This window comes from Salvelinus fontinalis, chromosome 6, assembly GCF_029448725.1.
Source record: "Salvelinus fontinalis isolate EN_2023a chromosome 6, ASM2944872v1, whole genome shotgun sequence".
Lineage (NCBI taxonomy): Eukaryota > Metazoa > Chordata > Actinopteri > Salmoniformes > Salmonidae > Salvelinus > Salvelinus fontinalis.
The window spans coordinates 84,229,955-84,302,043 of NC_074670.1; the positions used below are offsets into that span (position 1 = coordinate 84,229,955).

Here is a 72,089-nt window from a genome sequence, read left to right on the forward strand (position 1 = left end):
ATACAGTACAATGAGGTAGTATTGATGTAGTATACTACGTGTGTAGTCCTTATACAGTACAATGAGGTAGTATTGATGTAGTATACTACGTGTGTAGTCCTTATACAGTACAATGAGGTAGTATTGATGTAGTATACTACGTGTGTAGTCCTTATACAGTACAATGAGGTAGTATTGATGTAGTATACTACGTGTGTAGTCCTTATACAGTACAATGAGGTAGTATTGATGTAGTATACTACGTGTGTAGTCCTTATACAGTACAATGAGGTAGTATTGATGTAGTATACTACGTGTGTAGTCCTTATACAGTACAATGAGGTAGTATTGATGTAGTATACTACGTGTGTAGTCCTTATACAGTACAATGAGGTAGTATTGATGTAGTATACTACGTGTGTAGTCCTTATACAGTACAATGAGGTAGTATTGATGTAGTATACTACGTGTGTAGTCCTTATACAGTACAATGAGGTAGTATTGATGTAGTATACTACGTGTGTAGTCCTTATACAGTACAATGAGGTAGTATTGATGTAGTATACTACGTGTGTAGTCCTTATACAGTACAATGAGGTAGTATTGATGTAGTATACTACGTGTGTAGTCCTTATACAGTACAATGAGGTAGTATTGATGTAGTATACTACGTGTGTAGTCCTTATACAGTACAATGAGGTAGTATTGATGTAGTATACTACGTGTGTAGTCCTTATACAGTACAATGAGGTAGTATTGATGTAGTATACTACGTGTGTAGTCCTTATACAGTACAATGAGGTAGTATTGATGTAGTATACTACGTGTGTAGTCCTTATACAGTACAATGAGGTAGTATTGATGTAGTATACTACGTGTGTAGTCCTTATACAGTACAATGAGGTAGTATTGATGTAGTATACTACGTGTGTAGTCCTTATACAGTACAATGAGGTAGTATTGATGTAGTATACTACGTGTGTAGTCCTTATACAGTACAATGAGGTAGTATTGATGTAGTATACTACGTGTGTAGTCCTTATACAGTACAATGAGGTAGTATTGATGTAGTATACTACGTGTGTAGTCCTTATACAGTACAATGAGGTAGTATTGATGTAGTATACTACGTGTGTAGTCCTTATACAGTACAATGAGGTAGTATTGATGTAGTATACTACGTGTGTAGTCCTTATACAGTACAATGAGGTAGTATTGATGTAGTATACTACGTGTGTAGTCCTTATACAGTACAATGAGGTAGTATTGATGTAGTATACTACGTGTGTAGTCCTTATACAGTACAATGAGGTAGTATTGATGTAGTATACTACGTGTGTAGTCCTTATACAGTACAATGAGGTAGTATTGATGTAGTATACTACGTGTGTAGTCCTTATACAGTACAATGAGGTAGTATTGATGTAGTATACTACGTGTGTAGTCCTTATACAGTACAATGAGGTAGTATTGATGTAGTATACTACGTGTGTAGTCCTTATACAGTACAATGAGGTAGTATTGATGTAGTATACTACGTGTGTAGTCCTTATACAGTACAATGAGGTAGTATTGATGTAGTATACTACGTGTGTAGTCCTTATACAGTACAATGAGGTAGTATTGATGTAGTATACTACGTGTGTAGTCCTTATACAGTACAATGAGGTAGTATTGATGTAGTATACTACGTGTGTAGTCCTTATACAGTACAATGAGGTAGTATTGATGTAGTATACTACGTGTGTAGTCCTTATACAGTACAATGAGGTAGTATTGATGTAGTATACTACGTGTGTAGTCCTTATACAGTACAATGAGGTAGTATTGATGTAGTATACTACGTGTGTAGTCCTTATACAGTACAATGAGGTAGTATTGATGTAGTATACTACGTGTGTAGTCCTTATACAGTACAATGAGGTAGTATTGATGTAGTATACTACGTGTGTAGTCCTTATACAGTACAATGAGGTAGTATTGATGTAGTATACTACGTGTGTAGTCCTTATACAGTACAATGAGGTAGTATTGATGTAGTATACTACGTGTGTAGTCCTTATACAGTACAATGAGGTAGTATTGATGTAGTATACTACGTGTGTAGTCCTTATACAGTACAATGAGGTAGTATTGATGTAGTATACTACGTGTGTAGTCCTTATACAGTACAATGAGGTAGTATTGATGTAGTATACTACGTGTGTAGTCCTTATACAGTACAATGAGGTAGTATTGATGTAGTATACTACGTGTGTAGTCCTTATACAGTACAATGAGGTAGTATTGATGTAGTATACTACGTGTGTAGTCCTTATACAGTACAATGAGGTAGTATTGATGTAGTATACTACGTGTGTAGTCCTTATACAGTACAATGAGGTAGTATTGATGTAGTATACTACGTGTGTAGTCCTTATACAGTACAATGAGGTAGTATTGATGTAGTATACTACGTGTGTAGTCCTTATACAGTACAATGAGGTAGTATTGATGTAGTATACTACGTGTGTAGTCCTTATACAGTACAATGAGGTAGTATTGATGTAGTATACTACGTGTGTAGTCATTATACAGTACAATGAGGTAGTATTGATGTAGTATACTACGTGTGTAGTCCTTATACAGTACAATGAGGTAGTATTGATGTAGTATACTACGTGTGTAGTCCTTATACAGTACAATGAGGTAGTATTGATGTAGTATACTACGTGTGTAGTCATTATACAGTACAATGAGGTAGTATTGATGTAGTATACTATGTGTGTAGTCATTATACAGTACAATGAGGTAGTATTGATGTAGTATACTACATGTGTAGTCATTATACAGTACAATGAGGTAGTATTGATGTAGTATACTATGTGTGTAGTCCTTATACAGTACAATGAGGTAGTATTGATGTAGTATACTACGTGTGTAGTCATTATACAGTACAATGAGGTAGTATTGATGTAGTATACTATGTGTGTAGTCCTTATACAGTACAATGAGGTAGTATTGATGTAGTATACTACGTGTGTAGTCCTTATACAGTACAATGAGGTAGTATTGATGTAGTATACTACGTGTGTAGTCCTTATACAGTACAATGAGGTAGTATTGATGTAGTATACTATGTGTGTAGTCCTTATACAGTACAATGAGGTAGTATTGATGTAGTATACTACGTGTGTAGTCCTTATACAGTACAATGAGGTAGTATTGATGTAGTATACTATGTGTGTAGTCCTTATACAGTACAATGAGGTAGTATTGATGTAGTATACTACGTGTGTAGTCATTATACAGTACAATGAGGTAGTATTGATGTAGTATACTACGTGTGTAGTCATTATACAGTACAATGAGGTAGTATTGATGTAGTATACTACATGTGTAGTCATTATACAGTACAATGAGGTAGTATTGATGTAGTATACTACGTGTGTAGTCCTTATACAGTACAATGAGGTAGTATTGATGTAGTATACTACGTGTGTAGTCCTTATACAGTACAATGAGGTAGTATTGATGTAGTATACTACGTGTGTAGTCCTTATACAGTACAATGAGGTAGTATTGATGTAGTATACTACGTGTGTAGTCATTATACAGTACAATGAGGTAGTATTGATGTAGTATACTACGTGTGTAGTCATTATACAGTACAATGAGGTAGTATTGATGTAGTATACTACATGTGTAGTCATTATACAGTACAATGAGGTAGTATTGATGTAGTATACTACGTGTGTAGTCCTTATACAGTACAATGAGGTAGTATTGATGTAGTATACTACGTGTGTAGTCATTATACAGTACAATGAGGTAGTATTGATGTAGTATACTACGTGTGTAGTCATTATACAGTACAATGAGGTAGTATTGATGTAGTATACTACGTGTGTAGTCATTATACAGTACAATGAGGTAGTGATGGTCGCGTCGCTGTCTTGGCCATAATCTCTTGTTTGTCATAGCCCATAGTTTGTGATGTGTGTCATGGTGAGGGACGAACCAGTGATTCTGCTCTCTCTGTAATGGTCTGGCTCACTGGACACGCCCTACGGTGACGCCCTACGGTGACGCCCTACGGTGACGCCCTACGGTGACGCCCTACGGTGACGCCCTACGGTGACCTCAACATGGTCATCACTGATCTGAGGCTACACTGTGGCAGGGTGACAGCCTATTCCCTATATAGTGCACTACTTTTGACCAGGGCCCATAGTGTACTACTATAGACCAGGGCCCATAGTGTACTACATTAGACCAGGGCCCATAGTGTACTACTATAGACCAGGGCCCATAGTGTACTACTATAGACCAGGGCCCATAGTGTACTACATTAGACCAGGGCCCATAGTGTACTACTATAGACCAGGGCCCATAGTGTACTACATTAGACCAGGGCCCATAGTGTACTACATTAGACCAGGGCCCATAGTGTACTACATTAGACCAGGGCCCATAGTGTACTACATTAGACCAGGGCCCATAGTGTACTACTATAGACCAGGGCCCATAGTGTACTACATTAGACCAGGGCCCATAGTGTACTACTATAGACCAGGGCCCATAGTGTACTACTATAGACCAGGGCCCATAGTGTACTACATTAGACCAGGGCCCATAGTGTACTACATTAGACCAGGGCCCATAGTGTACTACATTAGACCAGGGCCCATAGTGTACTACATTAGACCAGGGCCCATAGTGTACTACATTAGACCAGGGCCCATAGTGTACTACTATAGACCAGGGCCCATAGTGTACTACTATAGACCAGGGCCCATAGTGTACTACTATAGACCAGGGCCCATAGTGTACCATTTAGGGGACCAGGGCCCATAGTGTACTACTATAGACCAGGGCCCATAGTGTACTACATTAGACCAGGGCCCATAGTGTACTACTATAGACCAGGGCCCATAGTGTACTACATTAGACCAGGGCCCATAGTGTACTACATTAGACCAGGGCCCATAGTGTACTACATTAGACCAGGGCCCATAGTGTACTACATTAGACCAGGGCCCATAGTGTACTACATTAGACCAGGGCCCATAGTGTACTACTATAGACCAGGGCCCATAGTGTACTACTATTAGACCAGGGCCCATAGTGTACTACTATTAGACCAGGGCCCATAGTGTACTACTATTAGACCAGGGCCCATAGTGTAACATTTAGGGGACCAGGGCCCATAGTGTACTACATTAGACCAGGGCCCATAGTGTACTACATTAGACCAGGGCCCATAGTGTACTACTATAGACCAGGGCCCATAGTGTACTACATTAGACCAGGACCCATAGTGTACTACTATAGACCAGGGCCCATAGTGTACTACTATAGACCAGGGCCCATAGTGTACTACATTAGACCAGGGCCCATAGTGTACTACATTAGACCAGGGCCCATAGTGTACTACTATAGACCAGGGCCCATAGTGTACTACATAGACCAGGGCCCATAGTGTACTACATTAGACCAGGGCCCATAGTGTACTACATTAGACCAGGGCCCATAGTGTACTACTATAGACCAGGGCCCATAGTGTACTACTATAGACCAGGGCCCATAGTGTACTACTATAGACCAGGGCCCATAGTGTACTACTATAGACCAGGGCCCATAGTGTACTACATTAGACCAGGGCCCATAGTGTACTACTATAGACCAGGGCCCATAGTGTACTACATTAGACCAGGGCCCATAGTGTACTACTATAGACCAGGGCCCATAGTGTACTACTATAGACCAGGGCCCATAGTGTACTACTATAGACCAGGGCCCATAGTGTACTACTATAGACCAGGGCCCATAGTGTACTACTATAGACCAGGGCCCATAGTGTACTACTATAGACCAGGGCCCATAGTGTACTACATTAGACCAGGGCCCATAGTGTACTACATTAGACCAGGGCCCATAGTGTACTACTATAGACCAGGGCCCATAGTGTACTACATTAGACCAGGGCCCATAGTGTACTACATTAGACCAGGGCCCATAGTGTACTACATTAGACCAGGGCCCATAGTGTACTACATTAGACCAGGGCCCATAGTGTACTACATTAGACCAGGGCCCATAGTGTACTACATTAGACCAGGGCCCATAGTGTACTACTATAGACCAGGGCCCATAGTGTACTACTATAGACCAGGGCCCATAGTGTACTACATTAGACCAGGGCCCATAGTGTACTACATTAGACCAGGGCCCATAGTGTACTACTATAGACCAGGGCCCATAGTGTACTACTATAGACCAGGGCCCATAGTGTAACATTTAGGGGACCAGGGCCCATAGTGTACTACTATAGACCAGGGCCCATAGTGTACTACTATAGACCAGGGCCCATAGTGTACTACTATAGACCAGGGCCCATAGTGTACTACATTAGACCAGGGCCCATAGTGTACTACATTAGACCAGGGCCCATAGTGTACTACATTAGACCAGGGCCCATAGTGTACTACATTAGACCAGGGCCCATAGTGTACTACATTAGACCAGGGCCCATAGTGTACTACATTAGACCAGGGCCCATAGTGTACTACATTAGACCAGGGCCCATAGTGTACTACATTAGACCAGGGCCCATAGTGTACTACATTAGACCAGGGCCCATAGTGTACTACTATAGACCAGGGCCCATAGTGTACTACTATAGACCAGGGCCCATAGTGTACTACTATAGACCAGGGCCCATAGTGTACTACTATAGACCAGGGCCCATAGTGTACTACTATAGACCAGGGCCCATAGTGTACTACATTAGACCAGGGCCCATAGTGTACTACTATAGACCAGGGCCCATAGTGTACTACATTAGACCAGGGCCCATAGTGTACTACATTAGACCAGGGCCCATAGTGTACTACTATAGACCAGGGCCCATAGTGTACTACTATAGACCAGGGCCCATAGTGTACTACTATAGACCAGGGCCCATAGTGTACTACTATAGACCAGGGCCCATAGTGTACTACTATAGACCAGGGCCCATAGTGTACTACTATAGACCAGGGCCCATAGTGTACTACTATAGACCAGGGCCCATAGTGTACTACTATAGACCAGGGCCCATAGTGTACTACATTAGACCAGGGCCCATAGTGTACTACTATAGACCAGGGCCCATAGTGTACTACATTAGACCAGGGCCCATAGTGTACTACTATAGACCAGGGCCCATAGTGTACTACTATAGACCAGGGCCCATAGTGTACTACTATAGACCAGGGCCCATAGTGTACTACATTAGACCAGGGCCCATAGTGTACTACTATAGACCAGGGCCCATAGTGTACTACATTAGACCAGGGCCCATAGTGTACTACTATAGACCAGGGCCCATAGTGTACTACATTAGACCAGGGCCCATAGTGTACTACTATAGACCAGGGCCCATAGTGTACTACTATAGACCAGGGCCCATAGTGTACTACTATAGACCAGGGCCCATAGTGTACTACTATAGACCAGGGCCCATAGTGTACTACTATAGACCAGGGCCCATAGTGTACTACTATAGACCAGGGCCCATAGTGTACTACTATAGACCAGGGCCCATAGTGTACTACATTAGACCAGGGCCCATAGTGTACTACTATAGACCAGGGCCCATAGTGTACTACTATAGACCAGGGCCCATAGTGTACTACATTAGACCAGGGCCCATAGTGTACTACATTAGACCAGGGCCCATAGTGTACTACTATAGACCAGGGCCCATAGTGTACTACTATAGACCAGGGCCCATAGTGTACTACATTAGACCAGGGCCCATAGTGTACTACATTAGACCAGGGCCCATAGTGTACTACATTAGACCAGGGCCCATAGTGTACTACTATAGACCAGGGCCCATAGTGTACTACTATAGACCAGGGCCCATAGTGTACTACTATAGACCAGGGCCCATAGTGTACTACTATAGACCAGGGCCCATAGTGTACTACATTAGACCAGGGCCCATAGTGTACTACTATAGACCAGGGCCCATAGTGTACTACTATAGACCAGGGCCCATAGTGTACTACATTAGACCAGGGCCCATAGTGTACTACTATAGACCAGGGCCCATAGTGTACTACTATAGACCAGGGCCCATAGTGTACTACTATAGACCAGGGCCCATAGTGTACTACTATAGACCAGGGCCCATAGTGTACTACTATAGACCAGGGCCCATAGTGTACTACATTAGACCAGGGCCCATAGTGTACTACTATAGACCAGGGCCCATAGTGTACTACTATAGACCAGGGCCCATAGTGTACTACTATAGACCAGGGCCCATAGTGTACTACTATAGACCGGGGCCCATAGTGTACTACTATAGACCAGGGCCCATAGTGTACTACTATAGACCAGGGCCCATAGTGTACTACTATAGACCAGGGCCCATAGTGTACTACTATAGACCGGGGCCCATAGTGTACTACTATAGACCGGGGCCCATAGTGTACTACTATAGACCGGGGCCCATAGTGTACTACTATAGACCGGGGCCCATAGTGTACTACTATAGACCGGGGCCCATAGTGTACTACTATAGACCGGGGCCCATAGTGTACTACTATAGACCGGGGCCCATAGTGTACTACTATAGACCGGGGCCCATAGTGTACTACATTAGACCGGGACCCATAGTGTACTACATTAGACCGGGGCCCATAGTGTACTACTTTAGACCGGGGCCCATAGTGTACTACTTTAGACCGGGGCCCATAGTGCACTACTTTAGACCGGGGCCCATAGTGCACTACTTTAGACCGGGGCCCATAGTGCACTACTTTAGACCGGGGCCCATAGTGCACTACTTTAGACCGGGACCCATAGTGCACTACTTTAGACCGGGGCCCATAGTGCACTACTTTAGACCGGGGCCCATAGTGCACTACTTTAGACCGGGGCCCATAGTGCACTACTTTAGACCGGGGCCCATAGTGCACTACTTTAGACCGGGGCCCATAGTGCACTACTTTAGACCGGGGCCCATAGTGCACTACTTTAGACCGGGGCCCATAGTGCACTACTTTAGACCGGGGCCCATAGTGCACTACTTTAGACCGGGGCCCATAGTGTACTACATTAGACCGGGGCCCATAATGCACTACTTTTGAAATAGGGTGCCATTTGGATTTGACGGTCTCCTAGTCATCGTCCCTCCAGAGACGGTCTCCTAGTCATCGTCCCTCCAGAGACGGTCTCCTAGTCATCGTCCCTCCAGAGACGGTCTCCTAGTCATCGTCCCTCCAGAGACGGTCTCCTAGTCATCGTCCCTCCAGAGACGGTCTCCTAGTCATCGTCCCTCCAGAGACGGTCTCCTAGTCATCGTCCCTCCAGAGACGGTCTCCTAGTCATCGTCCCTCCAGAGACGGTCTCCTAGTCATCGTCCCTCCAGAGACGGTCTCCTAGTCATCGTCCCTCCAGAGACGGTCTCCTAGTCATCGTCCCTCCAGAGACGGTCTCCTAGTCATCGTCCCTCCAGAGACGGTCTCCTAGTCATCGTCCCTCCAGAGACGGTCTCCTAGTCATCGTCCCTCCAGAGACGGTCTCCTAGTCATCGTCCCTCCAGAGACGGTCTCCTAGTCATCGTCCCTCCAGAGACGGTCTCCTAGTCATCGTCCCTCCAGAGACGGTCTCCTAGTCATCGTCCCTCCAGAGACGGTCTCCTAGTCATCGTCCCTCCAGAGACGGTCTCCTAGTCATCGTCCCTCCAGAGACGGTCTCCTAGTCATCGTCCCTCCAGAGACGGTCTCCTAGTCATCGTCCCTCCAGAGACGGTCTCCTAGTCATGTCTGATTTCCCATCAAAAGCGATGGTCCATATCAATGTTCTCTGTTGTTTTGTGATTGGGGGGGTTGCAGCAGCCATGGTTGGTATTGTAGTGAGGCTTACGGTAAACATAGGGTCTTAGACAGCAGCAATAGTTATAATTAGAAACACACTTTCTAATAATGGGATAGAGCAATCTAATACCAGTGGTTAATTAGAAGATATTTCCATGAGCTATATACTAAAAATGGGAGCCAGACACAGAACGAATTGGCTAAAACCTTGTAGATTTGTTCGTTAGAATGACGGCGACAGTGCAAAGCAACGTGATAGAAAACCAATAGTATGTTAGTTAAGAGACTAAAATACTCGTGTATGATTTTGTCTATGATTTTAAAAAATGGACAAAAAAAAAAAAAAGTGCTTTTCTTTTAAAAACGAGGACGTTTCTAAATGACCCCAAACTTTTGAACGATAGTGTATGTATGTGGACACCTTTATATAGCCTGATACCAGTGCTGGTGTAGGCCTAAATCACTGTCTACCACATCTGAGAGGAATAGGTCAAGCATGAATATGATCACTACCTGAAGTAAGAGAAAACATTTAATGTAGCGAAAGATTATAGGGTCTCCTGGAAAAACACTGATCAACACTTTGGTTCCTACCCTGTCACAATAAGGCCTCCAATAGGGATCCGATTGGAATTCTAACTCCTCATTTTATGAACGCCTGCCTGGCTTTTTCCATTCGTTGTCATGTCAAACAACACCGTATTCAAAGTGCCCACTAGAACATTCCAACTATAGAATCATTCTATTTCCATGATTCCAACATTTCATCCAAGTTAGTATTTTTTTAGTTTGTTGTGCGTGACCTCAGGGTGGCAACACATTCGTGGGGATTTCTCCATTCTGGTGGTTTTAAACGATTCAAAACAAATGTCAACCAGACGTTGATCTCATTTCAGATCATTACCGCCGGGCAAAGGCTGCACAATATGGGCAGATATTATAGGCCTGATTTGTAACAAAATATTGCAATTTAACTTGAAATGTAGATGAAAACACATAGGTCCCATTTACCTGCTGCCACCCCCGGGTCATACAACAGGTGTACATGGTATGTGTGTATTTATAAATGACCTGCTGCCACCCCCGGGTCATACAACAGGTGTACATGGTATGTGTGTATTTATAAATGACCTGCTGCCACCCCCGGGTCATACAACAGGTGTACATGGTATGTACATATTTATAAATGACCTGCTGCCACCCCAGGGTCATACAACAGGTGTACATGGTATGTACAAATTTATAAATGACCTGCTGCCACCCCAGGGTCATACAACAGGTGTACATGGTATGTGCATATTTATAAATGACCTGCTGCCACCCCAGGGTCATACAACAGGTGTACATGGTATGTACATATTTATAAATGACCTGCTGCCACCCCAGGGTCATACAACAGGTGTACATGGTATGTGCATATTTATAAATGACCTGCTGCCACCCCAGGGTCATACAACAGGTGTACATGGTATGTGCATATTTATAAATGACCTGCTGCCACCCCAGGGTCATACAACAGGTGTACATGGTATGTGTGTATTTATAAATGACCTGCTGCCACCCCAGGGTCATACAACAGGTGTACATGGTATGTGCATATTTATAAATTACCTCTTATACAAAGTTAGTACATTCAGACAGTAATACAGTATATAACAGTGGATATGAATGTATGTATAATATACTCACAATCACAGTGTAAGTTTGGCAAACTGATGTTCAAACTCACATCAATCTTCCCACCACTGTTCTTATCAGGGTCATCCACATAGAGCTCATTAACACTGGGAGAAGATGAGAGAGAGAGAGAGACAGACAGACAGAGACAGAGACAGACAGAGAGAGAGACACAGAGACAGAGACACAGAGAGAGAGACAGAGAGACACAGAGAGAGAGACACAGAGACAGAGACACAGAGAGAGAGACAGAGAGAGAGAGACAGAGACAGAGACACAGAGAGAGAGACACAGAGAGAGAGAGAGAGAGAGACACAGAGAGAGAGACACAGAGACAGAGACACAGAGAGAGAGACAGAGAGAGAGAGAGACAGAGAGACACAGAGAGAGAGAGAGAGAGAGAGAGAGAGAGAGACACAGAGAGAGAGACACAGAGACAGAGACACAGAGAGAGAGACAGAGAGAGAGAGAGACAGAGACAGAGACACAGAGAGAGAGAGAGAGAGAGAGAGAGACAGAGAGACACAGAGAGAGAGAGAGAGAGAGAGAGAGAGAGAGACACAGAGAGAGAGACACAGAGACAGAGACACAGAGAGAGAGACAGAGAGAGAGAGACACAGAGACAGACACAGAGAGAGAGACAGAGAGAGACACAGAGAGAGAGACAGAGAGAGACACAGAGAGAGAGACAGAATGGTTAGATACACCTGTAGATAATTTAAACAAGCATTCCAGTTATAGAACAAGGAGCATCTTTCAAGGAACACATTAAGTGGGAGAGATTAACCATCATTAGTTAGAGAACCCTTTAAATGTTCTGATTCACCCCCAGCTGTCACAATGTATCCACAATGTTCTGATTCACCCCCAGCTGTCACAATGTTCTGATTCACCCCCAGCTGTCACAATGTATCCACAATGTTCTGATTCACCCCCAGCTGTCACAATGTATCCACAATGTTCTGATTCACCCCCAGCTGTCACAATGTTCTGATTCACCCCCAGCTGTCACAATGTATCCACAATGTTCTGATTCACCCCCAGCTGTCACAATGTTCTGATTCACCCCCAGCTGTCACAATGTATCCACAATGTTCTGATTCACCCCCAGCTGTCACAATGTTCTGATTCACCCCCAGCTGTCACAATGTATCCACAATGTTCTGATTCACCCCCAGCTGTCACAATGTATCCACAATGTTCTGATTCACCCCCAGCTGTCACAATGTACTGATTCACCCCCAGCTGTCACAATGTTCTGATTCACCCCCAGCTGTCACAATGTTCTGATTCACCCCCAGCTGTCACAATGTTCTGATTCACCCCCAGCTGTCACAATGTTCTGATTCACCCCCAGCTGTCACAATGTACTGATTCACCCCCAGCTGTCACAATGTACTGATTCACCCCCAGCTGTCACAATGTTCTGATTCACCCCCAGCTGTCACAATGTTCTGATTCACCCCCAGCTGTCACAATGTTCTGATTCACCCCCAGCTGTCACAATGTTCTGATTCACCCCCAGCTGTCACAATGTACCCACAATATTCTGATTCACCCCCAGCTGTCACAATGTACTGATTCACCCCCAGCTGTCACAATGTACCCACAATATTCTGATTCACCCCCAGCTGTCACAATGTATCCACAATGTTCTGATTCACCCCCAGCTGTCACAATGTACCCACAATATTCTGATTCACCCCCAGCTGTCACAATGTTCTGATTCACCCCCAGCTGTCACAATGTACCCACAATATTCTGATTCACCCCCAGCTGTCACAATGTATCCACAATGTTCTGATTCACCCCCAGCTGTCACAATGTACTGATTCACCCCCAGCTGTCACAATGTTCTGATTCACCCCCAGCTGTCACAATGTTCTGATTCACCCCCAGCTGTCACAATGTTCTGATTCACCCCCAGCTGTCACAATGTTCTGATTCACCCCCAGCTGTCACAATGTACCCACAATATTCTGATTCACCCCCAGCTGTCACAATGTTCTGATTCACCCCCAGCTGTCACAATGTTCTGATTCACCCCCAGCTGTCACAATGTTCTGATTCACCCCCAGCTGTCACAATGTACTGATTCACCCCCAGCTGTCACAATGTTCCGATTCACCCCCAGCTGTCACAATGTACTGATTCACCCCCAGCTGTCACAATGTTCCGATTCACCCCCAGCTGTCACAATGTTCTGATTCACCCCCAGCTGTCACAATGTTCTGATTCACCCCCAGCTGTCACAATGTACCCACAATATTCTGATTCACCCCCAGCTGTCACAATGTTCTGATTAACCCCCAGCTGTCACAATGTTCTGATTCACCCCCAGCTGTCACAATGTTCTGATTCACCCCCAGCTGTCACAATGTTCCGATTCACCCCCAGCTGTCACAATGTTCTGATTCACCCCCAGCTGTCACAATGTTCTGATTCACCCCCAGCTGTCACAATGTTCTGATTCACCCCCAGCTGTCACAATGTACTGATTCACCCCCAGCTGTCACAATATTCTGATTCACCCCCAGCTGTCACAATGTTCTGATTCACCCCCAGCTGTCACAATGTTCTGATTCACCCCCAGCTGTCACAATGTTCTGATTCACCCCCAGCTGTCACAATGTTCTGATTCACCCCCAGCTGTCACAATGTACCCACAATGTTCCTCTCCCTGCTAATTATGAGAAAAGTACATTGGTGCCTCTTTGTCATCTAATTTCCTTCCACTCCTTCCCCTGCCCTCCACCTCTCCTACAGCCCAGCGTAAATAAGCTGTCCTCCTCTCCACTCCTCCCCCTGCTCCTCTCACTCAGCACAGGAGAAGCTGTACACCCCTTCCTCCCCCAATCTCAAGCTGACTCATGCATACAGCCTAATATCCTGGTCAGATGTCTCCATGTTGGTAACGGCACCAGACGCGTCAACAAAGCATCATAATGAACACCAGACATCCTCATTCTTGACCAACACTCTTGTTACGTTTCTGTCTTTGTTGCGTCTAACAGAAAAGGAAATAATTAGATTTTGGGCATTCTTTTTTTACATTTCACGTGTGAAGCCCAGAGGGAGAGGATAGATGAAGTCCCTAACCAACACTGATTGGTCCAGCATTGTAAGGATAGATGAAGTCCCTAACCAACACTGATTGGTCCAGCATTGTAAGGATAGATGAAGTCCCTAACCAACACTGATTGGTCCAGCATTGTAAGGATAGATGAAGTCCCTAACCAACACTGATTGGTCCAGCATTGTAAGGATAGATGAAGTCCCTAAACAACACTGATTGGTCCAGCATTGTAAGGATAGATGAAGTCCCTAACCAACACTGATTGGTCCAGCATTGTAAGGATAGATGAAGTCCCTAACCAACACTGATTGGTCCAGCATTGTAAGGATAGATGAAGTCCCTAACCAACACTGATTGGTCCAGCATTGTAAGGATAGATGAAGTCCCTAAACCAACACTGATTGGTCCAGCATTGTAAGGATAGATTAAGTCCCTAATCAACATTGTAAATGGTAAAACTCTTACTTCTATAATGTATTTTCTGTTGTGTGTATGGACCCCAGGAGCTATCAACTAGATGTCGTCATGGCAACGGGGATCCATATAACAAATACAGGATGAAGTCCCTAACTAATTGATTTGGAGTCAGATATGTTGGCGTCACCGTAATAGTTAAAGGGTTTAGGATAACCAAGTACAAGTCCACCATGGACTCCACATCTAGCTCACTAGCTTTAAGCACCAGCTGTCAGAGCAGCTCACAGATCACTGCACCTGTACATAGCCCATCTGTAAATAGCCCATCCAACTACCTCATCCCCATACTGTTATTTATTTATCTTGCTCCTTTGCACCCCAGTATCTCTACTTGCACATTCATCTTCTGCACATCCTACCATTACAGTGTTTAATTGCTATATTGTATTAACTTCGCCACTAGGGCCTATTCATTGCCTTACCTCCCTTATCCTACCTCATTTGCACACACTGTATATAGACTTTCTCTATTGTGTTATTGACTGTACTTTTGTTTATTCCATGTGTAACTGTGTTGTTTCTGTCGAACTGCTTTGCTTTATCTTGGCCAGGTCGCAGTTGTAAATGAGAACTTGTTCTCAACTAGCCTACCTGGTTAAATAAAGGTGAAATAAAACATTTTTTTAAAAATCAACAGAGTTGAGTGGAGACGAGTGTGTGGACTGTATCTCAGACTACACGGAGTGAAGGTAACCTGACCCAAGATCTGTGGTTAAGACAGGAGATACGGTGATGTACTGTACTTACAGTTGACTGGCTATGAATGATGTCTGTTCACACATCTGAGGGTATTTCTATGTCTGTGTGTTTTAGGGGAAAACCCCCAGATATGAAGACCAAGAGCCAGAACAATAAAGAGACTTTTATTCACTTCCAGTGAATGTCTCTGGGTTTTAAACCACAGGAAATAATGTGTCAGGTACTTTTAGTATTTAATGTGTCAGTGGAGGTAGAGGTGGTGTGTGTGTGTGTGTGTGTGTGTGTGTGTGTGTGTGTGTGTGTGTGTGTGTGTGTGTGTGTGTGTGTGTGTGTGTGTGTGTGTGTGTGTGTACTTACATTTCAGTGGCTATGAATCCCTTCAGCTCTGAGAGAAACAGGAACAACATGAAGATACAGCAGATGATGGACACTGTGGAGGAGAGGAGAGGAGGAGAAGAGAGAGAGGGGAGGAGAGGGGAGGAGAGATAGGAGAGGAGAGGGGCAGGGAGGGGAGGAGCGGGGAGGAGAAAGGAGAGAGGGGAGGAGAGAGAGGAGAGGAGAGAGGAGAGGAGAGGGGAGAGAGGAGAGGAGAGGGGAGAGAGGAGAGGGGAGGGGAGAGAGGAGAGGAAAGGAGAGAGAGGAGAGGAGAGGGGAGGGGCGAGAGGGGAGGGGCGAGAGGGGAGGGGCGAGAGGGGAGGGGCGAGAGGGGAGGGGCGAGAGGGGAGGGGCGAGAGGGGAGGGGCGAGAGGGGAGGGGCGAGAGGAGAGGGGCGAGAGGAGAGGGGCGAGAGGAGAGGGGCGAGAGGAGAGGGGCGAGAGGGGAGGGGCGAGAGGGGAGGGGCGAGAGGGGAGGGGCGAGAGGGGAGGGGCGAGAGGGGAGGGGCGAGAGGGGAGGGGCGAAAGGGGAGGGGCGAGAGGGGAGAGGGGAGGGGCGAGAGGCGAGAGGGGAGGGGCGAGAGGCGAGAGGGGAGGGGCGAGAGGCGAGAGGGGAGGGGCGAGAGGGGAGGGGAGAGAGGGGAGGGGCGAGAGGGGAGGGGCGAGAGGGGAGGGGCGAGAGGGGAGGGGCGAGAGGGGAGGGGCGAGAGGGGAGAGGAGGGGACATAGACAGTTAGATTTGTTTACTGAGCGGTACACACTGATATTAAACCAAATAAAGGATATTGGGCTGAGACACACCCCATTATGGGCTGCAGTCCATCAGCCCAAAACTCCTAGAACCTTCTAAAGCTTCCATAATATACTAGAGAATAACCCTCAAAATAGCAGTAGTTTCTAGCCTTGGCCGTAGTCCATTCCCAACGATCAGTAGTTTCTAGCCTTGGCCGTAGTCCATTACCAACGAGCAGTAGTCCATTACCAACGAGCAGTAGTTTCTAGTCTTGGCAGTAGTCCAATCCCAACGAGCAGTAGTTTCTAGTCTTGGCAATAGTCCATTCCCAACGAGCAGTAGTCCATTCCCAACGAGCAGTAGTTTCTAGCCTTGGCCGTAGTCCATTCCCAACGAGCAGTAGTTTCTAGCCTTGGCCGTAGTCCAATACCAACGAGCAGTAGATTCTAGCCTTGGCCGTAGTCCAATACCAACGAGCAGTAGTTTCTAGCCTTGGCCGTAGTCCATTCCCAACGAGCAGTAGTTTCTAGCCTTGGCCGTAGTCCAATACCAACGAGCAGTAGATTCTAGTCTTGGCAATAGTCCATTCCCAACGAGCAGTAGATTCTAGTCTTGGCAATAGTCCATTACCAACGAGCAGTAGATTCTAGTCTTGGCAGTAGTCCAATCCCAACGAGCAGTAGTTTCTAGTCTTGGCAATAGTCCATTACCAACGAGCAGTAGTCCATTCCCAACGAGCAGTAGTTTCTAGCCTTGGCCGTAGTCCATTCCCAACGAGCAGTAGTTTCTAGCCTTGGCCGTAGTCCAATACCAACGAGCAGTAGATTCTAGTCTTGGCAATAGTCCATTCCCAACGAGCAGTAGTTTCTAGCCTTGGCCGTAGTCCAATACCAACGAGCAGTAGATTCTAGTCTTGGCCGTAGTCCATTACCAACGAGCAGTAGATTCTAGCCTTGGTCGTAGTCCATTACTAAGCTTGGGTGGTATACCGTAAACTTGGAAATTTGGAAAAAGCCACAGGACAGTTTTGTTTATACAGTCAAATTATTTATGTATTTTTTTTAATCCAATCTGAATATTTGTAGCTAATTTAAGTAAAAACCTGCAGTCAACTTGTGCAATACGTTAGGAGATCAAGAAGATCACGTTCTATATCTCACCGGTCACATTGCTCGACAATATGAAGCTCACCGTAGTTTCCCAGAACAGTTGAGTCAAATGCAATCCACCACTAAATGCAATCCACCACTAAATGCAATCCACCACTAAATGCAATCCACCACTAAATGCAATCCACCACTAAATGCAATCCACCACTAAATGCAATCCACCATTAAATGCAATTCCCTACTAAATGCAATTCCCTACTAAATGCAATCCACCACTAAATGTAATTCCCTACTAAATGCAATCCACCACTAAATGCAATCCACCACTAAGTGTAATTCCCTACTAAATGCAATGCACCACTAAATGCAATCCACCACTAAATGCAATCCACCACTAAATGCAATCCACCACTAAATGCAATCCACCATTAAATGCAATTCCCTACTAAATGCAATCCACCACTAAATGCAATCCACCACTAAATGCAATCCACCACTAAGTGTAATTCCCTACTAAATCCAATCCACCACTAAATGCAATCCACCACTAAGTGTAATTCCCTACTAAATGTAATCCACTACTAAATGCAATCCACCACTAAATGTAATCCACTACTAAATGCAATCCACCACTAAGTGTAATTCCCTACTAAATGCAATCCACCACTAAGTGTAATTCCCTACTAAATGTAATCCACTACTAAATGCAATCCACCACTAAGTGTAATTCCCTACTAAATGTAATCCACCACTAAGTGTAATTCCCTACTAAATGCAATCCACCACTAAGTGTAATTCCCTACTAAATGTAATCCACTACTAAATGCAATCCACCACTAAGTGTAATTCCCTACTAAATGTAATCCACTACTAAATGCAATCCACCACTAAGTGTAATTCCCTACTAAATGTAATCCACCACTAAGTGTAATTCCCTACTAAATGCAATCTACTACTAAGTGTAAATCCCTACTAAATGCAATCCACCACTAAGTGTAATTCCCTACTAAATGTAATCCACTACTAAATGCAATCCACCACTAAGTGTAATTCCCTACTAAATGTAATCCACCACTAAGTGTAATTCCCTACTAAATGTAATCCACCACTAAGTGTAATTCCCTACTAAATGCAATCTACTACTAAATGTTTGCCATCAGATATCTTATAACGACATTCTGCCAGAAGTCAAATGTCTCTGGATGAGTAATCTGTAGTTGCTATTTTTCCCTGCTCTTCCTCCTCTGTTCTCCCCCCTCTGCTCTGTGTACACATGCTGCTCTTCCTCCCCTGTTCTTCCCCCCTCTGCTCTGTGTACACATGCTGCTCTTCCTCCCCTGTTCTTCCCCCCTCTGCTCTGTGTACACATGCTGCTCTTCCTCCCCTGTTCTTCCCCCCTCTGCTCTGTGTACACATGCTGCTCTTCCTCCCCTGTTCTTCCCCCCTCTGCTCTGTGTACACATGCTGCTCTTCCTCCCCTGTTCTTCCCCCCTCTGCTCTGTGTACACATGCTGCTCTTCCTCCTCTGTTCTTCCCCCCTCTGCTCTGTGTACACATGCTGCTCTTCCTCCCCTGTTCTTCCCCCCTCTGCTCTGTGTACACATGATGCTCTTCCTCCCCTGTTCTTCCCCCCTCTGCTCTGTGTACACATGCTGCTCTTCCTCCCCTGTTCTTCCCCCCTCTGCTCTGTGTACACATGCTGCTCTTCCTCCCCTGTTCTTCCCCCCTCTGCTCTGTGTACACATGATGCTCTTCCTCCCCTGTTCTTCCCCCCTCTGCTCTGTGTACAGATGATGCTCTTCCTCCCCTGTTCTTCCCCCCTCTGCTCTGTGTACACATGCTGCTCTTCCTCCCCTGTTCTTCCCCCCTCTGCTCTGTGTACACATGCTGCTCTTCCTCCCCTGTTCTTCCCCCCTCTGCTCTGTGTACACATGCTGCTACCTCACATGCTGCTGTCAGTCTGTTATATCTGGTGTCAATCTCCTGTCTTATCAGGTGTCCTGTGTGAATTTAAGTAAGTACTAATTCCCCCTCTCTGTCCCTCCCCTCCCGGAGGACCTGAGCACTAGGACCATGCCTCAGGACTACCTGGCCTGATGACTCCTTGCTGTCCCCAGTCCACCTGGCCGTGCTGCTGCTCCAGTTTCAACTGTTCTGCCTGCGGCTATGGAACCCTGACCTGTTCACCGGACGTGCTACCTGTCCCAGACCTGCTGTTTTCAACTCTCTAGAGACAGCAGGAGCAGTAGAGATACTCTGAATGATCGGCTATGAAAAGCTAACTGACATTTACTCCTGAGGTGCTGACCTGTTGCACCCTCTACAACTACTGTGATTATTATTATTTGACCCTGATGGTCATCTATGAACGATTGAACATCTTGGCCATGTTCTGTTATAATCTCCACCCGGCACAGCCAGAAGAGGACTGGCCACCCCTCCTAGCCTGGTTCCTCTCTAGGTTTCTTCCTAGGTTTTGGCCTTTCTAGGGAGTTTTTCCTAGCCACCGTGCTTCTACACCTGCATTGCTTGCTGTTTGGGGTTTTAGGCTGGGTTTCTGTACAGCACTTTGAGATATCAGCTGTTGTACGAAGGGCTTTATAAATGAAAATGAATGTCAAAGTTCTCCCTCGATGTCATCAGGGATGGGCCAATGATGAATCGATTCCAGTAATGATTAGGTAACAAACAAAACAACCACATAGCTGATCTCCTAGTAATCCCCGTGTTTAATCACTGTCAGGCGCCTGACACACAGTGACAGCCCGGTGATGAAACAGGAAAACAACATGACAGAACAAAGAAACTAAAAGATTCCACCGGATACCAGAGGACTGACAGATACAGAACACCTGAGGGCTGAGGAGGCGGGCCACAGCTAATCATTAGCATTCTCTGACACACGGTTACGTTTCACCTGAGTAATGACAGGTATCCTCCTAGCCAGTGGTGAACGTGTGTTTTCAAAAAGGAAGTTCAGGAGGCACGTTCCCACTCACAGGTGTCCTGTTACAACATTTTCAGATGTTCAATTACAAAAAATTTATATTTTACGCCCAACGTTTTATTAAAATTATTTAAGAGAAAAATTGACTCCCCCCCCCCCCCCCCCCATTCTCCCTAGAGATGACTGGGCAGGACGCTAGATACTTCTAGTGTGTGCAGAATCGTCAGTGAAGTAAGCATGTTGGAATTACCCAAAGGGGTGGGCCCCATTGAACTTCAGTTATATTAAAAAAACACAAACATTTGCCTCCACCTTATTTTCAAATTGTGTAGAATTGCAGGAAATTTGCGATATATATATTTATTTTTTATCTTCTCTCTGGCCCATGGTAAAATGTGTATAATTGCAGGAAACTAAACATTTCTCTCTTCGCTGTCACGAGGGGGGGGGGGGGGGCAGCTAAATGTTTCTCTTGCAAGGTGGTGGGGGGGTTTGGATGTGGCAATAAAAAAATATATATTATTTATTTAACCAGGCAAGTCAGTTAAGAATTTGTTCTTATTTACAATGACGGCCTACACCGGGCCAAACCCGGACGACGCTGGGCCAATTGTTAGCCGCCCTATGGGACTCCCAATCACAGCCGGTGGTGATACAAACTGGATTGGAAACTGGTAGTGACGCCTCTAGCACTGAAATGCAGTGCCTAAGACCGCTGCGCCACCCGGGAGCCCACTGAGAGGCAGTGCCTTAGACCGCTGCGCCACCCGGGAGCCCACTGAGAGGCAGTGCCTTAGACCGCTGCGCCACCCGGGAGCCCACTGAGAGGCAGTGCCTTAGACCGCTGCGCCACCCGGGAGCCCACTGAGAGGCAGTGCCTTAGACCGCTGCGCCACCCGGGAGCCCACTGAGAGGCAGTGCCTTAGACCGCTGCTCCACCCAGGAGCCCACTGAGAGGCAGTGCCTTAGACCGCTGCTCCACCCGGGAGCCCACTGAGAGGCAGTGCCTTAGACCGCTGTGCCACCCGGGAGCCCACTGAGAGGCAGTGCCTTAGACCGCTGCGCCACCCGGGAGCCCACTGAGAGGCAGTGCCTAAGACCCCTGCACCACCCGGGAGCCCACTGAGAGGCAGTGCCTTAGACCGCTGCGCCACCAGGGAGCCCACTGAGAGGCAGTGCCTTAGACCGCTGCGCCACCCGGGAGCCCACTGAGAGGCAGTGCCTTAGACCGCTGTGCCACCCGGGAGCCCACTGAGAGGCAGTGCCTTAGACCGCTGCTCCACCCGGGAGCCCACTGAGAGGCAGTGCCTTAGACCGCTGTGCCACCCGGGAGCCCACTGAGAGGCAGTGCCTTAGACCGCTGCGCCACCCGGGAGCCCACTGAGAGGCAGTGCCTAAGACCCCTGCACCACCCGGGAGCCCACTGAGAGGCAGTGCCTTAGACCGCTGCGCCACCCGGGAGCCCACTGAGAGGCAGTGCCTTAGACCGCTGCGCCACCCGGGAGCCCACTGAGAGGCAGTGCCTTAGACCGCTGCGCCACCCGGGAGCCCACTGAGAGGCAGTGCCTTAGACCGCTGCGCCACCCGGGAGCCCACTGAGAGGCAGTGCCTTAGACCGCTGCGCCACCCGGGAGCCCACTGAGAGGCAGTGCCTTAGACCACTGCTCCACCCGGGAGCCCACTGAGAGGCAGTGCCTTAGACCGCTGCGCCACCCGGGAGCCACAGCGGCCCCTCTATTGTTGAAGGTCCACACAGCGTTTGATTTGATTTTAGCTGCCAGTGAGGGGCAGGAAGTGTACCTAGATGACCTATGCAGAAGAATAGATAGATTTAGAATTAGGCATAAATATATTATCATGCTAGATTGCAAAAATCTGTTTCTGGTGTTTGAAAAAATGCTAAATTCGCTAACTTCCAGAGGGTGGCCACCCCCCTTCATCCCCACGTACTTCATGCCACCTCTAAAACAATGGGTGCATGACGCCACTGCACCTACCTAATGGAGAAGTACCTGGAGTATGACAGTAGCTTTACGATGACAGGTACATACCTGCACTCTGACAGGTACATACCTGCACTCTGACAGGTACATACCTGCACTCTGACAGGTACATACCTGCACTCTGACAGGTACATACCTGCACTCTGACAGGTACATACCTGCACTCTGACAGGTACATACCTGCACTCTGACAGGTACATACCTGCACTCTGACAGGTACATACCTGCACTCTGACAGGTACATACCTGCACTCTGACAGGTACATACCTGCACTCTGACAGGTACATACCTGCACTCTGACAGGTGAGTAGACCAGCTGAACCATGAGGTGACAGGTACATACCTGCACTCTGACAGGTGAGTAGACCAGCTGAACCATGAGGTGACAGGTACATACCTGCACTCTGACAGGTGAGTAGACCAGCTGAACCATGAGGTGACAGGTACATACCTGCACTCTGACAGGTGAGTAGACCAGCTGAACCATGAGGTGACAGGTACATACCTGCACTCTGACAGGTGAGTTGACCAGCTGAACCATGAGGTGTGTGTGTGTGTGTGTGTGTGTGTGTGTGTGTGTGTGTGTGGAGGTCTACTCACCCACAGCTCCTGTGTACGTGGGCTGGGTCAGGTCTTTGGGGACTTTCCTGTAGATATCCAACCTAAATGGTTGGAGAAAGAAAGAGGGAGCGATTATAAAAACAAAAACAGCAATGAACGGGGTTCACAAGATGACAGAAAGGACCAGATCAATTGGATAATAAAGCGAGTACTCTATCATGTAGGACCTATCTTCCTTTAGGTGCAATCAGTGAAAGCATGACCATGATTCTCTCTCAATACCACAAGGACGACGCGACTGAAGTTTAGTCTCGTGCTGTCGGTTGTTTATCTTGGAATGCAGCAGGGAATCATTCTTAAAAAGCATTACTTATTTAGTTTATATATAAATAATATGAAATAGGTCTATCTTCTGTATACCCACCCGTACCTTGTCACAACTGAATGCCTCAAACGCAATAAGAAGGAAAGAAATTGTACAAATTAACTTTTAAAAAGGCACACCTGTTAATTGAAATACATTCCAGGTGACTACCTCGTGAAGCTGGTTGAGAGAATGCCAAGAGTGTGAAAAGTTATCATCAAGGCAAAGGGTGGCTACTTTGAAGAATCTCAAATATATTTTGATTTGTTTAACACTTTTTTGATTACTACATGATTCCATATGTGTTATTTCATAGTTTTGATGTCTTCACTATTATTCTACAATGTAGAAAACAGTAAAAATAAAGAAAAACCCTGGAACGAGTTGGTGTGTCCAAACTTTTGACTGGTACTGAATATATATGATGACTGCACAAACGTTAGGACTTCTGGGGTCCCATTTTCCCAGATTTTATTTTTTTTTTTCCCCTTTTCTCAAAACCATTAAAATCTCTAAATACTAAATCTGGATGAATCTGAGTTATGGTTCATCAGGAGAAGAAGAGTACAGGTGGTTTTAAGCGTTACATATGGAAAAGACAGTTGTTAATAGCTCCCTTGTTTTTAAATAGATCAAAATCACATGCAGTGTGGTTCATCTAAGGGATGTCCATGATGGAGATGACAAGTGGATTTGATTGAAGTGGATTTACAGTGGTTTAAATGGACACGTAAAAAAAAAAAATGATTTTTGATTTGTCAATAACTCAGCTATGTTGAGCAATCCCTTAGTTTTTCTCAGAACTAAGTTACGACATGGGCCGACATGGCCGAAAATGGTCATTTAGACAACACTTCTGGTTCAAAATGTGGATATGATGATTTAAGTGAGACTGCTTATAACAGCGCCACCTATAGGCCAATCGGTGCCATTCTGTTTAACCAAGTTACTCTTAGCATCGAGTTACTGTGTACCAAATTTAGACAAAAAGTGACCAACCTATGATTGAGTTTGACAAAGTTATTTGAAATTGAGAGAGACAGAGAAACAGGAGAGAAGAGAGAGGGGGGGGTGATTCTGAGCACATTTTGCTCCCAGAATGCTTTGCAGCATTACTGAAGAGCAGCGGAATGTTAGCTCTGAAACACAGCCATGACAAACAGGCCCAGGCAGCCTCACACATTCCTGAAATCTGACCCCAGCAATGACCTATTAACCCCCAACACACCGACAGCCACATGGAAAAGCACACAAGACACACCAAACTTCTGAACACACACACATCATTCAGCATTTGCCTCAATGTACAGGAAGACGTGTCTAGTTGGGTCAGAATTGGCCTCATTGTACAGGAAGACGTGTCTAGTTGGGGTCAGAATTGGCCTCATTGTACAGGAAGACGTGTCTAGTTGGGGTCAGAATTGGCCTCATTGTACAGGAAGACGTGTCTAGTTGGGGTCAGAATTGGCCTTATTGTACAGGAAGACGTGTCTAGTTGGGTCAGAATTGGCCTCATTGTACAGGAAGACGTGTCTAGTTGGGTCAGAATTGGCCTCATTGTACAGGAAGATGTGATGGTTGCTAATTTGCTACTAAAACTAAAGTCAATGACACATCAGGACAGTGTGTGTGTTGTGTGATACCTCTGTATAAGTGGACATCAGGACGGTGTGTTCTAGATTACTACAGGACCAGGAAACACTGCTCTAGGACTACTACAGGACCCAGGAAACACTGCTCTAGGACTACAACAGGACCCAGGAAACACTGCTCTAGGACTACTACAGGACCCAGGAAACACTGCTCTAGGACTACTACAGGACCCAGGAAACACTGCTCTAGGACTACTACAGGACCCAGGAAACACTGCTCTAGGACTACTACAGGACCCAGGATACACTGCTCTAGGACTACTACAGGACCAGGAAACACTGCTCTAGGACTACAACAGGACCCAGGAAACACTGCTCTAGGACTACTACAGGACCCAGGAAACACTGCTCTAGGACTACTACAGGACCCAGGATACACTGCTCTAGGACTACTACAGGACCAGGAAACACTGCTCTAGGACTACTACAGGACCCAGGAAACACTGCTCTAGGACTACTACAGGACCCAGGAAACACTGCTCTAGGACTACTACAGGACCCAGGAAACACTGCTCTAGGACTACTACAGGACCCAGGAAACACTGCTCTAGGACTACTACAGGACCCAGGAAACACTGCTCTAGGACTACTACAGTACCCAGGAAACACTGCTCTAGGACCAGGAAACACTGCTCTAGGACTACTACAGGACCCAGGAAACACTGCTCTAGGACTACTACAGGACCCAGGAAACACTGCTCTAGGACTACTACAGGACCCAGGAAACACTGCTCTAGGACTACTACAGGACCCAGGAAACACTGCTCTAGGACCAGGAAACACTGCTCTAGGACTACTACAGGACCCAGGAAACACTGCTCTAGGACTACTACAGTACCCAGGAAACACTGCTCTAGGACTACTACAGGACCCAGTAAACACTGTTCTAGGACCAGGAAACACTGCTCTAGGACTACTACAGGACCCAGGAGACACTGCTCTAGGACTACTACAGGACCCAGGAAACACTGCTCTAGGACTACTACAGAACCCAGGAGACACTGCTCTAGGACTACTACAGGACCCAGGAAACACTGCTCTAGGACTACTACAGGACCCAGGAAACACTGCTCTAGGACCAGGAAACACTGCTCTAGGACTACTACAGGACCCAGGAGACACTGCTCTAGGACTACTACAGGACCCAGGAGACACTGCTCTAGGACTACTACAGGACCCAGGAAACACTGCTCTAGGACTACTACAGGACCCAGGAGACACTGCTCTAGGACTACTACAGGACCCAGGAAACACTGCTCTAGGACTACTACAGGACCCAGGAAACACTGCTCTAGGACTACTACAGGACCCAGGAAACACTGCTCTAGGACCAGGAAACACTGCTCTAGGACTACTACAGGACCCAGGAGACACTGCTCTAGGACTACTAAAGGACCCAGGAGACACTGCTCTAGGACTACTACAGTACCCAGGAAACACTGCTCTAGGACTACTACAGGACCCAGGAAACACTGCTCTAGGACCAGGAAACACTGCTCTAGGACTACTACAGGACCCAGGAAACACTGCTCTAGGACCAGGAAACACTGCTCTAGGACTACTACAGGACCCAGGAGACACTGCTCTAGGACTACTAAAGGACCCAGGAGACACTGCTCTAGGACTACTACAGTACCCAGGAAACACTGCTCTAGGACTACTACAGGACCCAGGAAACACTGCTCTAGGACCAGGAAACACTGCTCTAGGACTACTACAGGACCCAGGAGACACTGCTCTAGGACTACTACAGGACCCAGGAAACACTGCTCTAGGACTACTACAGGACCCAGGAGACACTGCTCTAGGACTACTACAGGACCCAGGAAACACTGCTCTAGGACTACTACAGGACCAGGATACACTGCTCTAGGACTACTACAGGACCAGGATACACTGCTCTAGGACTACTACAGGACCCAGGAAACACTGCTCTAGGACTACTACAGGACCCAGGAAACACTGCTCTAGGACTACTACAGGACCCAGGAAACACTGCTCTAGGACTACTACAGGACCAGGATACACTGCTCTAGGACTACTACAGGACCCAGGAAACACTGCTCTAGGACTACTACAGGACCCAGGAAACACTGCTCTAGGACTACTACAGGACCCAGGAAACACTGCTCTAGGACTACTACAGGACCCAGGAAACACTGCTCTAGGACTACTACAGGACCCAGGAAACACTGCTCTAGGACATTATTGTTCAGTATAGATAATAAACGGTGTAGGTGTATTTTTCCTACGGCAGTTGCGCCACCGTCTCGGCAGGTTACATCAGGAGGCTACCACAGAGGCTACAGTATCCGCTCCACACCGCCCCCGTGTGGCCTGTTGCTTCTTACCACTATCCAGGCCAAGTAGCCCACGTCCTTAAATGCACACCGCCCCCGTGTGGCCTGTTGCTTCTTACCACTATCCAGGCCAAGTAGCCCACGTCCTTAAATGCACACCGCCCCTGTATGGCCTGTTGCTTCTTACCACTATCCAGGCCAAGTAGCCCACGTCCTTAAATGCACACCGCCCCCGTATGGCCTGTTACTTCTTACCACTATCCAGGCCAAGTAGCCCACGTCCTTAAATGCACACCGCCCCCGTGTGGCCTGTTGCTTCTTACCACTATCCAGGCCAAGTAGCCCACGTCCTTAAATGCACACCGCCCCCGTGTGGCCTGTTGCTTCTTACCACTATCCTGGCCAAGTTGCCCACGTCCTTAAATGCACACCGCCCCCGTGTGGCCTGTTACTTCTTACCACTATCCAGGCCAAGTAGCCCACGTCCTTAAATGCACACCGCCCCCGTGTGGCCTGTTACTTCTTACCACTATCCAGGCCAAGTAGCCCACGTCCTTAAATGCACACCGCCCCCGTATGGCCTGTTGCTTCTTACCACTATCCAGGCCAAGTTGCCCACGTCCTTAAATGCACACCGCCCCCGTATGGCCTGTTACTTCTTACCACTATCCAGGCCAAGTAGCCCACGTCCTTAAATGCACACCGCCCCCGTATGGCCTGTTACTTCTTACCACTATCCAGGCCAAGTAGCCCACGTCCTTAAATGCACACCGCCCCCGTGTGGCCTGTTGCTTCTTACCACTATCCAGGCCAAGTAGCCCACGTCCTTAAATGCACACCGCCCCCGTGTGGCCTGTTGCTTCTTACCACTATCCTGGCCAAGTTGCCCACGTCCTTAAATGCACACCGCCCCCGTGTGGCCTGTTACTTCTTACCACTATCCAGGCCAAGTAGCCCACGTCCTTAAATGCACACCGCCCCCGTGTGGCCTGTTACTTCTTACCACTATCCAGGCCAAGTAGCCCACGTCCTTAAATGCACACCGCCCCCGTGTGGCCTGTTGCTTCTTACCACTATCCAGGCCAAGTAGCCCACGTCCTTAAATGCACACCGCCCCCGTGTGGCCTGTTGCTTCTTACCACTATCCAGGCCAAGTTGCCCACGTCCTTAAATGCACACCGCCCCCGTGTGGCCTGTTACTTCTTACCACTATCCAGGCCAAGTTGCCCACGTCCTTAAATGCACACCGCCCCCGTGTGGCCTGTTACTTCTTACCACTATCCAGGCCAAGTAGCCCACGTCCTTAAATGCACACCGCCCCCGTGTGGCCTGTTGCTTCTTACCACTATCCAGGCCAAGTAGCCCACGTCCTTAAATGCACACCGCCCCCGTGTGGCCTGTTGCTTCTTACCACTATCCAGGCCAAGTAGCCCACGTCCTTAAATGCACACCGCCCCCGTGTGGCCTGTTGCTTCTTACCACTATCCAGGCCAAGTTGCCCACGTCCTTAAATGCACACCGCCCCCGTATGGCCTGTTGCTTCTTACCACTATCCAGGCCAAGTAGCCCACGTCCTTAAATGCACACCGCCCCCGTGTGGCCTGTTGCTTCTTACCACTATCCAGGCCAAGTAGCCCACGTCCTTAAATGCACACCGCCCCCGTATGGCCTGTTGCTTCTTACCACTATCCAGGCCAAGTTGCCCACGTCCTTAAATGCACACCGCCCCCGTGTGGCCTGTTGCTTCTTACCACTATCCAGGCCAAGTAGCCCACGTCCTTAAATGCACACCGCCCCCGTGTGGCCTGTTGCTTCTTACCACTATCCAGGCCAAGTTGCCCACGTCCTTAAATGCACACCGCCCCCGTATGGCCTGTTGCTTCTTACCACTATCCAGGCCAAGTAGCCCACGTCCTTAAATGCACACCGCCCCCGTATGGCCTGTTGCTTCTTACCACTATCCAGGCCAAGTAGCCCACGTCCTTAAATGCACACCGCCCCCGTATGGCCTGTTACTTCTTACCACTATCCAGGCCAAGTTGCCCACGTCCTTAAATGCACACCGCCCCCGTGTGGCCTGTTGCTTCTTACCACTATCCAGGCCAAGTAGCCCACGTCCTTAAATGCACACCGCCCCCGTGTGGCCTGTTGCTTCTTACCACTATCCAGGCCAAGTTGCCCACGTCCTTAAATGCACACCGCCCCCGTATGGCCTGTTGCTTCTTACCACTATCCAGGCCAAGTAGCCCACGTCCTTAAATGCACACCGCCCCCGTATGGCCTGTTGCTTCTTACCACTATCCAGGCCAAGTAGCCCACGTCCTTAAATGCACACCGCCCCCGTATGGCCTGTTGCTTCTTACCACTATCCAGGCCAAGTAGCCCACGTCCTTAAATGCACACCGCCCCCGTATGGCCTGTTGCTTCTTACCACTATCCAGGCCAAGTAGCCCACGTCCTTAAATGCACACCGCCCCCGTGTGGCCTGTTGCTTCTTACCACTATCCAGGCCAAGTAGCCCACGTCCTTAAATGCACACCGCCCCCGTGTGGCCTGTTGCTTCTTACCACTATCCAGGCCAAGTAGCCCACGTCCTTAAATGCACACCGCCCCCGTGTGGCCTGTTGCTTCTTACCACTATCCAGGCCAAGTAGCCCACGTCCTTAAATGCACACCGCCCCCGTGTGGCCTGTTGCTTCTTACCACTATCCAGGCCAAGTAGCCCACGTCCTTAAATGCACACCGCCCCCGTATGGCCTGTTGCTTCTTACCACTATCCAGGCCAAGTAGCCCACGTCCTTAAATGCACACCGCCCCCGTATGGCCTGTTGCTTCTTACCACTATCCAGGCCAAGTAGCCCACGTCCTTAAATGCACACCGCCCCCGTGTGGCCTGTTGCTTCTTACCACTATCCAGGCCAAGTTGCCCACGTCCTTAAATGCACACCGCCCCCGTGTGGCCTGTTGCTTCTTACCACTATCCAGGCCAAGTAGCCCACGTCCTTAAATGCACACCGCCCCCGTGTGGCCTGTTGCTTCTTACCACTATCCAGGCCAAGTTGCCCACGTCCTTAAATGCACACCGCCCCCGTGTGGCCTGTTGCTTCTTACCACTATCCAGGCCAAGTAGCCCACGTCCTTAAATGCACACCGCCCCCGTGTGGCCTGTTGCTTCTTACCACTATCCAGGCCAAGTTGCCCACGTCCTTAAATGCACACCGCCCCCGTGTGGCCTGTTGCTTCTTACCACTATCCAGGCCAAGTTGCCCACGTCCTTAAATGCACACCGCCCCCGTGTGGCCTGTTGCTTCTTACCACTATCCAGGCCAAGTAGCCCACGTCCTTAAATGCACACCGCCCCCGTGTGGCCTGTTGCTTCTTACCACTATCCAGGCCAAGTTGCCCACGTCCTTAAATGCACACCGCCTCCGTGTGGCCTGTTGCTTCTTACCACTATCCAGGCCAAGTAGCCCACGTCCTTAAATGCACACCGCCCCCGTGTGGCCTGTTGCTTCTTACCACTATCCAGGCCAAGTAGCCCACGTCCTTAAATGCACACCGCCCCCGTGTGGCCTGTTGCTTCTTACCACTATCCTGGCCAAGTAGCCCACGTCCTTAAATGCACACCGCCCCCGTGTGGCCTGTTGCTTCTTACCACTATCCAGGCCAAGTAGCCCACGTCCTTAAATGCACACCGCCCCCGTATGGCCTGTTGCTTCTTACCACTATCCTGGCCAAGTAGCCCACGTCCTTAATATGTTCACATTCCAAAAAAAGGTCTTTCGAACTTTAGATCATTGTCGACTCATAGTAAACTCTGATCTTCCCCTGTGTTTGGGTGTTGTCTAAAATGCCTCTCTTCCCTACAGCAGTGGTTCCCAGCTCCAGTCCTCCAGTACGCCCTACAGTACACGTTTCTATTGTAGCCCTTGATGAACTCACCTGATTCGACTCAGAGAGCCTAAATGATTAGTTAGCAAGTAGAATCAGGTGTGTTTGTCGAGGGCTACAACAAACTGCACTGCTGGTAGTACTGGAGGACTGGAGTAGGGAACCACGGGGGGCCCAGGGCCCTGGTCAAAAGTAGTGCACTATGTAGGGAATAGGGTTCTGGTCAAAAGTAGTGCACTATGTAGGGAATAGGGCTCTGGTCAACAGTGGTGCTCTATATAGGGAATAGGGCCCTGGTCAACAGTGGTGCACTATATAGGGAATAGGGCCCTGGTCAAAAGTAGTGCACTTTGTAGGGAATAGAGTGTCATTTTTGACGATACCAGTATCAGAGACAGATCCATAATGAGGCGTCTCACAGGAAGGTCAGTGTTTGAGGTAGGACTATCTTGACGCCACACAGCAGGTTCTAAAGTACACATGAACTTACCAGGGTCTTGTGTCGAGTAGAATGATTATCTTGATTCAACATTACACAACTAGAAGCCGTTCTTACAGCTCAGGCAAGTCCCAGCCCTGATGACAAGCAGTGTGCAAACAATGGCTGTGTGATTTGGAACAGTATACCCAGCCTGGTCTCAGAACATTTCGTATTATTCCGTACATAAATCTGAACCACTACTTTTACTCTATGTAATGTTTCTTATAGTATGTATTAATTTATGGATGTCCATCTATTTCGTATAATATGTTACGATTTGGAAAAAAGTACTATAGGTTATGAATTTGCAAAATGTATGATATTTTACGAATTCTAGCTAGGTGGCTAACGTTAGCTAGGCTAGGGGTTAGCCAACATGCTAACTAGTTGCAAAGTAGCTAAAAAGTAGTAAGTAGATGAAAAGTTGGTCAAATGATAAAGTTGTCCGTGAGGAGATTCGAACTTGCAACCTATGGATTGCTAGACGTTCACGTTATATGCCCACTCATCCACCACGATCAACCACCCTACTTTCGTTTTTGCCTTAAGTAACTATCGCTCTTATGGAACCATACCAAACGTAACATACACTATATATACACAAAAGTATTTGGACACCACTTCAAATGAGTGGATTTGGCTATTTAAAAAAATCTAACACAGCCATGCAATCTCCATAGACAAACATTGGCAGTAGAATGGCCTTACTGAAGAGCTCAGTGACTTTCAACGTGACACCGTCACAGGATGCCACCTTTCCAACAAGTCAGTTGGTCAAATTTCTGCCCTGATAGAGCTGCCCCGGTCAACTGTAAGTGCTGTTAATGTGAAGTGGAAACGTCTAGGAACAACAACGGCTCAGCCACGTAGTGGTAGGCCACAAAAGCTCACAGAGCGGAACTGTCGAATGCTGAAGCACGTAGCGCGTAAAAAATTGTTTGTCCTCGGTTGAAACACTCACTACCGAGTTCCAAACTGCCTCTGGAAGCAACATCAGCACAATAACGGTTTGTCGGGAGCTTTGATTCATCACGCTTCACCATCTGGCATTCCGACGGACAAATCTGGGTTTGGTGGATGCCAGGAGAACGCTACCTGCCCCAATGCATAGTGCCAACGGTAACGTTTGGTGGAGGAGGAATAATGGTCTGGGGCTGTTTTTCATGGTTCGGGCCCCTTAGTTCCAGTGAAGGGAAATCTTAACGATACAGAATACAATGACATTCTAGACAATTCTGTGCTTCCAACTTTGTGGCAACAGTTTGGGGAAGGCTCTTTCCTGTTTCAGCATGACAATGCCCCCGTGCGAGGTCCATACAGAAATGATTTGTTGAGATCGGTGTGGAAGAACTTGACTGGCTTGACTAAACCCCTAAACTTGACCTCAACCCCTTCAAACACCTTCGGGATAAATTGGAACGCCGACTGCGAGCCAGGCCTAATCGCCCAACATCAGTGCCCGACCTCACTAATGCTCATGGCTGAATGGAAGCAAGTCCCAGCAGCAATGTTCCAACATCTAGTGGAAAGTCTACCCAGAAGAGTGGAGGCTGTTATAGCAGCAAAGGGGGGGGGACCAACTCCATATTAATGCCAATGATTTTGGAATGAGATGTTTGACGATCAGGTGTCCACATACTTTTGGTCATGTAGTGTATCATACCAATTTAAGTGTCCCAGATTTACTTTTACTATGTTGGCGCAACTTTTACTTGGGTTGTGCCGTGGCGGAGATATTTGTGGGCTATACTCGGCCTTGTCTCAGGATGGTAAGTTGGTGGTTGAAGATATCCCTCTAGTGGTGTGGGGGCTGTGCTTTGGCAAAGTGGGTGGGGAAAAGTATATCCTTCCTGTTTGGCCCTGTCCGGGGGTATCATCGGATGGGGCCACAGTGTCTCCTGACCCCTCCTGTCTCAGCCTCCAGTATTTATGCTGCAGTAGTTTATGTGTCGGGGGGCTAGGGTCAGTTGGTTATATCTGGAGTACTTCTCCTGTCTTATCTGGTGTCCTGTGTGAATTTAAGTATGCTCTCTCGAAATCTCTCTTTCTCTCTCTCGGAGGACCTGAGCCCTAGGACCATGCATCAGGACTACTAAGCATGATGACTCCTTGCTGTCCCCAGTCCACCTCGCCGTGCTGCTGCTCCAGTTTCAACTGTTCTGCCTGCGGCTATGGAACCCTGACCTGTTCACCGGACGTGATACCTGTCCCAGACCTGCTGTTTTCAACTCTCTAGAGACAGCAGGAGCGGTAGAGATACTCTGAATGATCGGCTATGAAAAGCCAACTGACATTTACTCCTGAGGTGCTGACCTGTTGCACCCTCGACAACCACTGTGATTATTATTATTTGACCATGCTGGTCATCTATGAACATTTGAACATCTTGGCCATGTTCTGTTATAATCTCCACCCGGCACAGACAGAAGAGGACTGGCCACCACTCATAGCCTGGTTCCTCTCTAGGTTTCTTCCTAGGTTTTGGCCATTCTAGGGAGTTTTTCCTAGCCACCGTGCTTCTACACCTGCATCGCTTGCAGTTTGGGGTTTTAGGCTGGGTTTCTGTACAGCACTTTGAGATATCAGTTGATGTAAGAAGGGCTATATAAATAAATGTATTTGATTTTGATTTGATGTTACGTCTAGTCTGAGACCAGCCTGGTATAACGTGTATATCAGGGTGTGTGCCCGCAGTCTCTTGGAGCTGTAGGTCCAACAGAATGAACCAGTACTCTACATCCTACAGATGAGTCCTCATCATCTCTCCTTCATGCACCGAAGTAGAATCATAATATAGGTAATGACAGAAACAATGGCTGATATTAATGGACCAACAAAAGGAAAAAAGTATTTGGATATTTACAAAATAAATAACATATTGCATAAATAACACAATGTAAGAAAACAATAGCCTATAATTTAACGTATGTGTAATGTAATAGCCTATTAGATTTTATTTCACAATGAAAAGTTTAGGTGCCTTCATTAGTGTCTTTTCAGAATGATAGCCTGTTAGCCTAGATGCTAAATAGTTCGTCTGAATGGGCATCTCTTCAGGCAAAGCGGGTATACTTTTCGGACACTACTGACGCGATAAAATTGCAGCTGCCCGCAGATACAATATAATACCTGGTGTAGCAACAATCATACCGCTAACAAGTTGGCTAGCAAACTTTGAACAAGAGGGTAGCAGGGGATTCTCTCCACACAGAGAAAATATATATATATTACGAGTGTAATTTAAGCCTGCGAATTGTGAACCAAAATCCTTTACTCACCTCCTCACATCGAAAACCATGATGTTTGCACGTTTTAGATGAGTATATTAAAACAATTCAGTTAACGGAAAATCAGCACAGATTTCTAGATTTCTCTACAATCCTACCGGTTGTTCATCGTTACCGGGTTGACGTCAGTTTAGGACGCTTTGCAAAATCCTATTGGTTGAATTCACTTCCTGGTTGAAAGATTCTCTTTCCGTTCTTTTAAATTAAACCAGACCGTAGAACTGTGTTAGAATACTCATACTAACCGTACTATTTGTGGCGTGATTGGGTATATAGTATGATTATTGGTCATAGTATGGATATAGTTAGTATGCCAAAAGTTCCCTGATGTCGTACTAAAATCGCCAAAATATGAAGTATACGCGCAGAGGACACTATTTCCATGCGTTAGGGCCCATAATGCACTTCTTCAGGAAATTGACGTGGCTTCACATCGTTTGCAAATTTGAAGAAAATGGCGGAAAATTATGCAGCCCAAGTCCGACGAGAGCGGATACAAATTAATTGCTTTAACTAATTATGACAAATGTTAAGAACATGTTTAGCAATGTAATACACTAATGACTTTTCAAAAAAAGTCACTTACACTTTATGTTGGCTGACAATTTGTTAGTTACGCTATCCTTACAGCAGAATGTACTGGTATGTTAGCTATTGTTAGTTACCTAGCGGTAGTTGGTTACTAATACATCGAACTTGCCAGGTAGTATATTAACTATAATCTAACTATCCAAAGTTTATTGACTTGATTATTCACATCATTTTTAACTAAACGGTATAGTCGTTGTGCGTTCTCAATGGACATTGTTAATTCTGTCTATCCCGATTTCAGAAAACTCTCCTCTGAGTGCCAGAACATAGAATAACTGATGAATTTACAAACGCTCAACACCAGTTGAATATGGCCGGTGTCAGTAAAGTCGCAAAAAGAATTTATGAAGACACCCGAAATCGTAAAATGTCTAGGTTGCATAGCAACAGAATCAACTTCTGGTAGACAGGCTAAACGCTAGTATGCTCAACTGAAAGAATACTGATTGTTTACAGTGTACTACAATTAACTAATAGTATATACTATGCAGTATGTACTCATTAAGTATGTAGTAAAAAGTATGTGTATTCGAACACAGCTAGCAAAGGACTGAAATGTTTGCCTGCCTGGTGAAGGTCTGTACTAAATCCAGAGATACGGAAGTCCAGAGAGGACAAATTAATACATATTCTTTTCCCCTCATGTCGAGATCACAACTTATTTATCTCATGATCAAATCAAATTGTATTTGTTACATGCGCCGATTACAACAGGTGTAGGTAGACCTCACCGTGAAATGCTTACAAGCCCTTTAAACCAACAATGCCGTTTTAAGAAAATAGAGTTAAGAAAATATTTACTAGATAAACCTATAGTAAAAAATAAAATAACAACAATGAGACTATATATAGGGGGTACAGGTGAGTCGAGGTAATTTGTACATGTAGGTAGGGGTAAAGTGACTGCATAGATAATAAACAGTGTAAAAACAAGGGGAGGGGGGGTCAATGTAAATAGTCCGGGCGGACATTTAATTAATTGTTCAGCAGTCTTATGGCTTGGGGCTAGAAGCTGTTAAGGAGCCTTTTGGACTGAGACTTGGCGCGGTACCGCTTCCTGTAGTGGAGAAAAAGTACTAAATTGTCATACTTGAATTAAAGTAAAGATTCCTTAATAGAAAATGACTCAAGTAAAAGTGAAAGTCACCCAGTAAAATACTACTTGAGTAAAAGTCTAAAAGTATTTGGTTTTAAAGTATCAAAAGTAAATGGAATTGCTAAAATGTACTTAAGTATCAAAAGTAAAATTTTTAACCATTTCAAATTCCTTATATTAAGCAAAGCAGACTGCATCATTATTTTTATTGACGGATAGCCAGGGTCACACTCAAACACAAATTATTTACAAACAAAGCATTTGTGTTTAGTGAGTCCGCCAGATCAGAGACAGTAGGGATGACCAGGGATGTTCTCTTGATAAGTGTGTGAATTGGACCATTTTCCTGTCAAAATGGACTTTCGGGTTTCAGGGAAATTGTATGGAGTAAAAAGTATATTATTTTCTTTAGGAATGTAGTGAAGTAAAAGTTGTCAAAAATATCAATAGTAAAGTACAGATACCCCAAAAAACGACTTAAGTAGTACTTTAAAGTATTTTTACTTAAGTACTTTACACCAGTGACCAGGCGGTGATGCAACCGGTCAGGATTCTCTCAATGGTGAAGCTGTAGAACCTTTAGAGGATCTGGGGACCCATGCCAAAACTTTTCAGTCTCCTGAGGTGGAATAGGTGTTGTCGTGCCCTCTTCACAACTGTCTTGATGTGTTTGGACCATGATAGTTTGTTGGTGATGTGGACACCAAGGAACTTGAAACTCTCGACCCGCTCCACTACAGCCCCGTCGATGAGAATGAGGGCATGACCGGCCATCCTTTCCTGTAGCACACAATCAGCTCCTTTGTCTTGCTCACATTGAGGGAGAGGTTTTTGTCCTGTCACCACACTGCCAGGTCTCTGACCTCCTCTTTATAGGCTGTCTCATCGTTGTCTGTGATCAGGCCTACCACCGTTGTATCATCAACAAACTTAATAATGGTGTTGGAGTCGTGTTTGGCCACGCAGTCGTGGGTGAACAGGGAGAACAGGAGGGGACTGAGACACACCCCTGAGGGGCCCCCGTTTTGAGGATCAGCGTGGCAGATGTGTTGTTGCCTACCCTCACCACCTGGGGGCGGCCCGTCAGGAAGTCCAGGATCCAGTTGCAGAGGGAGGTGTTTAGGCCCAGGGTTCTTAGCTTAGTGATGAGCTTTGTGGGCACCATGTGTTTTGATGTATTTGATACCATTCCACTAATTCAGCTCCAGTCATTACCACGAGCCCGTCCTCCCCAATTAAGGTGCCACCAACCTCATGCGGTACTGAACTAAACTGTACTTTAATGAACTCTACTAAACTCTACTCTACAGTGCTGAGCTCTACTGTAGTGTTGAAATTCTGTTACCGCAATTCCGTTACCGGGTGTAAATCCACTTCACTTAATGTAGTTCACAAACCAAAATAGATTTTTTTCAAAGTCAATGTGTCATGTCATAACTATCACCCCATTCTTTCTGCAGACATCGGCATCTTTCAATCTTCCTTTGGACTAAATAGTTAACACGTGGTCACATTAAAAAACGGTGGGAGAAAAACGTTTACCAAACTTTGCATCTGCACCGTTATTCCAGTAATTCTGTTTTTCTAAAATGTTCCGTGTAAATTGTTTAAAAAAAAATCTGTTTTTGTGCATAGAGTATGGTTTGTTAAACTTTTGAAATCAATGGTTTTTGTTTGGCATAAATGTTCAAGTGAATAATCTGAGTCTCAGTGCAATTCCGTTAGCTTGGACTTGCCCTGAATCAAACCGAGGTACTAACATACACATGCAGACAATGTGGCACTGGCAGATTCATCATGAGTGTGTTGTACTGAACATATATGTGTAGAACCAGAAGCCTAGTCCTTCATTACATCTAGTGCTGGAATCCCACAGAGGAACTGGTGAGTGGATTTTTAAAGCATTGGAAGACAGTTCTCACTCTAGTTGAGGCCTATTGGAAGACAGTTCTCACACTAGTTGAAGCCTATCTATTGGAAGACAGTTCTCACACTAGTTGAGGCCTGTCTATTGGAAGACAGTTCTCACACTAGTTGAGGCCTATCTATTGGAAGACAGTTCTCACTCTAGTTGAGGCCTATCTATTGGAAGACAGTTCTCACTCTAGTTGAGGCCTATCTATCGGAAGACAGTTCTCACTAGTTGAGGCCTATCTATTGGAAGACAGTTCTCACTCTAGTTGAGGCCTATCTATCGGAAGACAGTTCTCACTCTAGTTGAGGCCTGTCTATTGGAAGACAGTTCTCACTCTAGTTGAGGCCTATCTATTGGAAGACAGTTCTCACTCTAGTTGAGGCCTATCTATTGGAAGACAGTTCTCACTCTAGTTGAGGCCTATCTATTGGAAGACAGTTCTCACTCTAGTTGAGGCCTATCTATTGGAAGACAGTTCTCACTCTAGTTGAGGCCTATCTATTGGAAGACAGTTCTCACTCTAGTTGAGGCCTATTGGAAGACAGTTCTCACTCTAGTTGAGGCCTATCTATTGGAAGACAGTTCTCACACTAGTTGAGGCCTATCTATTGGAAGACAGTTCTCACACTAGTTGAGGCCTGTATATTGGAAGACAGTTCTCACACTAGTTGAGGCCTACAGTATCTATCTCGTTTGTGGTGCTGTGAGTTACTGCCACAAACAGCAAGACTATAGAACAATGGAAGTAACTCCAGTGCACACTTTATCTCTACACACGTATTATGTTTGATGTTTGGGTTCAAGACCATGTTGACTGACAAACTGTGTAAACCAAACATTCTGTCACATTTCTTATCTTATCTTATATCCCCAAAACTAAAATAATATCTGAGTCCATCTGACCACTGTCACAGCTCAGACTGCAGAGAGCACTGTGAGAAAGATACACATGTGAACCACAACCAGCTACTGTCACAGCTCAGACTGCAGAGAGCACTGTGAGAAAGATACACATGTGAACCACAACCAGCTACTGTCACAGCTCAGACTGCAGAGAGCACTGTGAGAAAGATACACATGTGAACCACAACCAGCTACTGTCACAGCTCAGACTGCAGAGAGCACTGTGAGAAAGATACACATGTGAACCACAACCAGCTACTGTCACAGCTCAGACTGCAGAGAGCACTGTGAGAAAGATACACATGTGAACCACAACCAGCTACTGTTACGACATTGGTGTGTTGTTGTACATTATCGGAAAATAGTCCGTTGAATTATGAAAAATACGTCATGTCCACAAAACCAAAACAAAAAGTGTAACTTCCGGGATCGCCTCACAGTGAGAAAAGGAAGCCCTTTCCACCAGTTACTGTTATGATGTTGTTCTGTGGTGAGGAGAAGCCTAGAGGGGCCTTGTGTTTTCCCTTCACTCACAGCCTCTTCCGGCAATATGAAAAGTACTCTTTTGTGTGGGAAATAACACTAGCAAATGACTAAAATATACACGCTGTAGGCTAAGGCTATCTAGTGCTGGAAACCCACAGAGGAACTGGTGAGTGTGTAAATCTACATCTATAATAATACCTACATATCTAGTGCTGGAAACCCACAGAGGAACTGGTGAGTGTGTAAATCTACATCTATAATAATACCTACATATCTAGTGCTGGAAACCCACAGAGGAACTGGTGAGTGTGTAAATCTACATCTATAATAATACCTACATATCTAGTGCTGGAAACCCACAGAGGAACTGGTGAGTGTGTAAGTCTACATCTATAATAATACCTACATATCTAGCGCTGGAAACCCACAGAGGAACTGGTGAGTGTGTAAATCTACATCTATAATAATACCTACATATCTAGTGCTGGAAACCCACAGAGGAACTGGTGAGTGTGTAAGTCTACATCTAATAGAAATGGTCCCATTCATTATCTAAAAACCATCCATTAAATCAACAGCAAAGCCTCTTCACATCTACAAAACTAAAGAAAAACTTCAGGAGATCACCTCAAAGCTGACTGTGAGAAACCGTGAGAAAGATAAATCTTTTGACCACAACCACTTACTGTTATTCGAATGCATCCTAAATGGCACACTATTCCCTATGTAGTGCACTACTTTTGACCAGAAGCCTATGGGCGCTAGTGCACTATATATAGGGAATAGGGTGTCATTTAGGATGTGGTGTTGTGATTCTGTGGTTAGGAGAAGCCCTGTGTTTTCCCGCCCACTCACTCGGCTGTTGCCCAGGGCGATGGTGACAGTAAATGAACAGGGACGACGGTACTGACAGCTAAACAGAGAACGTGTTGCCAAATGGCACCCTATTCCCTATAGAGTGCACTAGGGCCCATAGGTCTCTGGTCAAAAGTAGTGCACCATAGAGAGAATAGGGTTCCATTTGGGACACATGCTGAACAGTCACAGGAAATGCCTCAGTGTCGTCCCCCGTTTTACTCCCCTCTCTGGACAGGAGGACAGGAGGACAGGAGGACAGGAGGACAAGAGGACAGGAGGACAAGAGGACAGGAGGACAGGAGGACAGGAGGACAAGAGGACAGGAGGACAAGAGGACAGGAAGACAGGAGGACAAGAGGACAGGAAGACAGGAGGACAGGAAGACAGGAGGACAGGAGGACAAGAGGACAGGAAGACAGGAGGACAGGAAGACAGGAGGACAGGAAGACAGGAGGACAGGAGGACAAGAGGACACAGCTGATAATGATGGGAAGCAAAAACACTCAAATTACAGAGGTTTTTTTTTGTCAATTCATGTTTTCATAATTTCCAGTATGTGGAGTCATCTCTCTCTATCTCTCTCTCTTTCTCTCCTGTGGACTACTCTCATCTCTCTCTATCTCTCCTGTGGACTACTCTCCTCTCTCTCTGTGTCTCTCTCTCTCTCTGCCTCTCTCTCTCCATGCCTCTCTCTCTGTCTCTCTCTGTCTCTCTCTGTCTCTCTCTGTCTCTCTCTCTGTCTCTCTCTCTCTCTCCCCGTGCCTCTCTATTTCTCTCTCTCTCTCTCTCTCTCTCTCTCTCTCTCTCTCTCTCTCTCTTCAGTATACTTTATTGACATGACAAGTTAAATTACTTACATTACATCTCTCTCTATCTCTCCTGTGGACTACTCTCTCTCTCTCTCTCCTGTGGACTACTCTCTCGCTCTCTCTTTCTCTATCTCTCCTGTGGACTACTCTCTCGCTCTCTCTCTATCTCTCCTCTGGACTACTCTCTCTCTATCTCTCCTGTGGACTACTCTCTCGCTCTCTCTCTATCTCTCCTCTGGACTACTCTCTCTCTCTCTATCTCTCCTCTGGACTACTCTCTCTCTCTCTATCTCTCCTGTGGACTACTCTCTCTCTCCTGTGGACTACTCTCTCTTTCTCTCTTCTGTGGACTACTCTCTCTCTCTCTATCTCTCCTGTGGACTACTCTCTCGCTCTCTCTATCTCTCCTGTGGACTACTCTCTCTCTCTCTATCTCTCCTGTGGACTACTCTCTCTCTCTCTCTTCTGTGGACTACTCTCTCTTTTTCTTTCTCTCTCTCAATTAAATTCAATACAGTATACTTTATTGACATGACAAGTTAAATTACTTACATTACATCTCTCTCTCTCTCAAAACAATTCAATTCAGTATACTTTTTTGACATGGCAAGTTAAAATATCTACATTTAGTAATACCAAAAAGGTTACCTTAATACCAAAAGGTTACCCTGCAGCAGGCAGGGCTGGGGAAGTCTGGCTGGTTGAGCTGGGCTCCTCTGCTGTGTGAGGACAGGGCTGGGGAGGCCTGGCTGGTTGAGGTGGACTCCTCTGCTGTGTGAGGACAGGGCTGGGGAGGCCTGGCTGGTTGAGGGGGGCTCCTCTGCGGTGTGAGGACAGGGCTGGGGAGGCCTGGCTGGTTGAGGGGGGCTCCTCTGCTGTGTGAGGACAGGGCTGGGGAGGCCTGGCTGGTTGAGGTGGGCTCCTCTGCTGTGTGAGGCCAGGGCTGGGGAAGCCTGGCTGGTTGAGGTGGGCTCCTCTGCTGTGTGAGGCCAGGGCTGGGGAGGCCTGGCTGGTTGAGGTGGACTCCTCTGCTGTGTGAGGCCAGGGCTGGGGCAACCTGGCTGTTTGAGGTGGACTCCTCTGCTGTGTGAGGGCAGGGCTGGGGAGGCCTGGCTGGTTGAGGTGGGCTCCTCAGGTCATAGAGTGGTGATCTAGCTGCTCCTTCAGCTAATCTTGCTGCTGTGATGTCACACTGTGGTATTTCACCCAATAGATATGGGAGTTTATCCAAATGTGGTTTGTTTTTGAAGTCTTTGTGGATCTGTTTAATCTGAGGGAAATATGTGTCTCTAATATGGTCATACATTTGGCAGGAGGTTAGGAAGTGCAGCTCAGTTTCCACCTCATTTTGTGGGCAGTGTGCACATAGCCTGTCTTCTCTTGAGAGCCAGGTCTGCCTACGGCAGCCTTTCTCAATAGCAAGGCTATGCACACTGAGTCTGTACATAGTCAAAGCTTTTCTTAAGTTTGGGTCAGTCACAGTGGTCAGTTTTTCTGCCACTGTGTCCTCTCTGTTTAGGGTCAGTCACAGTGGTCAGGTATTCTGCCACTGTGTACTCTCTGTTTAGGGCCAAATAGCATTCTAGTTTGCTCATTTTTTTTAGTTAATTCTTTGCAATGTGTCAAGTAAATATCTTTTTGTTTTCTCATGATTTGGTCGGGTCTAATTGTGTTGCTCTCCTGTCTGCTCTCTCCCCCTCTCTTTCTCTCCCTCTGTCTATCTTGCCTTCTCTGTCTCCTCTCTCTCCCCTTTCCCTCTCCCTCTCTGTCTCCCCTCTCCCTCTCCTCTCTCTCCCCCCTCGTTCTCTCTCGCTTACTGTCTCTTTCTCTCTCTTTCTCTCTGCCCTTTCCCTCACTCCCTCTCTCTCTCAATTCCTCTTTCTCTCTGCCCTTTCCCTCCCTCTCTCTCTCTCATCCTCTTTCTCTCTGCCCTTTCCCTCCCTCTCTCTCTCTCATCCTCTTTCTCTCTGCCCTTTCCCTCTCTCTCTCTCGATTCCTCTTTCTCTCTGCCATTTCCCTCCCTCTCTCTCTCTCTCTCTCTCTCTCTCTCTCTCTCTCTCGATTCCTCTTTCTCTCTGCCCTTTCCCTCCCTCTCTCTCTCTCTCTCTCTCTCTCTCTCTCTCTCTCAATTCCTCTTTCTCTCTGCCCTTTCCCTCCCTCTCTCTCAATTCCTCTTTCTCTCTGCCCTTTCCCTCCCTCTCTCTCTCATCCTCTTTCTCTCTTTCTATCACTTCCTTTCCAATTCTATCTTTTTTTAAATAAAGATATTTCGTTTTTTCTTCAGAAAAACAGGAGCAGAAACATGTTATGGGTTGAACACTGGAAATAAATGGTCCTCCTGACTCCTTTTACAATTATGCTGCTCTCTCTGACACCATGACCTATATTATTCATCCTTCTGGTTCAGGGTGCTCTCTCATGTGATAGTCAGCCATGTGATAGTCAGCCATGTGATAGCCAGCCATGTGATAGTCAGCCATGTGATAGTCAGCCATGTGATATATCACCATGTGATATATCACCATGTGATAGCCAGCCATGTGATAGCCAGCCATGTGATAGTCAGCCATGTGATATACCACCATGTGATAGCCAGCCATGTGATAGCCAGCCATGTGATAGTCAGCCATGTGATAGTCAGCCATGTGATAGCCAGCCATGTGATAGTCAGTCATGTGATAGTCAGCCATGTGATAGTCAGCCATGTGATAGTCAGCCATGTGATAGTCAGTCATGTGATAGCCAGCCATGTGATAGCCAGCCATGTGATAGTCAGCCATGTGATAGTCAGTCATGTGATAGCCAGTCATGTGATAGCCAGCCATGTGATAGTCAGCCATGTGATAGTCAGCCATGTGATAGCCAGCCATGTGATATACCACCATGTGATAGCCAGCCATGTGATAGTCAGCCATGTGATAGTCAGTCATGTGATAGCCAGCCATGTGATAGTCAGCCATGTGATAGCCAGCCATGTGATATACCACCATGTGATATCCAGCCATGTGATAGTCAGCCATGTGATAGTCAGCCATGTGATAATCAGCTATGTGATAGCCAGCCATGTGATAGTCAGCCACGTGATATACCACCATGTGATATACCACCATGTGATAGCCAGCCATGTGATAGTCAGCCATGTGATAGCCAGCCATGTGAGAGCCAGCCATGTGAGAGCCAGCCATGTGAGAGCCAGCCATGTGATAGTCAGCCATGTGATAGCCAGCCATGTGATAGCCAGCCATGTGATAGCCAGCCACGTGATATACCACCATGTGATATACCACCATGTGATAGCCAGCCATGTGACATCAACATGTAGTCACTGTAATAGAAGCATCAATTAGATTGACACGGATCCCTTTGGAACTTTCATTACGTACACCCGTCCCCTGTTCCCACTGAATAGTACGTGTATAAGTGTGCTCTTTGGTTTCCATTATTGTTACTATGTCCGTTGGGGCGTGTGAGTACCTGTGCTGTGTGTTTTGTGCTCTCGTGCCCTTGTCGATTACGTGTCTGGTCCCGTGTGTTAATCATCGTGTGTTATTTATTCAAGGTACTCCTCGCTCTTTTGTTTTGGTTTCAACCCTGTGTTTTGGTTACGTGTTTGTTGGGTCTTCGTCCCCCGTGCCTTTACACGGCACGCAGTAATTTGGGGCAATTAAAAACCCTATTACGCATTCCTGCGCCTGTCTCCCGACCCTTTATAAATTTACATTTAAGTCATTTAGCAGACGCTCTTATCCAGAGCGACTTACAAATTGGAAAGTTCATACATATTCATCCTGGTCCCCCCGTGGGAATTGAACCCACAACCCTGGCGTTGCAAGCGCCATGCTCTACCAACTGAGCCACACGGGACCACCTTATACCAACGTGACATAGATGTACATTAATTAGCAATACCACACAGATGAACCGTTTATCCAATCGTTTGGTGCTTCGATGTTTTAATGATTTATGTCCCTGACTGTGTTTACATTTCCTGTCAACCTGTATAGGGGGAAACGTAGGACAATTCTCCACAACATCTGTCTCTCTTTCTGTGGTTTGAACTGAAGAAACACCCATTCAGTCACTCAGCTGTCAGTCACTCAGCTGTCAGTCAGTCACTCAGTCCCTCAGCTGTCAGTCAGTCACTCAGTCCCTCAGCTGTCAGTCAGTCACTCAGTCACTCAGCTGTCAGTCAGTCACTCAGCTGTCAGTCAGTCCCTCAGCTGTCAGTCAGTCACTCAGTCACTCAGCTGTCAGTCACTCAGCTGTCAGTCAGTCCCTCAGCTGTCAGTCAGTCACTCAGTCACTCAGCTGTCAGTCAGTCACTCAGCTGTCAGTCAGTCCCTCAGCTGTCACTCAGTCACTCAGTCACTCAGCTGTCAGTCAGTCACTCAGCTGTCAGTCAGTCCCTCAGCTGTCACTCGGCTGTCAGTCAGTCACTCAGCTGTCAGTCAGTCACTCAGTCACTCAGTCACTCAGCTGTCAGTCAGTCAGCTGTCAGTCAGTCACTCAGCTGTCAGTCAGTCCCTCAGCTGTCACTCGGCTGTCAGTCAGTCACTCAGCTGTCAGTCACTCAGTCAGTCAGCTGTCAGTCAGTCACTCAGTCACTCAGTCACTCAGCTGTCAGTCAGTCAGTGGAAAGTCAATGTATGAAAATGTATCCACTCACTACGGTCAGTCGCTCTGGATGAGTGTCAGTCTGTGTTGTCAGTCGCTCTGGATGAGAGTGTCAGTCTGTGTTGTCAGTCGCTCTGGATGAGTGTCAGTCTGTGTTGTCAGTCGCTCTGGATGAGAGTGTCAGTCTGTGTTGTCAGTCGCTCTGGATGAGAGTGTCAGTCTGTGTTGTCAGTCGCTCTGGATGAGAGTGTCAGTCTGTGTTGTCAGTCGCTCTGGATGAGAGTGTCAGTCTGTGTTGTCAGTCGCTCTGGATGAGAGTGTCAGTCTGTGTTGTCAGTCGCTCTGGATGAGAGTGTCAGTCTGTGTTGTCAGTCGCTCTGGATGAGAGTGTCAGTCTGTGTTGTCAGTCGCTCTGGATGAGAGTGTCAGTCTGTGTTGTCAGTCGCTCTGGATGAGAGTGTCAGTCTGTGTTGTCAGTCGCTCTGGATGAGAGTGTCAGTCTGTGTTGTCAGTCGCTCTGGATGAGAGTGTCAGTCTGTGTTGTCAGTCGCTCTGGATGAGAGTGTCAGTCTGTGTTGTCAGTCGCTCTGGATGAGAGTGTCAGTCTGTGTTGTCAGTCACTAGATGAGAGTGTCAGTCTGTGTTGTCAGTCGCTCTGGATGAGAGTGTCAGTCTGTGTTGTCAGTCGCTCTGGATGAGAGTGTCAGTCTGTGTTGTCAGTCGCTCTGGATGAGAGTGTCTGCTAATGACCTCATGTTTGTGTCCTCTGTGTTGTTTTCAGTACATGGCAATGTACCGGACATTCATTTTCTCTACAGTCATTAACTTTTATGGTGTGAACCTTTGCTCTCGAGGGATCGGACGCTTTGTACCACTGGCCAATAAATGGTTAATAAAAACAAGTATAAACTTTTATGGCCACCGTGACAGCTATTTTCTGATTATCTCGTTATTCGTCAGCTATCAGCTGAATGACGACAATAGAATAATATATTTCGATAAATAGATCATGGAAAATTTGGCAAATTCCTAATGTCCTAAAGTTGACATATTTTACACAAAGACCACCGTTTTAGGTGATTATATACCCGATGTCACAGGAAGGCCATAAAGATCATCAAGGACAACAACCACCTGAGCCACTGCCTGTTCACCCCGCTATCATCCAGAAGGCGAGGTCAGTACAGGTGCATCAAAGCTGGGACCGAGAGACTGAAAAACAGCTTCTATCTCAAGGCCATCAGACTGTTGAACAGCCATCACTAGCGCCTAGGTAAAAAATCTAGGTAGGTAAGTAGGTAGGTAGGTAGGTAGGAAGGGGTAGGTAGGTAGGTAGGTAGGTAGGTAGGTAGGTAGGTAGGTAGGTAGGTAGGTAGGTAGGGAGGGAGGGAGGGAGGGAGGGAGGGAGGGAGGGAGGGAGGGGGGGAGGGAGGGAGGGAGGGAGGGAGGGAGGGAGGGAGGGAGGGAGGGAGGGAGGGGGTGGGTGGTTGGGTAGGTAGGTAGGTAGGTAGGTAGGTAGGTAGGTAGGTAGGTAGGTAGGTAGGTAGGTAAAAAATCTGTCGTTCTGCCCCTGAACAAGGCAGTTAACCCACTGTTCCTAGGCCGTCATTGTAAATAAGAATTTGTTCTTAACTGACTTGCCTAGTTAAATAAATAGTTAGTTAGTTAAATAAAGGTAAAAAATATATATTTTAAAACAATAGAGGCTGCTGCCTATATACATAGACTTGAAATCACTGGCCACTAGTAATGCAACACTAGTCACTTTAATAATGTTTACATATTTCTCATATACTGTATTCTATTCTACTGTATTTTAGTCTATGTCGCTCCAACATTGCTCGTACTAATATTTATATATTCTTAATTCTATTCCTTTACTTTAGATGTGTGTGTATTGTGTGTATTGTTGTGATATTGTTAGATATTACTTGTTAGATATTACTGGACTGTCGGAGCTAGAAACACAAGCATTTTGCTACACCAGCATTAACATCTGCTAACCACGTGTATGCTAACCACGTGTATGCTAACCACGTGTATGCTAACCACGTGTATGCTAACCACGTGTATGTGACCAATAACATTTGATTTGATTTATCTATATTTTATATTTTGATATAAATACTTTATTTTTCTATTTTATAATGGGATATATATTGTGATATATAAGTAGGCCAGTCTCCTTAGTCTAATCATAGCAACATCCCCCTTCAGAGATACTCCCACTATCCTTTCCCTGATATCTCTGGCCCCATATAGCTGCTACCAGCCCACATAATCATTTCACACACAGAGAAAGAGCATTTTAAAACTCTTGTGTTTGTAATGTTTACCTACCTAGTTTTTTTTTTGTTTGTTGTTGTTTTGGCAATGTAAACATATGTTTCCCGTGCTAATAAAGCCCCTGTGACTAGAACTGAGAGAGAGGAGCGGGTGGGTGGTTGCCTTCATTGGTTGTCTCGAAAGCGCAATGACGTATGTGCAACCCGTGCGGGCAGTGTACCAGGAAGGGAGTGAAGTAGACTGATGTCATTGTTTTCTCCCTCACTAGAAGAGATACTATCTATATAAGTCCTTTTCACCGGCTGCCCTCAGAACAACCTCGGGTATGAAAAGAAAAACTTGTCTTTAACAAGAAACAACCCAAGAAAATACACACGAGAAGAGGAACGGATTGTTTTATTTTTTTATTCTACATTTATTCATTGTTACTGATTTCTTTTTCTCAGTGTACATTCAGTTTGGGAAAACGTCAAAGAAGCTAAGGAGAACAAAAGAACATACAACTGTTTCAAGAATAAATCTACTTGTGTCTTAAAAAAAAGAAAACTTCACAAGTTTCTATAGGAACAGGTGACACCGACCACCCAGAGGTTTATTTGCCTGTTCCACAGTCTATGTATTTGGATTTAACATTTGACGCTCGCCGCCCTCCTACTATGGTGATAATGGAAGTCCCCAGCATCGATGCCATGTCCCTCCGCGGGCTGCTGGAGGGGGAAGACCCGGGCTGTCTGGTCCTGGACTGCCGCTCATTCTTCTCCTTCAACTCCTCTCACCTCATCGGGTCCACCAACGTCCGCTTCAGTACTATAGTCCGCCGGAGGGCCAGAGGGGGGCTGGGGGTGGGACACATCGTGCCCAACGAGGACACGCGGAACCGGCTTCTCTCAGGGGAGTATCAATCGGTAGTGTTTCTGGATGATCGGAGTTTGGACTTTGGCCAAGTGAAGAAGGACGGGACTCTAATGCTCGCCGTAACAGCTCTGTGCCGACACCCGTGTGGGACTCGTTTCTTCTTTCTCAAAGGTCATTTGATTTATTATAAACGTGTAGCCTGTTTCTATAGCCAAAGGCCTACTCCATATTGATTACGCACTCATGGTAACGAACGGCGCAAAACAAATGTGCCATAGCGTAGGCCTACGTCAAAAATGAAAATCAAATCAACATTTATTGGTCACGTACACATGGTTAGCAGATGTTAATGCGAGTGTAGCGAAATGCTTGTTCTTCTAGTTCCAACAGTGCAGTAATATCTAACAAGTAATCTAACAATTCCCCAACAACTATCTAGTACACACACATCTAAAGGGGTGAATGAGAATATGTACATATAAGTATATGGATGAGCGATGGCCAGAGCGGCAAAGGCGAGGTGCAAATAGGTGGTATATAATACAGTATATACATGTGATATGAGTAATGTAAGATATGTAAACATTATTACAAGTGGCATTATTTAAAGTGACAGTTATGAAGTGAACACTGTGACTGTGCCGAAATAGCCACTTCACAGCTGCTACTGTTTATAACTGAGATGGTGACGTGACTGTTGTACAGTATCCTTACGTCTTATCTTGTCATTGTTTAGGTGGTTTTGACACGTTCTCCTCGGAGTATCCAGAGATGTGTACCAAGCCGTCAGCTCCACAGGGACTCAGTCTGCCCCTCAGCGCCCGTCCAGACAGCGCCGACTCCGGCTGCAGTCCATGCAGTACACCGCTCTATGACCAGGTGGGTTTTCTTTAAAACATGTATTCTGTATGTTATTACTGTGTAACAGCAATTTTACCTGTATAATAAATATACCAATGTCAGTCAGTGTGTCATCAAACAATAGATTCTGCCATCTTAAACTAATCTCAATTTGGTAGGCTATAGGCGTAAGTATTTATAGGCTCTGGCATTATTTTCTGTTCCTATCTTCTTCTCTAATACCACGTTGACGTGTTATTACTCTCAAAACAATGTCAGTGTGTCATCGAACTATAGATTTTGACATCTTCGACTAACTTTATTTAAATCCTATAACTTTAGGGCTGGTGGTTGACTGTTCTCTGTCCTGTTCCTCTCCTCCTCTCCAGGGTGGTCCAGTGGAGATCCTTCCCTTCCTCTACCTGGGCAGTGGCTACCATGCCTCCAGAAAGGACATGTTAGACATGCTGGGTATCACTGCTCTCATCAACGTATCAGCGAACTGCCCCAACCACTTTGAAGAGTCCTTCCAGTACAAGAGTATCCCTGTAGAGGACAACCACAAGGCTGATATCTCCTCCTGGTTCAACGAGGCCATAGAGTTTATTGGTGAGTGTCTTTTCTGTTTCAGGCTACATTTACATTACGTTTATTTAGCAGACAGTCCTATCCAGAGCGACTAACAGTGTATTCAGCTTCAGGTAACTGGGTAAGAAAACATATTGAGACCTTGGAACTATAAGGTTATATCTGACATGTTTGTAAAAAAAAAAAAATTGCTATTCACATATCATTTTTATAGCTTTTTGATTATTATTCATATGTCTGTGAAGTTAGATTTTTGAAAAAGTACATTTTAATTTTGGGGGGGAAAAAATGGATACCTAGAACGTTCTATTTGCATGAACCCATTTGAACTTGGTGCTATAAGGTTCTGTCTGCAATCCAATCACAAGCCTGAACAAAGACAGACGGATCAATCAGAACATGCCACCTCCCTCTAGGCATGGTCTAGGCATGGTCTAGGCATGGTCTAGGCTAGTCTAGGCATGGTCTAGGCATGGTCTAGGCATGGTCTAGGCATGGTCTAGGCTAGTCTAGGCATGGTCTAGGCATGGTCTAGGCATGGTCTAGGCATGGTCTAGGCTAGTCTAGGCATGGTCTAGGCATGGTCTAGGCATGGTCTAGGCTAGTCTAGGCATGGTCTAGGCATGGTCTAGGCATGGTCTAGGCATGGTCTAGGCTAGTCTAGGCATGGTCTAGGCATGGTCTAGGCTAGTCTAGGCATGGTCTAGGCATGGTCTAGGCTAGTCTAGGCATGGTCTAGGCATGGTCTAGGCTAGTCTAGGCATGGTCTAGGCATGGTCTAGGCATGGTCTAGGCATGGTCTAGGCTAGTCTAGGCATGGTCTAGGCATGGTCTAGGCTAGTCTAGGCATGGTCTAGGCATGGTCTAGGCTAGTCTAGGCATGGTCTAGGCATGGTCTAGGCTGGTCTAGGCTGGTCTAGGCATGGTCTAGGCATGGTCTAGGCATGGTCTAGGCATGGTCTAGGCTGGTCTAGGCTGGTCTAGGCTGGTCTAGGCATGGTCTAGGCATGGTCTAGGCTGGTCTAGGCTGGTCTAGGCTAGTCTAGGCATGGTCTAGGCATGGTCTAGGCATGGTCTAGGTATGGTCTAGGCATGGTCTAGGCATGGTCTAGGCTAGTCTAGGCATGGTCTAGGCATGGTCTAGGCATGGTCTAGGTATGGTCTAGGCATGGTCTAGGTATGGTCTAGGCATGGTCTAGGCATGGTCTAGGCATGGTCTAGGCATGGTCTAGGTATGGTCTAGGCATGGTCTAGGCATGGTCTAGGCATGGTCTAGGCATGGTCTAGGTATGGCCTAGGCATGGTCTAGGCATGGTCTAGGCATGGTCTAGGCATGGTCTAGGTATGGTCTAGGCATGGTCTAGGCATGGTCTAGGCATGGTCTAGGCATGGTCTAGGTATGGTCTAGGCATGGTCTAGGCATGGTCTAGGTATGGTCTAGGCATGGTCTAGGCATGGTCTAGGTATGGTCTAGGTATGGTCTAGGTATGGTCTAGGCATGGTCTAGGCATGGTCTAGGTATGGTCTAGGTATGGTCTAGGCATGGTCTAGGCTGGTCTAGGTATGGCCTAGGCATGGTCTAGGCTAGTCTAGGCATGGTCTAGGCTGGTCTAGGCTGGTCTAGGCATGGTCTAGGCTGGTCTAGGCTGGTCTAGGCTGGTCTAGGCATGGTCTAGGCTGGTCTAGGCTGGTCTAGGCTGGTCTAGGCTGGTCTAGGCATGGTCTAGGCTGGTCTAGGCTGGTCTAGCCTGGTCTAGCCAGCAATAATGGTAGGGAAACAAAACAACAACACTGTCAGAAGTGTTCAAGTAAATGACGTGGCCACATCGTTGTTCAAGTGATGCCAGTTCTTCGTCTGATGATCATAATATGTATTTGATGACGTGTTCTGACTCTATGTCGGTAAATAGTGTTACTCCGTCATTTATTTATTTAAATAGCTACAGTTAAAAATGTCTCATTGAGAAGTGTCAAATTGAACCGTATGGCTGCACCCAGGTTGACATTTCAGAGCCATACGGTTCTATCTGCGATTTAACCCCCCCCCCCCCCCCTCCCCCTCAACTAAAACAGTACTCTGCACTTCAGGTACCTTTAAGGTTTGTACCTTAGTGGGTTATTAAAGAAGAATTCACTACAAAACACTTCTGGGATATGAAAATGTTGATGCTCGATATCTCAGAACTTATGCTTTGCACAGGTCACGATATCACAGTCGTTGTAAGTAGCTAGCTAACTAGTTCTCTCTAACTAGCTAGCTATTCTCTCATAGCTCTAGATAACTGTCCAACATACGACAGAATCACCAAGCAAGGCAACCACAGCTGTAGTCATGGAAGCCATTAGTTTGGCGGGCAAATTAACTACTACAGCGCAACAGCCAACCCCCTCCCTCTCTCCAACTCAACAGCCAACCCCCTCCCTCTCTCCAACTCAACAGCCAACCCCCTCCCTCTCTCCAACTCAACAGCCAACCCCCTCATTCTCTCCATCCCTCTCTCCTCTCCTCCATTCAATGACTTGGATTTAAATAGAAAAAAGTTCCCTCCAAACCCCAACCAGCTGTCTGAGCCAGGGCTCCCAGTTCCCTCCAAACCCCAACCAGCTGTCTGAGCCAGGGCTCCCAGCTCCCTCCAAACCCCAACCAGCTGTCTGAGCCAGGGCTCCCAGTTCCCTCCAAACCCCAAACAGCTGTCTGAGCCAGGGCTCCCAGCTCCCTCCAAACCCCAAACAGCTGTCTGAGCCAGGGCTCCCAGCTCCCTCCAAACCCCAACCAGCTGTCTGAGCCAGGGCTCCCAGTTCCCTCCAAACCCCAAACAGCTGTCTGAGCCAGGGCTCCCAGCTTCACCACAATGGTGGTGACATCATCACAGCCCATCCACCCCTTTACCAGACCCCACTTTTAAAGAGGTGATCCCTTTTCATGTGAGAGACACCAAGCAGACCCAACAGACCCAGAATTCACTCTGCTTTTGTAGCAGGCAGCCAGAGAGAGAGAGAGAGAGCTGTATTCCAAATGGAATCCTATTCCCTTGATAGTGCACTGCCCTGGTCAAATGTAGTGCACTATAAACAGAATAGGGAGCCTTTTGGGATGTACCCAGAGAGAGGCTGATGGTTGAATGCAGCTCTCTCCTCTCCGGCTCTTTGTTCTGTCGGGACAAAAGGTAGTTTTCTCCAACAGGTTCACGGGCCGGCCTTTCTCCCAGATGAATAACTCCAGCAGGGGTGCAGCCAACCCCCCTTTGTCCCCCTCTGCCCCCCTCTCCTTGGGGAATAGCCCCCCTGATCACCCTCCACCCCAGACCCATCTAACTGCCCCATTCCTGGGTTAATGAGATGGGTCCGTTAGCAACACCATTAGTTCGTAACACTATGGAGGGTGATTTGCAACTGAAAGTGTGTCAGGAGGAATAACCTACTTTTCTATGAGTCACTTCCTGCTGTGCCTTAGTAGGCCTACTGACTGAGCAAGGAGGATACTGGTAACTTCCTGCTGTGGCTTAAAGCTTCCACATGCTTCAGTTTGGCAGGCGCATAGTAAACTGATCTAGTGGAACCTAACGAGGGTGCGCCATACCCCCTTAAAAAACCTTCGCTTAAAAACTAACAAAAAAATCTACAATAGTACTGTTTGTCCATTTTGAGATTCCGTAGCCAGTATAAACTCCCTCAAAATAGATAAGTCAAGAAATCTGTCATTCATTTGGATGTGTTTGTCGAGGAGACCTTAGTCGCACAATTTAACATCGAACGAAGATGTTTGGTGCTGTATTTGTCAATGAAAAAAATGTCATCATCTCTGAATGCTAACAAATACTTTATTGAAGAATCCCTACCGTTGACCAATCACCGACGAAGGGGCGTAAGACTTGGTCTACCAACTTCTGCTTGCCTCGAGAAAACATTTAGTGTGCCTGAACAGCCTGGGGGGGGGGGGGGAACCTTACCGATGTCCAAAACAAACATTAAACGTCATAAAACATGCACAAACTTGATCCGAAGTGTGTCGGCTGGGATGCGTGTATACAGTTTACGTATGGGTGGTCCCGGGAATTGAACCCACCACCCTGTTGTTACAAGTGCCATGATCTACCAACTGAGCTACAAAGGACCAATGGTATTCTAACACAGTCAAGAGAAACCTTTCAGAAATCTGGCAACAACTTACACAACTGTCCCACACTTACAGAAGAACTAAGTTGAATATGTTGTATTGACACATCTGTTGTACTAATCTCCCCTCTCCTTCTCTCTCGCCTGTAGACTCCGTCCGTAATAAAGGCGGTCGTGTGTTCGTCCACTGCCAAGCCGGCATCTCCCGCTCCGCCACCATCTGTCTGGCCTACCTGATGAGGACCAACCGCGTGAAGCTGGACGAGGCCTTTGAGTTCGTCAAGCAGCGCCGCAGCATCATCAGTCCTAACTTCAGCTTCATGGGCCAACTGCTACGGTTTGAGTCCCAGGTCCTGGCTACTACATCCTGCTCGTCGGAAGCCGGGAGTCCTGCCCTGGGGAAGAGCAGTACGGTCTTTAACTTCCCAGTGTCTGTCCCCGTCCACGGCTCTGCTGGACACGGACAGCTCTCCTTCCTGCACAGCCCCATCACCACCTCACCAAGCTGCTAAGGGGAAGAGTAGGACCATATGGAGGGTTGTCTGTCTTCGCCTGGACTTGAACTGAACTGTCACTATTGGTATCGAGTCGTTGTGACTGTACTGTCACAATACTAGTACTGTACTGTCACAATACTAGTACTGTACTGTCAAAATACTAGTAGTGACAATACCAGTACTGTACTGTCATAATATTAGTAGTGACAATACTAGTACTGTGCTGTCACAATACGAGTAGTGTACTGTCACAATACTAGTACTGTACTGTCATAATATTAGTAGTGACAATACTAGTACTGTGCTGTCACAATACGAGTAGTGTACTGTCACAATACTAGTACTGTACTGTCAAAATACTAGTAGTGACAATACCAGTACTGTACTGTCATAATATTAGTAGTGACAATACTAGTACTGTGCTGTCACAATACGAGTAGTGTACTGTCACAATACTAGTACTGTACTGTCATAATACTAGTAGTGACAATACTAGTAGTGTACTTTCACAATACTAGTAGTGTACTGTCACAATACTAGTACTGTATTGTCACAATACTAGTACTGTACTGTCAGTGTCACTCAACTACAGGTGATTAATCTTTGAGCTTTGGATAGACATTGAGCTCTAGAACTGAAGGAACCCTTATTGATGCCCTTCCTGGTGTAAAGGTCATAAAGAAGTGATCCTGGCATCACAGGACAAAAGGGCTACCTTTTGGAGAGACAAAACCAAGTGGCCTAGTTTATGGGTTAAATCCACAGGTCTGCCCCATCGACTTGAAAGGAGTTTCTCTGGCTATCAATATGGCAGTACGGTTATCACAGCATCCTCTTCGGAAGGTGAATGATACCCACAGATCTGCCTAGAATACCTCAACTTCTAGGAAGAGACAGCGAAGTCAGTGGCTGAAGGTAACTGGGGGAAAGGGTCAAATTTAAAGGAAGTTAGAAGTATTTTAATGAGATGAAGAGAAGAGATTGTATTCAAAGAACTTTTGTCAAGTATGCAAAGTCATTTTTTGAGAGTGGTCAACTTTTCAGAATCGCAATTTAAAAAATGTACCTGCCACAACTCTACACAAAATGGGCACGTAAAACCCTCCCTTGGTCACTCACAGACAGTCATATTTATTGCTACCAACCAGACTCTCAGGAATCATGAATTACTTTCAATGTCCCACAGCTTTGTTCACACAAAAAACGAGCTGTCATCCTGAGGGAATCCCGCTAATGCCTTGGCAAACGACGCAGGTTTAGATAAATCACTCCTCAAGACTCTTTATTGTTGACGAACAATGAATGTATCTCTGATCTCTGGCCAATCAGCCGGCTCGGAGAGCGGCAGAAGGTTTAGTTTAAAGTGGACGGGAAAGCCCCATTCACATGCAAATGTAGGCCTTTTTATAAAACACCGTAAGACCCCGACGATCCCGGCAATATTGGGGGAACCAACCAACCACCAGATACCTCTGAAACACCACCGTGCCTTTGTAGTGCTAGCAGCTGTTAGCTAACACTAGCTCTGTTAGCATCATACTAGCTCTGTTAGCATCATACTAACTCTGTTAGCATCTTGCTAGCTATTTTAGCATCATGCTAGCTATGTTAGCATCATGCTAGCTATGTTAGCATCTTGTACTGTTAGCATTATTAGCATGTTAGCTCTGTTAGTATCATTAGCATGCTAGCTCTGTTAGCCATTTGTACGATTTACAGCTCTGGGAGAGAGTCAGATCCCCTAAAGCACTAAGACGGGGATCAAACTCACCAGAGACTGCTGTCTGTCTTATTACCTATGTGATATTTATTGAACTAAAGTAATATATTTCTTACCATATATATTTTTGAATATGTTTGTTAGTAGTTGTTTTTTGATACCATTAAATAAATCCTATTTGTAATTTGTACTTCGTTGCAGAACTTTGTCGTTTCTTTATTTTTGACACATAGAGTAAATTGGAAATGCTATAAGACACACAGTAAAATGTAATAATTGTATATAACACCCCAAGAGAAAATAAATATGGTAGACCCAAATACACCACAATCGATATGATATACATATAGATTGGATGCCTATACACAGGACTACATCATCGATCTAACGCAGACATCTAGGCTTACAGACAAGAAGTGTTATAGTGTAACAGTGTTGGGCCTGATTTTCAGGACAGAATGAAATATATATATTTTTAAATATCTGAAAAATATATTTCATCAATATTTCATCAATGCTACATGAAACAAAAAGTGATGGTGTAATAATCGAATATATACGGACCCTGAACCACTCGATATGTCTGAAGCACAAAATGGTTAGTATAGTTACCATCCCTCTTTCTAGTATAGTTACCATCCCTCTTCCTAGTATAGTTACCATCCCTCTTCCTAGTATAGTTACCATCCCTCTTCCTAGTATAGTTACCATCCCTCTTCCTAGTATAGTTACCATCCCTCTTACTAGTATAGTTACCATCCCTCTTACTAGTATAGTTACCATCCCTCTTACTAGTATAGTTACCATCCCTCTTCCTAGTATAGTTACCATCCCTCTTACTAGTATAGTTACCATCCCTCTTACTAGTATAGTTACCATCCCTCTTACTAGTATAGTTACCATCCCTCTTACTAGTATAGTTACCATCCCTCTTACTAGTATAGTTACCATCCCTCTTACTAGTATAGTTACCATCCCTCTTACTAGTATAGTTACCATCCCTCTTCCTAGTATAGTTACCATCCCTCTTCCTAGTATAGTTACCATCCCTCTTACTAGTATACTTACCATCCCTCTTACTAGTATAGTTACCATCCCTCTTCCTAGTATAGTTACCATCCCTCTTACTAGTATAGTTACCATCCCTCTTACTAGTATAGTTACCATCCCTCTTACTAGTATAGTTACCATCCCTCTTACTAGTATAGTTACCATCCCTCTTACTAGTATAGTTACCATCCCTCTTACTAGTATAGTTACCATCCCTCTTACTAGTATAGTTACCATCCCTCTTACTAGTATAGTTACCATCCCTCTTACTAGTATAGTTACCATCCCTCTTCCTAGTATAGTTACCATCCCTCTTACTAGTATAGTTACCATCCCTCTTACTAGTATAGTTACCATCCCTCTTCCTAGTATAGTTACCATCCCTCTTCCTAGTATAGTTACCATCCCTCTTACTAGTATAGTTACCATCCCTCTTACTAGTATAGTTACCATCCCTCTTACTAGTATAGTTACCATCCCTCTTCCTAGTATAGTTACCATCCCTCTTACTAGTATAGTTACCATCCCTCTTACTAGTATAGTTACCATCCCTCTTACTAGTATAGTTACCATCCCTCTTACTAGTATAGTTACCATCCCTCTTACTAGTATAGTTACCATCCCTCTTACTAGTATAGTTACCATCCCTCTTACTAGTATAGTTACCATCCCTCTTACTAGTATAGTTACCATCCCTCTTACTAGTATAGTTACCATCCCTCTTACTAGTATAGTTACCATCCCTCTTACTAGTATAGTTACCATCCCTCTTACTAGTATAGTTACCATCCCTCTTACTAGTATAGTTACCATCCCTCTTACTAGTATAGTTACCATCCCTCTTCCTAGTATAGTTACCATCCCTCTTACTAGTATAGTTACCATCCCTCTTACTAGTATAGTTACCATCCCTCTTAATAGTATAGTTACCATCCCTCTTACTAGTATAGTTACCATCCCTCTTACTAGTATAGTTACCATCCCTCTTCCTAGTATAGTTACCATCCCTCTTACTAGTATAGTTACCATCCCTCTTACTAGTATAGTTACCATCCCTCTTCCTAGTATAGTTACCATCCCTCTTACTAGTATAGTTACCATCCCTCTTACTAGTATAGTTACCATCCCTCTTACTAGTATAGTTACCATCCCTCTTCCTAGTATAGTTACCATCCCTCTTACTAGTATAGTTACCATCCCTCTTACTAGTATAGTTACCATCCCTCTTACTAGTATAGTTACCATCCCTCTTACTAGTATAGTTACCATCCCTCTTACTAGTATAGTTACCATCCCTCTTACTAGTATAGTTACCATCCCTCTTACTAGTATAGTTACCATCCCTCTTACTAGTATAGTTACCATCCCTCTTACTAGTATAGTTACCATCCCTCTTACTAGTATAGTTACCATCCCTCTTACTAGTATAGTTACCATCCCTCTTACTAGTATAGTTACCATCCCTCTTACTAGTATAGTTACCATCCCTCTTACTAGTATAGTTACCATCCCTCTTCCTAGTATAGTTACCATCCCTCTTACTAGTATAGTTACCATCCCTCTTACTAGTATAGTTACCATCCCTCTTACTAGTATAGTTACCATCCCTCTTACTAGTATAGTTACCATCCCTCTTACTAGTATAGTTACCATCCCTCTTCCTAGTATAGTTACCATCCCTCTTACTAGTATAGTTACCATCCCTCTTCCTAGTATAGTTACCATCCCTCTTACTAGTATAGTTACCATCCCTCTTACTAGTATAGTTACCATCCCTCTTACTAGTATAGTTACCTACCTAGTATAGTACCCCTACCTAGTATAGTACCCCTACCTAGTATAGTTCCCATACCTAGTATAGTACCCCTACCTAGTATAGTACCCCTACCTAGTATAGTACCCATACCTACTATAGTTCCCATACCTACTATAGTACCCATACCTAGTATAGTACCCATACCTAGTATAGTACCCCTACCTAGTATAGTACCCCTACCTAGTATAGTACCCCTACCTAGTATAGTACCCCTACCTAGTATAGTACCCATACCTAGTATAGTACCCCTACCTACTATAGTACCCATACCTAGTATAGTACCCATACCTAGTATAGTACCCCTACCTAGTATAGTACCCCTACCTAGTATAGTACCCCTACCTAGTATAGTACCCCTACCTAGTATAGTACCCATACCTAGTATAGTTCCCACATCTAGTATAGTTCCCATACCTAGTATAGTACCCACATCTAGTATAGTTCCCATACCTACTATAGTACCCATACCTACTATAGTACCCATACCTACTATAGTTCCCATACCTAGTATAGTTCCCATACCTACTATAGTTCCCATACCTAGAATAGTTCCCATATCTAGTATAGTTCCCTTATACCTAGTATAGTCCCCATACCTACTATAGTACCCATACCTACTATAGTACCCATACCTACTATAGTACCCATACCTACTATAGTTCCCATACCTAGTATAGTTCCCATACCTACTATAGTTCCCATACCTAGTATAGTTCCCATATCTAGTATAGTTCCCTTATACCTAGTATAGTCCCCATACCTACTATAGTACCCATACCTACTATAGTACCCATACCTAGTATAGTACCCATATCTAGTATAGTTCCCATACCTAGTATAGTACCCCTACCTACTATAGTTCCCATACCTAGTATAGTTCCCATACCTAGTATAGTTCCCATACCTAGTATAGTACCCATACCTAGTATAGTACCCATATCTAGTATAGTTCCCATACCTACTATAGTACCCATATCTAGTATAGTTCCCATACCTAGTATAGTACCCATACCTAGTATAGTTCCCATACCTAGTATAGTTCCCATATCTAGTATAATTATCATACCCATACCTACTATAGTCCCCATACCTACTATAGTTCCTGTATCTAGTATAGTTCCCATACCTAGTATAGTACCCATACCTAGTATAGTACCCATATCTAGTATAGTTCCCATACCTAGTATAGTACCCATACCTAGAATAGTACCCCTACCTAGTATAGTACCCATACCTAGTATAGTACCCCTACCTAGTATAGTTCCCATATCTAGTATAGTTCCCATATCTAGTATAATTATCATACCCATACCTACTATAGTCCCCATACCTACTATAGTTCCCGTATCTAGTAAAGTTCCCATACCTAGTATAGTTCCCATACCTAGTATAGTACCCATATCTAGTGTAGTTCCCATACCTAGTATAGTACCCCTACCTAGTATAGTACCCATACCTACTATAGTTACCTACCTAGTAAAGTTCCCATACCTACTATAGTTACCTACCTAGTATAGTTCCCATACCTAGTATAGTTCCCATACCTAGTATAGTACCCATACCTAGTATAGTTACCATCCCTCTTACTAGTATAGTTACCTACCTAGTAAAGTTCCCATACCTAGTATAGTACCCATATCTAGTATAGTACCCATACCTACTATAGTTCCCATACCTAGTATAGTTCCCATACCTAGTATAGTACCCATACCTAGTATAGTACCCATATCTAGTATAGTACCCATACCTACTATAGTTCCCATACCTAGTATAGTTCCCATACCTAGTATAGTACCCATATCTAGTGTAGTTCCCATACCTAGTATAGTACCCCTACCTAGTATAGTACCCATACCTACTATAGTTACCTACCTAGTAAAGTTCCCATACCTAGTATAGTACCCATATCTAGTATAGTACCCATACCTACTATAGTTCCCATACCTAGTATAGTTCCCATACCTAGTATAGTACCCATACCTATTGTAGTACCCATATCTAGTATAGTTACCTACCTAATATAGTTACCTACCTAGTATAGTACCCATACCTAGTATAGTACCCATATCTTGTATAGTTACCTACCTAGTATAGTACCCATACCTAGTATAGTACCCATACCTAGTATAGTACCCATATCTAGTATAGTTCCCATACCTAGTATAGTACCCATACCTAGTATAGTCGCCATATCTAGTATAGTTCCCATATCTAGTATAGTACCCATACCTAGTATAGTCGCCATATCTAGTATAGTTCCCATATCTAGTATAGTACCCAAACCTAGTATAGTTCCCATATCTTGTATAGTACCCATACCTAGCATAGTTACCATCCCTCTTCCTAGTATAGTTACCATCCCTCTTCCTAGTATAGTTCCCATACCTACATTACATGCTATGACGCAGACGATCCTCTTCAGGATTGGTGGGTCCACTGAGGGACGGTTGAGCTAACGTAGGCTAATGCAATTAGCATGAGGTTGTAAGTAACAAGAACATTTCCCAGGACATAGACATATCTGATATTGGCAGAAAGCTTATATTCTTTTTAATCTAACTGTACTGTACAATTTACAGTAGCTATTACAGTGAAATAATACCATGCTATTGTTTGAGGAGAGTGCACTTTTGTGAACTTGAAAAGTTATTAATAAACAAACATTTTGAACAGAAATGCAATGGTTTATTGGATCAGTCTAAAACTTTGCACGTACACTTCTGCCATCTAGTGTCCAAAATCTAAATTGCGCCTGGGCTGGAATAATACATTATGGCTTTTCTCTTGCATTTCAAAGACACATGTTTTTTTCATTGTATTGTCTTTTTCCAGATCTATTGTGTTATGTTCTCCTTCATTCATTTCACATTTCCACAAACTTCAAAGTGTTTCTCTTCAAATGGTACCAAGAATATGCATATCCTTGCTTCAAGTCCTGAGCAACAGGCAGTTAGATTTGGGTATGTCATTTTAGGTGAAAATTGGAAAAAAAGGGGCAGATCCTTAAGAGGTCATTTTGAGTACATTGAAAGCCATTGAAAGCCATTGAAAGCCATTGAAAGCCATTGAATGCCATTGAAAGCCATTGAAAGCCATTGAATGCCATTGAATGCCATTGAAAGACATTGAATGCCATTGAAAGCCATTGAAAGCCCCAACCAGATGTCTTTTTCTGAGTTTCACATCTTTCGTAACGAAGACATAACGAAACAGCATTTAAATGTTTTTACATAAATTGGATCAATAAAAGCATTTTTTATTGAAATTGCAGTTTAATTTGTATTTTGACCCAATTGATCAAGATCACAATCTTTTAAAAATCAAAGGCTTAATTGGTGACATTTAAAGACATCTGAGAAACTAAGAAGGAAGATGGCCTGGTCTGAGGTTCCTATGTGAAGTAACATTCCCATTCCAAGTTGTGACCTCACATCCTGCTTGGGTCTAAAGCGATGGAGTCTTCCTATACCGCAGGCTGCATCGGGCCTCTCCTGTATAGAATCCCTGGGGCTATACGTCTCCTATTGTTTAGACAAGACAGTGTTTCCCACCTCCCCATTGAAGTGATCACGGGCCAAGCTGGCAACAGTCTGGAGAACTATCCACACACACACACACACACACACACACACACACACACACACACACACACACACACACACACACACACACACACACACACACACACACACACACACACACACACACACACACACACACACACACACACACACACACACACACACACACACACACACACATGAAGGACCCCCGTCCCGTCCCTCCTCCACACCCTCTTGCGGGCCACAAAAGGAGCAGCTGCAAAGCGTTTGGGAAAAGTGTGACAACTAAAGAGCATTGATGGTTGAGTCATTGAGCCAGAGCCCCTGCCTTGTCCAGCCTCCTGTCCGCCTGTCCCTCTGTCCTCCTCCTGGCCAACGAGAGATGGAGATGTGTGTTTGTGTGAAAGGTCTTTTCGTGCAGGGATGCAATACACCCTGGGGTTCATCCAGGGCAGACCCTCTCCTCTCAGTGGGTGGTAGGTAGCCTAGCGGTTAAGAGTGTTGGGTCAGGAACCGAAAGGCAGCCGGTTCGAATCCCCAAGCCGACTACGTGAAAAGTTGATGTGTCCTTAAGTAAGGCCCTTAGCTCTTTTTGCTCTGGATAAGGGTGTCTGCTAAAAATGACTACAATTTAAAAACGGATTCTGTGAACTGTGTAGTCATATTGAAACTGAATATCATACTGGTGGGTTTGACCCTTCTAGAATTGGATTTTTTGTTGCTTTTTATTTTTTTTTATTTAACCTTTATTTAACTAGGCAAGTCAGTTAAGAACAAATACTTATTTACAATGACGGTCTAGGAACAAGTGGGTTAACTACCTTGTTCAGGGGGCACAACGACAGAGTTTTACCTTGTCAGCTCGGGGATTCTATCTAGCAACCTTTCAGGTTACTGGCCCATCGCTCTAACCACTAGGCTACCTGCCACCCCTACACTCTAACCACTAGGCTACCTGCCGTCCCTACACTCTGACCACTAGGCTACCTGCCACCCCTACACTCTAACCACTAGGCTACCTGCCGTCCCTACACTCTAACCACTAGGCTACCTGCCACCCCTACACTCTAACCACTAGGCTACCTGCCCCCCCTACACTCTAACCACTAGGCTACCTGCCACCCCTATAACTCCAATATAACTTGGGTTGTAGGTTCTAGAAGTTGGAGAGTGTTTTGGGAAAGTCCTCAAACACCATAGGTGTGACCAAAGTGTTAACCCAGCTAACGCATTTGGTTCCTTGGAAGTTACGGGAACGTATGTTTTTGGTTCTGTGAACGAAGCCATTAGTTTCCTGACCTTTAAAACTGAACGTGTTCTGAACGTTCTGAGAAAAGAACATTTAGACTTCTAGGGAATATTTTAGGTTGCACGGAGGTTCTGAGAACGTTTTTCTATAGTTCCCTGAACGTTTTCCGGGGAGGTTTTATTAACGTTCTGAGAATGGAAATTATAGGTTATTTGAAGGTAATTAAATAACGTTCTCAGAACGTCAATAAGACTTTTAATAACACTGCTAGCTTAACTGTTTTGAAATCCAAAGCACAGATATGAGACTTAGAAATTAATTTGCTTAGGCATTAATCATTACACATCATGTCTTTTTTTTATTGTGGCATGGCATCAGTGAGATTAAAATCTATGAGCTTCTGCTCTCTATCCAGGGTATTATTCCACTGTACCACCAGGATGGAGCTACATGTTCTTCTTTCTCTCCTACAAAGCTGTTCATTTTAGTCTATTCTAACAGACTCCATTTCAAAGGAAACAAACACTCACTAAGACCAGTGGTGGCCAATTAGCGGGCGCTCTTCAAGATGGAGTTTTGTTGACGCTGAGAACGGAATGTATATGTTTTTAAATAACATTCTTAGGTACGTTCTTAGAACATTTTACTAGGGGGTTTTAAGGAACGTTTTATGGAATAGAACCATGAGGAAACGTGTAGAAAACGTTACGGGAAGATTGTATGCAAAATAACCATGACAACCAAAGCTCTCACCAAGCTCTAAGAAACATCTGCTTCTCGGGAACGCTATGTGCTAGTTGGGAAGTGCTTACCTCACCCCAACAACAAACCACAGACAAGCTGGGAGACAAGCTCTCTCTCTCTCCTCCTTTCACCTTTCCTCTCCCCCATATCTCCCTCCCTCCTCCCCTTAGTTCACCCTTCTCCCCCTCTCTTCTCTCCCTCTCTTCTCCCCCTCTCTTCTCTCCCTCTCTTCTCCCCCTCTTCTCTCCCCCTCTTCTCTCCCTCTCTTCTCTCCCTCTCTTCTCCCCGTCTCTGCTCACCCTCTCTTCTCCCCCTCTCTTCTCCCCTCTCTTCTCTCCCTCTCTTCTCCCCTCTCTTCTCCCCCTCTCTTCTCCCCTCTCTTCTCCCCTCTCTTCTCCCCTCTCTTCTCCCCTCTCTTCTCTCCCTCTCTTCTCACCCTCTCTTCTCCCCCTCTCTTCTCCCCCTCTCTTCTCCCCTCTCTTCTCCCCTCTCTTCTCCCCTCTCTTCTCCCCTCTCTTCTCTCCCTCTCTTCTCCCCCTCTCTTCTCCCCTCTCTTCTCCCCTCTCTTCTCCCCTCTCTTCTCTCCCTCTCTTCTCCCCTCTCTTCTCCCCTCTCTTCTCTCCCTCTCTTCTCCCCTCTCTTCTCCCCTCTCTTCTCTCCCTCTCTTCTCCCCCTCTCTTCTCCCCGTCTCTACTCTCCCTCTCTTCTCTCCCTCTCTTCTCTCCCTCTCTTCTCACCCTCTCTTCTCCCTCTCTCTTCTCCCCTCTCTGCTCACCCTCTCTGCTCACCCTCTCTTCTCCCTCTCTCTTCTCCCTCCTCCCAGCCTCCTGTTCTTTTGTGTATTTTGACTTCCTGTTGTTAAGGATGAGGTCACAGGGGTAAGGAGGAGATGGGAGTGTGTGTGTGTGTGTGTGTGTGTGTGTGTGTGTGTGTGTGTGTGTGTGTGTGTGTGTGTGTGTGTGTGTGTGTGTGTGTGTGTGTGTGTGTGTGTCTGTGTCTGTGTGTGTGTGTGTGTGTGTGTGTGTGTGTGTGTGTGTGTGTGTGTGTGTGTGTGTGTGTGTGTGTGTGTGTGTGTGTGTGTTTGTGTGTGTGTGTGTGTGTGTGTGTGTCTGTGTCTGTGTGTGTGTGTGTGTGTGTGTGTGTCACCTCATTGGCCCTTTCTTTAGAAGCAGACGAAGTCACACCCAGGACAGAGAGGAGGAATCACACCGTTTGGTCAATGTCAAATCCGCTGAAATAAGGAAATGGTGTCCTCTTAATCTTGACAGCCTGTGACCAGCTTGGTGCTGTGGACCACCTGGACAATATGAGACATATTTATTTCAGTATAATCTCTACGATGTTCATCACTTTATAAATCCTGATAAAGCTACAGTGTTTTATGGTTCTTCTTCTTCTTCTTCTTCTTCTTCTTCTTCTTATTGTTGTTGTTGCTTAGCTGCTTTTAAATGTTGATTATTTGAGTGGGGGGGGGGGGGTAATGAGCGTCATCAGGGCTGTGCAAGAGAACAATGGCAGGCTATTGTATCAGACACTACTGTGTCTGGCAGGAGTACTGACAAAAACGACAGGAATAGACACACACACTAGCAGTGCGTGGTCAGCTGTTTGTTTACCCAACCGCCCGACTTAATGTAATAAAGTGAAAATTTGTGGCCTGCTGGAGGTCATTTTGCAGGGCTCTGGCAGTGCTCCTCCTTGCACAAAGGCGGAGGTAGCGGTCCTGATGCTGGGTTGTTGCCCTCCTACGGCCTCCTCCACGTCTCCTGATGTACTGGCCTGTCTCCTGGTAGCGCCTCCATGCTCTGGACACTACGCTGACAGACACAACAAACCTTCTTGCCACTGCTCCCATTAATGTGCCATCCTGGATGAGCTGCACTACCTGAGCCACTTGTGTGGGTTGTAGACTCCGTCTCATGCTACCACTAGAGTGAAAGCACCTTCCCTTTATTTTTTTTGAGCAGTGTATATACCACACAGAACGCACGTCAACTGCCTCTGCAACGCAATATCGCAAGGGAAACGTAGCGTTCCATTGGAAATGAACGCACTAATGGTGTAACCAAAACGTAATGACGTTGTCGGAGTGATCGAGCTGTCAATTTGACCTCTGGATGGCTCCGAGGCTCTGTAACTGCATCAAACCCTCCATATGGAGCCTCTGACCATATTTTCTCAGATCATTCATTTGATTTTACTCAACAACAATGAACGGAAAAGATAGAGGGGGGTAGGGGGGCTTGTAGTACAGGTGTATAATGTATATAGACAGTGTGGGGGGGGGGTTGTAGTCTGGGTATAGAGAGTATGTAGATAGTGGGGGGGGTTGTAGTCTGGGTATAGAGAGTATATGGATAGTGGGGGGGTTGTAGTCTGGGTATAGAGAGTATATAGATAGTGGGGGGGGGGGTTGTAGTCTGGGTATAGAGAGTATATAGATAGTGGGGGGTTGTAGTCTGGGTATAGAGAGTATATAGACAGTGGGGGGGTTGTAGTCTGGGTATAGAGAGTATATAGATAGTGGGGGGTTGTAGTCTGGGTATAGAGAGTATATAGATAGTGGGGGGGGGGGTTGTAGTCTGGGTATAGAGAGTATATAGATAGTGGGGGGGTTGTAGTATGGGTATAGAGAGTATGTAGATAGTGGGGGGTTGTAGTCTGGGTATAGAGAGTATATAGATAGTGGGGGGGGGGGTTGTAGTCTGGGTATAGAGAGTATATAGATAGTGGGGGGGGTTGTAGTCTGGGTATAGAGAGTATATAGATAGTGGGGGGTTGTAGTCTGGGTATAGAGAGTATATAGATAGTGAGGGGGGTTGTAGTCTGGGTATAGAGAGTATATAGATATTGGGGGGGTTGTAGTCTGGGTATAGAGAGTATATAGATAGTGAGGGGGTTGTAGTCTGGGTATAGAGAGTATATAGATATTGGGGGGGTTGTAGTCTGGGTATAGAGAGTATATAGATAGTGGCGGGTTGTAGTCTGGGTATAGAGCGTATATAGATAGTGGGGGGGGGGGGGTTGTAGTCTGGGTATAGAGAGTATATAGATAGTGGGGGGGTTGTAGTCTGGGTATAGAGAGTATATAGATAGTGGGGGGGTTGTAGTCTGGGTATAGAGAGTATATAGATAGTGGGGGGGGGGGGTTGTAGTCTGGGTATAGAGAGTATATAGATAGTGGGGGGGGTTGTAGTCTGGGTATAGAGAGTATATAGATAGTGGGGGGTTGTAGTCTGGGTATAGAGAGTATATAGATAGTGAGGGGGTTGTAGTCTGGGTATAGAGAGTATATAGATATTGGGGGGGTTGTAGTCTGGGTATAGAGAGTATATAGATAGTGGCGGGTTGTAGTCTGGGTATAGAGCGTATATAGATAGTGGGGGGGGGGGGGTTGTAGTCTGGGTATAGAGAGTATATAGATAGTGGGGGGGTTGTAGTCTGGGTATAGAGAGTATATAGATAGTGGGGGGGGTTGTAGTCTGGGTATAGAGAGTATATAGATAGTGGGGGGGTGTAGTCTGGGTATAGAGAGTATATAGATAGTGGGGGGGGGTTGTAGTCTGGGTATAGAGAGTATATAGATAGTGGGGGGGTTGTAGTCTGGGTATAGAGAGTATATAGATAGTGGGGGGGTTGTAGTCTGGGTATAGAGAGTATATAGATAGTGGGGGGGGGGGTGTAGTCTGGGTATAGAGAGTATATAGATAGTGGGGGGGTTGTAGTCTGGGTATAGAGAGTATATAGATAGTGGGGGGGGTTGTAGTCTGGGTATAGAGAGTATATAGATAGTGGGGGGGGGGGTGTAGTCTGGGTATAGAGAGTATATAGAAAGTGGGGGGTTGTAGTCTGGGTATAGAGAGTATATAGATAGTGGGGAGGGTGTAGTCTGGGTGTAGAGAGTATATAGATAGTGGGGGGGTGTAGTCTGGTATAGAGAGTATATAGATAGTGGGGGGGTTGTAGTCTGGTATAGAGAGTATATAGATAGTGGGGGGGTTGTAGTCTGGGTATAGAGAGTATATAGATAGTGGGGGGGTGTAGTCTGGTATAGAGAGTATATAGATAGTGGGGGGGGGGTTGTAATCTGGGTATAGATAGTATATAGATAGTGGGGGGGGGTGTAGTCTGGTATAGAGAGTATATAGATAGTGGGGGGGATGTAGTCTGGGTATAGAGAGTATATAGATAGTGGGGGGGGGGGGGTGTAGTCTGGGTGTAGAGAGTATATAGATAGTGGGGGGGGGGGGGTTGTAGTCTGGGTATAGAGAGTATATAGATAGTGGGGGGGGATTGTAGTCTGGGTATAGAGAGTATGTAGATAGTGGGGGGGATGTAGTCTGGGTATAGTGAGTACATAGATAGTGGGGGTTGTAGTCTGGGTATAGAGAGTATATAGATAGTGGGGGGGTTGTAGTCTGGGTATAGAGAGTATATAGATAGTGGGGGGGGGGGTGTAGTCTGGGTATAGAGAGTATATAGATAGTGGAGGGGGGGTTGTAGTCTGGGTGTAGAGAGTATATAGATAGTGGGGGGGGGGGGGTTGTAGTCTGGGTATAGAGAGTATATAGATAGTGGGGGGGTTGTAGTCTGGGTATAAAGAGCATATAGATAGTGGGGGGCTGTAGTCTGGGTATAGAGAGTATATAGATAGTGGGGGTGTTGTAGTCTGGGTATAGAGAGTATATAGATAGTGGGGGGGGTTGTAGTCTGGGTATAGAGAGTATATAGATAGTGGGGGGGGGGGGGTTGTAGTCTGGGTATAGAGAGTATATAGATAGTGGGGGGGTGTAGTCTGGGTATAGAGAGTATATAGATAGTGGGGGGGGGGTTGTAGTCTGGGTATAGAGAGTATATAGATAGTGAGGGGGTTGTAGTCTGGGTATAGAGAGTATATAGATAGTGGGGGGGGGGGGGGTTGTAGTCTGGGTATAGAGAGTATATAGATAGTGGGGGGGGGGGTTGTAGTCTGGGTATAGAGAGTATATAGATAGTGGGGGGGGGGGGTTGTAGTCTGGGTATAGAGAGTATATAGATAGTGAGGGGGTTGTAGTCTGGGTATAGAGAGTATATAGATAGTGGGGGGGGGTTGTAGTCTGGGTATAGAGAGTATATAGATAGTGGGGGGGGGGTTGTAGTCTGGGTTTAGAGAGTATATAGATAGTGGGGGGGGTTTGTAGTCTGGGTTTAGAGAGTATATAGATAGTGGGGGGGTTGTAGTCTGGGTATAGAGAGTATATAGATAGTGGGGGGGTTGTAGTATGGGTATAGAGAGTATGTAGATAGTGGGGGGTTGTAGTCTGGGTATAGAGAGTATATAGATAGTGGGGGGGGGTTGTAGTCTGGGCATAGAGAGTATATAGATAGTGGGGGGGTTGTAGTCTGGGTATACAGAGTATATAGATAGTGGGGGGGGGGTTGTAGTCTGGGTATAGAGAGTATATAGATAGTGGGGGGTTATAGTCTGGGTATAGAGAGTATATAGATAGTGGGGGGGGGGGTTGTAGTCTGGGTATAGAGAGTATATAGATAGTGGGGGGGGGTTGTAGTCTGGGTATAGAGAGTATATAGATAGTGGGGGGGGGGGTTGTAGTCTGGGTATAGAGAGTATATAGATAGTGGGGGGGGGGGGTTGTAGTCTGGGTATAGAGAGTATGTAGATAGTGGGGGGTTTTAGTCTGGGTATAGAGAGTATATAGATAGTGGGGGGGGGGGGGTTGTAGTCTGGGTATAGAGAGTATATAGATAGTGGGGGGGTTGTAGTCTGGGTATAGAGAGTATATAGATAATGGGGGGGGGTGTTGTCTGGGTATAGAGAGTATATAGATAGTGGGGAGGGTTGTAGTCTGGGTATAGAGAGTATATAGATAGTGGGGGGTTGTAGTCTGGGTATAGAGAGTATATAGATAGTGGGGGGGTTGTAGTCTGGGTATAGAGAGTATATAGATAGTGGGGGGGTTGTAGTCTGGGTATAGAGAGTATATAGATAGTGGGGGGGGGGTGTAGTCTGGGTATAGAGAGTATATAGATA

General features: G+C 45.7%; 2 protein-coding genes across 2 annotated transcripts; one reads left to right on the plus strand and one right to left on the minus strand.

Annotated features, from left to right (window-relative positions):
• Window positions 1-11,060: 11,060 nt before the first annotated feature.
• Window positions 11,061-35,858, minus strand: LOC129858550 (endoplasmic reticulum-Golgi intermediate compartment protein 1-like). The gene is made up of 4 exons (XM_055927870.1): window positions 35,454-35,858; window positions 23,527-23,588; window positions 16,117-16,189; window positions 11,061-11,614 (listed from the first exon to the last, which is right to left on the minus strand). The coding sequence occupies exons 1-4, from the start codon at window positions 35,471-35,473 to the stop codon at window positions 11,464-11,466; spliced, it is 306 nt and encodes a 101-aa protein (XP_055783845.1). The 5' UTR covers window positions 35,474-35,858; the 3' UTR covers window positions 11,061-11,463.
• A 13,426-nt stretch (window positions 35,859-49,284) lies between these two features.
• LOC129858551 (dual specificity protein phosphatase 1-like) lies at window positions 49,285-57,826 on the plus strand. The gene is made up of 4 exons (XM_055927871.1): window positions 49,285-50,046; window positions 50,612-50,754; window positions 51,105-51,324; window positions 55,570-57,826. Exons 1-4 carry the CDS (start codon window positions 49,635-49,637, stop codon window positions 55,929-55,931), a joined length of 1,137 nt encoding a protein of 378 aa, XP_055783846.1. The 5' UTR covers window positions 49,285-49,634; the 3' UTR covers window positions 55,932-57,826.
• The last annotated feature ends 14,263 nt before the right edge of the window (window positions 57,827-72,089 follow it).

Bases quoted from the DNA above. Each gene is read 5' to 3' on its own strand.
- LOC129858550 (XM_055927870.1), bottom strand. From the start codon at position 35,473: ATGGTTTTCGATGTGAGGAG. The intron at 23,589-35,453 runs GTGAGTAAAGGA...CCAACCATTTAG, and splicing joins ATGGTTTTCGATGTGAGGAG to GTTGGATATCTACAGGAAAG. The intron at 16,190-23,526 runs GTGAGTAGACCT...TCTCCTCCACAG, and splicing joins CACGTACACAGGAGCTGTGG to TGTCCATCATCTGCTGTATC.
- LOC129858551 (XM_055927871.1), top strand. From the start codon at position 49,635: ATGTATTTGGATTTAACATTTGACGCTCGCCGCCCTCCTACTATGGTG. The intron at 50,755-51,104 runs GTGGGTTTTCTT...CCTCCTCTCCAG, and splicing joins GTACACCGCTCTATGACCAG to GGTGGTCCAGTGGAGATCCT. The intron at 51,325-55,569 runs GTGAGTGTCTTT...TCTCGCCTGTAG, and splicing joins CGAGGCCATAGAGTTTATTG to ACTCCGTCCGTAATAAAGGC.